The sequence below is a fragment of the Melozone crissalis genome, unplaced genomic scaffold, assembly GCF_028551555.1.
Source record: "Melozone crissalis strain CALT ecotype California unplaced genomic scaffold, PUWL_Pcris_2 ptg000247l_1, whole genome shotgun sequence".
Lineage (NCBI taxonomy): Eukaryota > Metazoa > Chordata > Aves > Passeriformes > Passerellidae > Melozone > Melozone crissalis.
In genome coordinates this window covers 1,797,416-1,852,123 of record NW_026536006.1, presented here as the reverse complement: position 1 = coordinate 1,852,123, position 54,708 = coordinate 1,797,416, and the positions used below count along the sequence as shown (strand labels likewise).

General features: G+C 52.5%; 4 protein-coding genes and 1 non-coding gene across 6 annotated transcripts; 2 read left to right on the top strand and 3 right to left on the bottom strand.

Moving 5' to 3' along the window:
• Positions 1-7,489: 7,489 nt before the first annotated feature.
• On the bottom strand, positions 7,490-23,862 carry ATP6V1B2 (ATPase H+ transporting V1 subunit B2). Its single transcript, XM_054294378.1, has 14 exons — positions 23,753-23,862; positions 19,858-19,913; positions 18,886-18,984; positions 17,747-17,840; positions 17,574-17,651; positions 15,659-15,798; positions 15,452-15,553; positions 14,271-14,368; positions 13,027-13,150; positions 12,008-12,158; positions 10,136-10,218; positions 9,949-10,053; positions 9,026-9,155; positions 7,490-8,941 (listed from the first exon to the last, which is right to left on the bottom strand). Exons 1-14 carry the CDS (start codon positions 23,859-23,861, stop codon positions 8,805-8,807), a joined length of 1,506 nt encoding a protein of 501 aa, XP_054150353.1. The 5' UTR covers position 23,862; the 3' UTR covers positions 7,490-8,804.
• Positions 23,863-25,886: 2,024 nt separating this feature from the next.
• MAK16 (MAK16 homolog) lies at positions 25,887-32,631 on the top strand. The gene is made up of 11 exons (XM_054294381.1): positions 25,887-26,023; positions 26,549-26,598; positions 26,770-26,879; positions 28,287-28,351; positions 28,641-28,792; positions 29,689-29,743; positions 29,903-29,977; positions 31,165-31,284; positions 31,390-31,446; positions 31,667-32,356; positions 32,609-32,631. The coding sequence occupies exons 1-10, from the start codon at positions 26,009-26,011 to the stop codon at positions 31,853-31,855; spliced, it is 888 nt and encodes a 295-aa protein (XP_054150356.1). The 5' UTR covers positions 25,887-26,008; the 3' UTR covers positions 31,856-32,356; positions 32,609-32,631.
• On the bottom strand, positions 32,380-40,459 carry TTI2 (TELO2 interacting protein 2). Of its 2 annotated transcripts, XR_008484215.1 has the most exons (8): positions 39,653-40,459; positions 38,630-38,816; positions 37,400-37,492; positions 36,974-37,158; positions 35,213-35,356; positions 34,044-34,206; positions 32,772-33,031; positions 32,380-32,488 (listed from the first exon to the last, which is right to left on the bottom strand). XR_008484215.1 is itself a non-coding variant. In XM_054294379.1 (7 exons), the coding sequence occupies exons 1-7, from the start codon at positions 40,225-40,227 to the stop codon at positions 32,951-32,953; spliced, it is 1,428 nt and encodes a 475-aa protein (XP_054150354.1). In that variant the 5' UTR covers positions 40,228-40,459; the 3' UTR covers positions 32,751-32,950. The 2 variants fall into 2 exon arrangements, 1 of the variants encoding a protein (XP_054150354.1); XM_054294379.1 differs by lacking the exon at positions 32,380-32,488 and having other exon boundaries at positions 32,751-33,031.
• A 546-nt stretch (positions 40,460-41,005) lies between these two features.
• Positions 41,006-41,099, top strand: LOC128949555 (small nucleolar RNA U13). The gene has a single exon (XR_008484216.1). It is a non-coding gene; the product is annotated as a small nucleolar RNA U13 (small nucleolar RNA).
• A 2,661-nt stretch (positions 41,100-43,760) lies between these two features.
• Positions 43,761-51,739, bottom strand: DUSP26 (dual specificity phosphatase 26). Its single transcript, XM_054294382.1, has 4 exons — positions 51,555-51,739; positions 46,674-46,946; positions 45,163-45,371; positions 43,761-44,274 (listed from the first exon to the last, which is right to left on the bottom strand). Exons 2-4 carry the CDS (start codon positions 46,850-46,852, stop codon positions 44,075-44,077), a joined length of 588 nt encoding a protein of 195 aa, XP_054150357.1. The 5' UTR covers positions 46,853-46,946; positions 51,555-51,739; the 3' UTR covers positions 43,761-44,074.
• Positions 51,740-54,708: the final 2,969 nt, after the last annotated feature.

The following is a 54,708-nucleotide window of genomic DNA, read 5'->3' as shown; positions in this document are numbered from 1 at the left end:
CAGCGAGTGGCTCCACAGACACCGAGGTGGCCCTGCTGGTGACCCTGGTGTCCCCCTGGCTGGGGAGGGAACCAGCAGGATCCCCCCCGCAGGGGACCCCTCTGTGCCAGTGCAATGATATTTTTGCTGCAATTATTTACCCACTGCCCCATTCCAGGGCTCTTGGGGGAGGTTCTTGCGCGATCCCAACGCCGCCAATTCGGCCACGGGCTCCGAGCTGTGCGAAATTCCGCGTCCCTCGCGCCACTGCAGCCTGGAAAGGTGACACACAGGAACCAGTCTGTGCCTTCTGCAAACGGCCCTGAGCACCCCAAACCACTGCCCCAGCTCTCCTGGCTGGTACTGCCCACCCAGTCCTGGCACTGCCCAGCCTTTCTTGGCACTGCCCAGCCAGTCCTGGTACTAACCAGCCATACCTGGCACTGCCCAGCCAGGTCTGGTAGTGCCCACCCAGTCCTGGCACTGCCCAGCCTTTCTTGGTACTGCCTGACCAGTCCTGGCTTTGCCCAGCTGGTCTGCCACTGCCCAGCCACTCCTAGCACTGACCAGCTGGTCCTGGCACTGTCCAGCTGCGTCTGGCACTGTCCAGCATGTTCTGGCACTGCCCAGCCAGTTCTGGCACTGCCCAGCCTTTCTTGGCACTGCCCATCTGGTCCTGGAAATGTCCAGCCAGGTCTGGCACTGCCCAGCCAGTCCTGGCATTGCCTAGTTGCTCCTGGCACTGTCCAGCTGAGCCTAGTGCTGCCCAGCTGGGTCTGGCACTGCCCAGCCACTCCTGGCACTGCCCAGCCAGGTCTGGTAGTGCCCACCCAGTCCTGACACCGCCCAGCCACTCCTGGCACCGCCCAGTTGAGCCTAGTACTGCCCAGCCAGTCCTGGCACTGCCCATCCAGTCTTGGCACTGCCCAGCCACTCCTAGCACTGACCAGCTGGTTCTGGCACTGCCCAGCTGCATCTGGCACTGACCAGCTGAGTCTGTCATTGCCTAGTTGGGCCTGGCACTGAGCAGCTGATGCTGGCACTGCCCAGATGAGCCTAGTACTGCCCAGCCATACCTGGCACTACCCAGACAGTCCTGGCACTGCCCAGCCGGGCTTGGCACTGCCCAGCCTTTCTTGGCACTGCCTGGCCAGTCCTAGCTCTGCCCAGCCAGGTCTGGTAGTGCCCATCCAGTTCTGGCACTGTCCAGCTGGTCCTGGCACTGTCCAGCTGAGCCTGGTACTACCCAGCCGTACCCAGCACTGCCCAGCCACTCCTGGCACTGCGCAGCCTTTCTTGGCACTGCCCAGCCATACCTGGCACTGCCCAGCTGAGTCTAGTACTGCCCAGCCAGTCCTGGCACTGCCCAGACAGTTCTGGCACTGCCCAGTCTTTCTTGGCACTGCCCAGCCACTCCCGGCACTGCCCAGCTGGTCCTGGCCCTGCCCAGCCAGGCCTGGCACTGCTCAGCCACTCCTGGCACTGACCAGCTGGATCTGGCACTGCCCAGCTTGGTCTGGCACTGCGCAGCCTTTCTTGGCACTGCCCAGCCATACCTGGCACTGCCCAGCTGAGCCTAGTACTACCCAGCCGTACCTGGCACTGCCCAGCCACTCCTGGTACTGCCCAGCCACTCCTAGCACTGACCAGCTGGTCCTGGCACTGCCCAGCCATACTTGGCACTGCCCAGCCATACTTGGCACTGCCCAGCCCATCCTGGCACCGTCTCAAGCGTTGCTCACCCCGGCCCGATGGAAAAGCCAACCTCAGGCTCCTGCGGGTGCCCCTCGGGGCCAGCCCTGCCCATCCCTGCCCATCCCCTACCCTGTCCCATCCCTGCCCATCCCCTGCCCATCCCTTGCCCTGTCCCATTCCCTGCCCGTGCCCAGCCCCTGCCCATGCCCAGCCCTGCCCAGCTGAAGGATGTTTGCAAAGCTGAAGGATCGGGGGCACAGCGAGGCTGGCAGGGATTTTGTGCCTCCCCCAGATCAGCACAGCCCCGCCGGGAGCCGCGGGGAGGGAGCAGAGCCCGTCCCGGCAATTCCCGCTGTGGTCCCCATCCCTGTCCCTGTCCCCATCCCTGTCCCCATCCCTTCCCCGTCCCTGTCCCCAGGCGTGTCCCCGGCCCCGTGTCCCCCCCAGCTCTGTGATGTGATCTCCAGAGGCCTCGCCGTGCTGCCTTTGCACAACCGCGCTGTGTGTGCCCGTCGCATTCCAGGTGTGTCGCTCCAGGCCCCGGCCTGGACAAGAGAATTATTTTTCTGCAGGTTTTTTTTTTTTTGTTGGTTTTGTTGATATTTTTTTGGATGTTCTTTCTGGTGACTGATGTAAACTACTGGTTAATTTTATGTTTTTTATTTATAAATAAATTTTTTAAAACTTCCCCAGCCTCTCTGTGCAGGTGATTGTGGTGTCCAGATGGGTCTTAGGATGAGGGAAGAGACGAGGATCTGACTCCATCTTTCAGAAGGCTTGATTTATTATTTTATGATATATATTACATTAAAACTATACTAAAAGAATAGAAGAAAGGATTTAATCAGAAAGCTTGAAAAGAATAGAAAGGAATGATAATAAAATTTTGTGTCTGACCAGAGTCCGAGACAGCCAAACTGTGATTGGCCATTAATTAGAAACAACCACATGAGACCAATCACAGATGCACCTGTTGCATCCCACAGCAGCAGATAACCATTGTTTACATTTTGTCCCTGAGGCCTCTCAGCTTCTCAGGAGAAAAAATCCTAAGGAAAGGATTTTTCATAAAACGTGTCTGTGACCGGTGCTCGTTGGTGTTCTGGGCATTCTCCATGCCTGAACCACCAGAAGAGGACACAGCTATGTCAGGGAAGGTATAGGTTGGATATTAAGAAGAAATTTTTCACCAAAAGAGTAATAAAGCACTGGAATGCTCTTCCCAGGGAGGTGGTGGAATCACCATCTCTGGATGTGTTTAAAAAAAGCCTCGACATGGCACTTGGTGCTATGGTCTGGGTGAGGTGTTGGGGCACAGGTTGGACTGGATGATCTCAGAGGTCTCTTCCAACCTCATCATTCTGGGATTCTGTGATTCTGTGGATTTATCACAGCCCACCAGAGCCCCTCTGGGGACATCCCTGCACCTGGCCCTGGAGTTATCTCTGCTCTGCAGCTGGGATAACCCGAGCATGGAGAAAAGCAGGGATTGGGCTCGGGATAATCCTCCCAGTCTGAGCCCCCAGCCCCTGCAGGGGGGCCTGGATTTCACCCCCAGCCCATCCCTGAGCAGGCAGGTCCCGACCCTGAGGAGATCCGGGGAAAACAATTCCCGAGGGAGAGGTGGAGCCTGGCTGCTGGAACAAACCCGAGGTCGGATTTTGACTGTTTCAGCTGCTTTGCTCCAAACCAAATCAAAACAGCATGGAGGGGAGGGCCAAGGGGGAGGTTGGGGAGCAGAAAATGGGGAAAACTCTCCAATTTCAGGAATTTCCAATTTCCAGTTTCCAATTTCAGGAAACTCTGCTCATACTGGCTGCGCCCACGGGGTAGGGGGTGGGTCTGGGCACCCCAAAAAGGCACCTGCTGCTGCTTTCCAAGCAAAATTTCCAAGCAAATTTCCAAGGAAATTTGGCTGTGGTCCCACTGCCCCAGGAGTGAGGGAAACAGATTTTCAGAGTTTATTTATTTTTAGTTTATTTTGGAACTTCTTGGGAGGGAAAGGACAGGAATTCCCCATGAGGGCTCTGTGCCCTGAGGGTCCCTCCTGTCACAGCCACCCCAACCTGGCTGGGGGTGCAACCCAGCCCTTCCCAGCCCTTTTTTGCCAGGAATGCAGCCAAAAATGGAGCAGCAAGGAGAGCCCTGAGCCTCATGGGGATGTCGCTGTCCCTCGGAGGTCACAGCCCAGCTCAGCAGCACCAGGAGGAGCGAGGGCAGGGCCAGGAGGGACAGCAGCATCCCCGAGGGCACAAACATCCCCCAGGGAAGCCAAAACCTCATCCCCAGAGACCCAAAATCCCAGCCCTGAGGGGCCTGGGCTGCTTCTCCTGAAAGGCAGGTGATGATCCCGCCCCTGTTCCAGCAAACCCCTCCTGGAGCTGGGGCTGAGCTTGGCACAAACCTGGCAGGGGAGAGCACCAGGATGTGAGCTCCTCCTGTCCTGGGAGAGCTCCGGGATGTGGAATGCTCCTGGGAGAACCTCAGGATGTGAGCTGGTCCTAGGAGAGCTCCAGGATGTGAACTGGTCCTGGGAGAGCCCCAGGACAGCTGGGACCTTGCTCCTGTCCCGGGAGAGCCTCAGGATGTGAAATGCTCCTGGGAGAACCTCAAGATGTGAACTTCTCCTAGGAGAGCCTCAGGATCTGAGCTCCTCCTGTCCTGGGAGAGCTCCAGGATGTGAATTTCTCCCGGGAGAGCCCCAGGACAGCTGGGACCCTGCTCCTGCAGGACACAGAGCAGGAAGGAGCAGCAAGGCCGGATAATCCCAGGGAAAATCATTCTGAGCACTCTCAGGGTCAGGTTCAGCATGAGCAGGGCCTGAGGCAGCCAGGCTGGTTTTGGGGGGCAAAAGGGAGAACGAGCCCTTCTCGGGGGTCCCTGCTCTGCTCCAGCCCCGCTGCAGCTGCCGCGGGAGCAGCGCGGTCGTTGGGCTAATGAGCGTATGCAAATGAGGGTATGCAAATGAGCGCCGGCACGGAGCAAAGCCGATTTGCATCTGCTTAAAACGCGCCCGTGGCACCGCACGCGTGTCTGGCTGTGTGCGGGGCAGAGACAGCCCCGAACCCGAACCCAAACCTAAAATCAAACGCAAACCTGAACCCGAAGCCAAACCTAAACCCGAACCCAAACCTAAAATCAAACGTGAACCTGAACCCGAACCCAAAGCCAAACCTAAACCCGAACCCAAACCCAAACTCAAACCCAAACTCGAACCCAACCCCAGCCCCAAGCCCGAACTCGAACCCAAACCCTAACCTAAACTCAAACCTAAACCCAAACCTGACCCCAAACCCGAACCCAACCCCAAACACAATCCCGAACCCAAACCCAACTCCGAACTCGAACCCAAACCTAAACCTGAACTCAAATCCAAACCTAAACCCAAATCCAAATCCAAACCCAACCCCAGGCCCGAACCCAGCCCCAAACCTAAACTTGAACCTAAACCCAAATGTAAACCCAAACCCAAATCCAGCCCCAAACCCGAACCCAAACCTAAACCCAAAACTAAACTTGAATCCAAACCTAAACCCACACCCAACCCCAAACCTAAAGCCGAACCCAAACCTGAATCCAAACTCGAACCCAAACCTAAAGCCAAACCCAAACCCAATCCCAAACTTAACCCCAAACCCGAACCAACCCCAAAACTGGACCCACCTCAACCCCAAACCTAAACACGAATCCAACCGCAAACCCGAACCCAAACCTAAACCTAAACTCAAACCCAAACTCAAACCCAAACCTAAACCCGAACCCAACCCCGAACCCGAACCAACCCCAAACCTGAACCCACCCCAACCCCTAAACCTAAACCTAAACTCAAACCCAAACCTAAACCCGAACCCGAACCAACCCCACCGCAGCCCCTCCGCGGCGCTGCCCGGCACGGGGAACCGGCCGGAGCCCCCCGCTCTCGCAGGGCCGGCTTTGGGGAGCAAACGCCGCTTTTGATGTGCAAATCAGCCCCGGCCGCTCCGCGCACCCGCCCGGTGCCGGCCCTGCCTCGCATCTGCCACCGGCCCCGAGCCCCCGGGGCACGGGGACCGCCCGGGCTGTCCCCTCCCCTCCCGGGCCAGGCACGGACAGCTGGCGTGTGCCCGCGCACGGACCGGCTGCCATCCCCCGGGCGCTGCTCGTTACTCATTATGGGATCAAAAATCTGAATTCAAAAAGCGGCCGGGGCTGGAAACGCCCGGCAGCGGCAGCTGGGAGAGCAGCACGGCCCTTTGAGCCGGTACCTGCTGTCCCCAGCCGTGCCAGGAGCTGTCACAGCGCTGCCAGGGACAGACGGACAGACGGACAGACGGACAGAACCCCAAAGCCTTTGTTCATCCCACAGCGCTGAGCAGCTCGGGGGAAACGCTGGGCTGGGGTGAGAGGAAACCTTCAGGGGTTTGCAATTCCTGAGTTTGGGTTGTTCATTCCCGGGTTTGCCATTCCTGAGTTTGGTTTGGCCTTTCCCGGGTTTGCTTTGGTCATTGCTGGGTTTGCCACTCCTGGGTTTGGGTTGTTGATTCCTGGGTTTGTTCATTCCTGAGTTTGCCATTCCCAGGTTTGGTTTGGCTATTTCCTGGGTTTAGGCTGTTCATTCCCGGTTTTGTTCATTCCCAGCTTTGGTTTGCTCATTTCTGATTTTGCCCATTCCTGGGTTTGTTCATTCCACGTTTGATTTGTTCATTCCTGGGTTTGCAATTCCCAGGTTTGGCTTAGTCATTCCTGGTTTTGTTCATTCCTGGGTTTGGGTTGTTTTTTCTTGGCTTTGTCACTCCTGGGCTTCCCATTCCCACATTTGGTTTGCGCATTTCTGCTTTTGTTATTTCTGCGCTTGCCCATTCCCAGGTTTGTCATTCTTGGGTTTACTTTGGTCATTCCTGGTTTTGCCCATTCTCGGTTTGTTCATTCCCAGCTTTACCATTCCTGGGTTTGGTTTGCTCATTCATGGTTTTGTTCATTTCCAGGTTTGACTTGGTCATTCCTGGTTTGGTCATTCTTACTTTTGTTCATTCCTGGGTTTGCCCAAGCCATTCCTGATTTGCCCATTCCTGGTGTGGTCATTCCTAGGTTTGCCCATTCCTGGGTTTGATTTACCTATTCCAGCTTTGCCCATTCCAGGGTTTTGTTTGCTCATCCCTGGGTTTAATTTGCCCATTCCAGGTTTGCCCATTCCTGGGTCAGATTTACCCATTCCAGATTTGCCCATTCCTGGGTTTGCTTTGCCCATCCCTGGGTTTGGTTTGGTTTGCCAATTCCAGGTTTGCCCATTCCTGGGTTTGGTTTGTTCATTCCTGGGTTTGGTTTGGTGATTCTTGGGTTTGATTTGCCCATTCCTGGGTCAGATTTACCCATTCCAGATTTGCCCGTTCCTGGGTTTGCTTTGCCCATCCCTGGGTTTCCAGGGCCCTGTGCAGGCTCAGTCTGTCCCCCCCTGGGCCAGGGTCTCTCCTAACCCTGTAACCTGCCCAGGGGTGATGAAGGGGCTGGGCTCGCTGACCCCCCCACCCCAGTGCTGATCACACCCAAAATCCCAGCCCAAGTGGGGCCTGAGCTGATTTTCCAGGAGTTTGAGGTTCCCCAGCCTCCCCCAGCAGAGGGAGGGAGGGAGGGAGGGAGGTGAGCACAGAGGGATCACATTCCCTGCACATTCCTGCAAAGCCTTTCCCCGTGACTGGGGCTGAAGGTCAAACCCTCCTCCTCCTCCTCCTCCGGGACAATGTGGGGGTGGCTCCAGTGACCCTGAATCCACACTGGAGCTGCTCCATTCCGTTTCCCAGGAACACCCCAAGTGAATTTTCACCACCAAAACTCCCGTTTGTTCAACACCTTCCATATTTAATTTATTTAGAGAGTTCTCTACATTAAAGTGTTTTCATGCCAAGGCTTCTGCCCTCCCATCCTGACCTCAGGAAAAAGAGACTGGACACAGCTTTGGGTGGAATGCACTGGAATCAAGTCGCTGCTGCAGCCACGGAGAACACGGGACAAACCAGAGAACTGCACATGGGGACGTCAGGGAAAGCTGGAATTTGCACATTCCAGTCATGTTAGCACCTTCCCAGACACTGCAGGGAGGTGCAACATGCTCTGCTGAGCCAGCCCAGGGCTCAGACTACAGGAAAGCCTGGAAAAAGCAAGGAATTGATGGAATTGTGCCAGCAGCAGCAGCACCGGCGGGCCCAGAGCCTCGGCTGAACCCGCTGGAAAAGGAACAACACGGAATTGCCCAGCCAGGACTGCAGAGTTTGGGAATGCTGAGGCAAATCTGTGCCTGGAGTGCAAACCACAACAGCTCCAGCCGTGGCATACCTGGAGCAGGTTGGAAATATCCCTTCTCACATTAAAAGCTGCCTTTTTCATGAACTCCTGTTGCCTGGTGTGTGCAGGCCATGGTTTAAAAGCTGAGCTCACAGCAGCAGACCTAGGCCAGGTTTTAGGTTGGTTTTCAGCTCTCAGGATCCCCCTCAGCAGCAGCAGCACAAAGCCTTGAAGCACCAACAGCTGTGGTGACACATCTGAGCCCAAACCGAGCTGCTGGTTCTGTTTGGCGTCTCCAGAATCCAACCAAAAGAAGGTGAAGGAGGAAATTTACTCTGCAAACTTCTATTTAAAACCTGCAGTTCAATAATTAAGCCTTACCCTGCTGATTTCACGTAGCACCTAAGTGGCCTTTGAACTCTGAAAGGACAAGGACTTTTCCACCTTTGCTGGAAATGTCACCTCCACATCCTTTCAGAATGTGCAGCCCTGGTTACAAACCTGCATTTTTCACCAAGGAACGTTGTCACATTTGCTGTCACCAAGGAATGCAAGTCACATTTCCTCTTTCATGTTTTCTAACTCACGGTTCCAAAGTAAAGATTTGCAATTTCTGGTCATGCTCAGCGCCTTGAGAACCCCACAAAAAGCTCATTTCAAAGCCCCAAACCTCATGGTGGCTATTGCACACTTTCACAGCATCCTCCTGGAGATGCAGCCTGTGGGAGAAGGGATGATTTTCCAAACTGCTCTCAGCTGGGAACACCGCCACAAGTGTCACCTGCTGCTGGGTGGAGCTGGGAGGGCGACAGGGAAACACCAACACATGGAAAAGGAAACCAAACCACAGAGCAGGGGCACGAGGAGCCGGGCTAGTGCTTGGCATCCCGAGGGTAGAACTCGGCCAGGGTGCTCTGGGGGATCCTCTTGAGCATCTCCTTGGGGAAGATCCTGAGCAGCTGCCAGCCGATGTCCAGCGTCTCGAACACCGTGCGGTTCTCGTAGGGCCCTGCGGGGACACGAGGGGCAGGGAGTGGCACAAGGAACACCCTGGTGTGATCCCTGCCCCGCTGGGAGCTGCTGCCAGCCTTACCCTGAGCGATGAAGTTCTTCTCAAACTTCTGCAGGAACTCCAGGTACAGGAGATCATCAGAGGTCAGCGCTTCCTCGCCCACCACGGCCTTCATGGCCTGCACGTCCTTGCCGATGGCGTAGCAGGCGTACTGGGGGAGAAAGGGGGCTCAGGGAGCCTGGCAGGGCCCTCAAACCTCATCATCATCATCACCTCCTGCCACCCCTGCCATGCCAGGGACACCCCCCTCTGCCCCAGCTTGTCCCAACCTGGCACTGCAGGGATACAGGAGCAGCCACGGGAATTCCAGCCAGGAATTCCCAATTCCCAATATCCCATCCATTCCTGTGTCCTGTCCCTCCACCCCTCATCCCCAGCTCTCCTGGTGCTCCTCTGGGAATTCCAGCCAGGAATTCCCAATTCCCAATATCCCATCCATTCCTGTGTCCTGTCCCTCCACCCCTCATCCCCAGCTCTCCTGGTGCTCCTCCGGGAATTCCAGCCAGGAATTCCCAATTCCCAATATCCCATGCATTCCTACCCTCTGGCAATGGAAGCCATTCCCTGTGTTCTGTCCCTCCATCGCTTGTCACCAATCCCTCCCCAGCTCTCCTGGTGCTCCTCTGGGAATTCCAGCCCAGCCCCTCACAACCAGGAACTCCCAGTTCCCAATATCCCATCCATCCCTGCCCTCTGGCAATGGAAGCCATTTCCTGTGTCCTGTCCTCCCCAGATCTCCTTGGAGCCCCTTCAGGCCCTGGAAGTGGCTCTGAGCTCTCTCCATGTGAACACCCCCAGCTGGGCTGTCCCCTCCTCTCAAATCATCCACAATTCCTCTCCAAACCCAAAACCTCTCACTGAACACTCAGCCAAGGCTTAGTGAAAGCAGCCTCAGGAATGTTCTGGATGCCTCAGCTGGGCAGCCCAGGGGGTTCGGTACCCACCAGCTGGTTGGACACATCAGCGTGGTCCTTCCTGGTCATCCCCTCGCCGATGGCCGACTTCATCAGCCGGGACAGGGAGGGCAGCACGTTGATGGGAGGGTAAATCTGGGGGAGAACACCCAGAATTAACAGGAATCCTTGAAATTCAGAATAACCCAAAGCACCTTGAGAGCAATGAGGCACACACCTGCCTGTTGTGCAGCTGTCTGTCCACGTAGATCTGTCCCTCAGTGATGTAGCCAGTCAAGTCAGGGATGGGATGAGTAATATCTGTGAAAAAAAAAAAAAAAAAAGAAGTTTTGAAAATTTTCAGCCTTTTTTATATCCATTTTAGCACTGAGCTGCAGCTTTTGGTTGCCAGGTGACTTCAGCAATTATTCCCTCCACAAATCCCAAGTGTTCTTGGATCAGCACCAAGCCTGAGCCCTCAAAGGGCAGAACATTTTTAGCAGAAAGCACCAAATTCTGGAATAGGAAGGAAACCTAAAGGCCCCAGGACTGCTGTGCTGCTGGGTGACCCCAAGGCAGCTCTTGGAAGGCCCCTGGATGTGACTTGAAAGGTCTCAATCTCTTGGAGATTTATTTCACACCCAAAATAGCTCAGCTACCTTGGCATAAAATCAGCAGAATGGCTTCTGTGGCGGTGTTGAAAACAAAAAGGTTTTATTAAAAGGCAAAATAATCAAACTCTGCATTTACAGAGAAAAACTGAGGTGCCAGAGGTTCTTCCTCCTGGTAAAACACCTCACAAAAACAATTAGTTTCTTTGTTCTCTTCTTTTTCTAGTGAGTTGCCCAGGTGGGACTTTTTTGCTTTGTCCAATTGGGTATCCTTAAATTTGAGGTGAAGTCCCCTAGGTCCTATAAGATGCCTTTTTCACCTAAACTTTTAAACTTCTTTCCTTTCTAAGGGGACCAAGGACAGTTTTGCCACTCTGTCAACAAGAGCCACATTCCTACAGTGAATTCCTACACCAATTTGCTCTTCTTAAGTTTGAGATGAAATCCTGAGACTTCAGAACAAACCCAGGTCCTATGAGAGGCCTTTTTCACCTAAACCTCTAATTTTTTTTTCCTTTTTGAGGGGATAAAGGACAGTTTTGTCACTCCATCAACAGGAAGCACATTCCTACAGGGACTCAAGGCACAATCCTACAGTGAGTTCCTACACCAATTTGCTATCCTTAAGTTTGAGGTGAAATCGTCAGATTTCAGAATAAACCCAGGTCCTATGAGATGCCTTATTCACCTGATCAAGGAAAGAAATTTCTGGGCTTCTTTCCTTTTTGAGGGGACAAAGGACAGTTGTGTCACTCTGTCAACAAGAGCCACATTCCTACAGTGAATTCCTACACCAATTAGGTCTCCTTAAATTTGAGGTGAAATCCCCCAGGTCCTATGAGAGGCCTTTTTCACCTAAACCTCTGAACTTCTTTCCTTTTTGAGGGGACAAAGGACAGCTTTGTCACTCTGTCAACAAGAGGCACATTCCTCCAGGGACTCGAGGCACAATCCTACAGTGAATTCCTACACCAAATTGCTCTCAAGTTTGAGGTGAAGTCTTGAGACTTCAGAACAAACCCAGGTCCTATGAGAGGCCTTTTCCACTTAAACCTCTAAATTTCCTTCCTTTTTGAGGGGACAAAGGACAGTTTTGTCACTCAGTCAACAAGAGGCACATTCCTCCAGGGACTGGAGACACACTTCGACATTTACTCAGCAATTTGCTCTCCTTAAGTTTGAGGTGGAGTCCTGAGACTTCAGAATAAACCCAGGTCCTATGAGATGCCTTTTTCATGGGGGAAAGAAATTTCTGGGCTTCTTTCCTTTTTGAGGGGACAAAGGACAGTTTTGTCACTCAGGAGGCACATTCCTACAGTGACTCACCAACTTGCTCTCCTTAAGTTTGAGGTGAAGTTCCCCAGATCCTATGAGAGGCATTTTTCACCTAAACCTCTAAACTTCTTTCCTTTTTAAGGCGACAAAGGACAGTTTTGTCACTCTGTCAACAAGACCCACGTTCCCACAGGGACTCCAGGCACATTTTCACAAGGACTCACCGTCGTTGGGCATGGTGAGGATGGGGATCTGGGTGATGGAGCCGTTCCTGCCCTCCACACGCCCGGCGCGCTCGTAGATGGTGGCCAGGTCAGTGTACATGTAGCCAGGGAAGCCTCGGCGCCCAGGCACCTCCTCCCGAGCTGCTGACACCTGGACAGCCACAAAAATGTGAAAAAAATGAGTATTTAATTATTAGCTTTTGGCAAATATTCAAATGAATATTATATGTGTGTGTTAGAAAGTAATGCTGTATTAATTCTCTTAAAATTATAGTTTTAGTTTAAGAGAGGAATGGTGGATTTGTCTTTCCAAACAAGCTGTGGGTTTGCTGGGAGATAAAACCAGCACTGGGAGATAAAAGAAACAATGGGAAGGATTCCACTGATGGATGAATGGAAAAAGAGATTTGCTTTTATAAATAAACTTTAGGTTTGCTGATAAATGAAATGAGACATTGAAAGATGAAAGAAACAATGGAGAAGAAAAACCTCTAAATTCTGAAAGAATTAAAAATTAAGAGGGAGGGTTGTACATTAGAAAGAAATCTTTGAGAAATCCGTTGTCAGGTGTATCAAGGAGTCTGAACCTCTCAAGTGCCTCAGCTAATGGGGAAAAATCCCTAAATTCATTAAGAATTAAAAATGAAAAGGGAGGGTTATACATTAGAGGGGAATCTTTGGGATCAGGTGTTCTGGGAACTCTGAACCTCTCAAGTACCTCAGAAACAGGGAAAGAGAAGGGAAATGTGGCTGGGAATTGGGATAAAAAGGGAGGCTGCATCCCAGGCTGCTCCAAGCCCTGTGTCCAACCTGGCCTTGGACATTTCCAGGGGTGGAATTGCCACCAGTGAAACAAATCCCAGCCCACCAAGGATCACCTAAAATCCTCACTGGCTGCTCCCAACCATCCCAATGAACATTAACTCCAACAGCCTGAGCAGCAGCTCAGCTCCTCACTTCAGAGCACCCCTTTCTGCCAACACCCCCATTAATTAACACCTTAATGAGCACACACACACCTCTCGGAGAGCCTCGGCATAGGAGCTCATGTCTGTCAGGATGACCAGCACGTGTTTCTCACACTGGTAGGCCAGGAACTCTGCCGTGGTCAGCGCCAGCCGCGGCGTGATGATGCGCTCGATGCTGCAACACAAACCTGCTGTCACCTGCAGGGACACCTGAGAGCCACACCTGGGGCTGCCTGGCACCCCTGCAGCTCCAGGGCTGCCCCTGCATGTAGAAGTGTTGGGGGGTAGCATGGTTGGGATGGATGGAGATGAGAGATCTCTGAAGCCAGGGTGTGGAATTTGGGGTTTATTGCAAAGGGCCTGGGTGCAGGGGCCTTGTTTGGAGCTGCCAGGCACAGCTCAGAGCAGCCCCAAAGAGGGAGAGAGAGATAAAGAGCGTGGTAAAGAGAGAATGAGAGAGTGAAAGAGAGGATCAGACGGCAAGGCTGCTGTTACAATACAATAAATCTTCTTCTGGTCGTGGAACTTGGGGTTATTGCAAAGGGCCAAGTGCAGGGCCCTGCTGGGAGCTGCAGCCACAGCTCAGAGCAGGGCTGAGAGAAGGGTTGAGAGGATGAGAAGGTAAAAGAGTAAAAGCATAACAGAGTAAAAAGGGTAAGAGCTAAGAGAGCAAAGTTCCCATTCCAATACAATAAATCATCCTCTGTGTTGAATATTCTGATTCTCACTAACCAATCTAGTACAAGATACAAATCCTACAGCATTTCCATACAGCCTATAAGAATCATTACATTCCCACACTGTGTTACATTTTAAACCCTAAAACCTCCTCTTTGGGCCCTTCTGCCAAGCTGTAGGGTCTGCTCTGACCCTTGGAGCTGTCTGCAAGCAGAGGGTGTTGTTCCATCAAAAGGGGATCACCTTCAGCCGGCCACACCATTGTTTTCCAGTTGTTCAGTAACTGAGGGATCTCAAAGCTTGCTTCCATTTCAATCTCACTTATAATTTCCATAATCTCAAAATCTTTTGCCAGGCAATCATATTGATAAGGCTTTCCTGTTCCATCTTCCCCAACATCTGCAGCAGCTCCAGCACCACTGCACCTGGAGCAGCATTTTAGCTCCACCACCACCACTGGACCCCCAGCTCCATCAGAATTTCACTTCCAGTGTTGCTGCCACAAACCCCCACCCCACAAGTGGCACTGCACAACCCCCCCAGAAGGCTCTGTCCCCCCCAGAAGGCTCTGTGCCCCCCGGGTGTTTGTCCTGCCCCCCTCAGGGGGTGCCACTCACGTGGGGTCATTGGCCAGGTTCAGGAACAGGCACACGTTGTCCATGGAGCCGTTCTCCTCAAAGTCCGACTTGAAGAACCGAGCGGTTTCCATGTTCACCTAAAGCACAGCTCTGGGTTGGACCTGGCACATTCCCCAGCCAATTAAGGGCTGATGAGCTCATTAATAACCCACTGCAAAGATCTCCAGCCATCAGGTTCCTCTACACTGCCAGAGTAAGCAATTCCAGGCTGGAGATCAAGTCTGAGGTGTTTTATCCTGATCAGCCAGGCTTTGTTGGGATCATGGAATGGTTTGGGTGGGAAGGGACCCCAAAAACCCCTGTGTGGGAATCCACAAAATCAGAGGGTTTTGGGAAAGCTGCAAAAGGCCTCAGATACAGCAGAACTGTGATCAGAGCTGAGCAGCAGCCATGAGATTGGTCAGCAGAAAAATTATTTAAACTGTAGAAAAGCAAGGACAAATAGAACAATGGTCTGTGTATTAATGCTTGGCTAGAATAACTCCCTAAGCTGCAGAAAAGTTTATCTAGTGAGATATTAGGAAGGTTAAAGCTTAATAATGGAGTTCTGTGTGTTGAGGCTCACAAGCAGGGATTGTATTTGAAATAAGCAAGCATTGTTTAACCAAAGGTACCTGTGCTTATAGTGGTTGGACAGAACTACTGTCAATATAGAGTATATGCTATACAGATACTGTCAATGTGCTTTTGCTTTGTGTGATTGGTCAAAAAACTTCTAAAGTGAGTTGTAACATTAAGTTTTTTTGCCTGCTGGCTGGGATGTGAGCTGGTGGCATCTTCCCATTGTCATAATCATGTAATAAGAGTGATGCTGGAAAATCAAACAGCTCAAGACACGTTCCCAGCAGTCCCATCTCGTTTGCATCTGTAAATAATCACCCTCTGTAAATAATCACCCTGTGTAAACAGTCACCATCCAGTGCCGTGGGCAGGGACACCTCTCACCATCCCAGGGTGCTCCAAGCCTCACCCAGCTTTGGACACTTCAAGGATGAGGCAGCCACAGCTTCTCTGAGCAGCCTGTCCAGAGGCAGATCCAGCCTTGGGGATTTTCACCCATTCTTTAATTCCACTCACACACAAAAGCTGCTCAGGCCTCAGCCACGCTCAGAATGTCTCTGATTCCTCCAGCCCCACTTCCCCCAGCTCTGTGGGCTCACCCCCATGGCAGCAAAGACGATGGCAAAGTTCTCCTCGCTGTAATCCATCACATCTTTGGATTTCTTCACCAAGCCGGCCTGGCGACAGATCTGAGCTGCGATCTAGGCAAGAAACACCCCAAGGTTTGCACCTGATGCTGTCCCACAGCCCTGAATTGAATTTATTTTTGGCTCCCATCTGGTTTAGAGCAGCTCTGAGGGCCTCACCTCGTTGTGGGGCAGCCCAGCAGCTGAGAAAATGGGGATTTTCTGGCCCCTGGCAATGCTGTTCATGCCATCGATGGCAGAAATGCCAGTCTGGATCATTTCCTCCGGGTAGATCCGGCACTGGGGGTTGATTGGCTGGCCTGTGGGATTGTGGAGAGAACACAACGTTACTCCCTGGACACTCAAAAAGCATCTTTCAAACACTGCAGAAAATTTTCTGCTCCCTCATCTCCCTGCCCTTGGGTAATTTAATTAGAATTTGGTCACACATATACCCAAAAATGAGTAGAAACCCCAATATGACACCAATAGATCTTCACCTGCACCTGGTCACACCTTTCAAGACACTGCTGTTAAATGCTCGTTTCAGTGGTAAAAAATACTGAAAACTCTGCCAGGTAATCAGAATTTCACCTTTAAGTGCTGTAGAATTAATGCAAATAACAAAGAGCATCTTTCAAACACTGCAGAAAATTTCTTGGGTAATTTAATTTGAATTTGGTGCCATACACAAACTCAAAAATACAAATCCCTCTGTGACACCAACAGATCTTCAGCTGCACCTGGTCACACCTTTCAAGACACTGCTGTTAAATGCTCATTTCAGTGGTAAAAAATACTGAAAACTCTGCCAGGTAATCAGAATTTCACCTTTAGGTGTTGTAGAATTAAGTCTACAAATAACAAAGAGCGTCTTTCAAATATAGCAGAAAATTTTCTGCTCCCTCATCTCCTTGCACTTGCATAATTTAATTAGAATTTGGTGCTAAACACAAACTCAAAAATGAGATTAAACCCCACTGTGACACCAACAGATCTTCAGCTGCACCTTTCACACCTGACCTTTCAAAACTGATGTTAAATGCTCATTTCAGTGGTAAAAATGATTTAAAACTCTGCCAGGTAATCAGAATTTCACCTTTAAGTGCTGTAGAATTAATGCAAATAACAAAGAGTATCTTTCAAACACTGCAGAAAATTTCTTGGGTAATTTAATTAGAATTTGGTGCCACACACGTACTCAAAAATGAGATTAAACCCCACTGTGACACCAACAGATCTTTAGCTGCACCTGGTCACATCTTTCAAGACACTGCTGTTGAATGTTCATTTCAGTGGTAAAAATTATTGAAAACTCTGCCAGGTAATCAGAATTTCACCTTTAGGTGTGGTAGAATTAAGTCTACAAATAACAAAGAACATCTTTCAAATATTGCAGGAAATTTTGAGCATCTTTCAAACATTGCAAAAATTTTTTTGGGTAATTTAATTAGAATTTGATGCCATACACAAACTCAAAAATACAAATCCCTCCGTGACACCAACAGATCTTCAGCTGCCCCTGGTCACACCTGATCTTTCAGAATCCAAGATTCTGCTGTTAAATGCTCATTTCAGTGGTAAAAATTATTTGAAACTCTGCCAGGTTATCAGAATTTCACCTCAAATAACAAAGAGCATCTTTCAAACACTGCAGAAAATTTTTTTGGGTAATTTAATTAGAATTTGATGCCATACACAAACTCAAAAATACAAATCCCACTGTGACACCAACAGATCTTCAGCTGCACCTGGTCACACCTGACCTTTCAAAATTCTGCTGTTAAATGTTCATGTCAGTGGTAAAAATTATTTGAAACTCTGCCAGGTTATCAGCATTTCACCTGAATAACAAAGAGCATCTTTCAAACACTGCAGAAAATTTTCTGCTCCCTCATCTCCCTGCACTTGGGTAATTTAATTAGAATTTGGTGCCACACAAATACTCAAAAATGAGATGAAGCTCCTCCCAAGTTAGATTTTGTGTTGTAATATATAACAAATAGATAATTCTTGTGTTTAAAGATATAAATTCAGCTGTAAGACACCAGGTTTGATTTTATTCCCCCTCAGAAAAAAATAATTAAGAACAAACCCATAATGTCCAGGAAATCCTCAGCCAAGACAATGGGACCTCTGTCTATGGGTTTTCCTGACCCATTGAACACTCTGCCTATAGGAAACAGCAAGAAAAATGAGAATTATTGTGAAAAGCAGCTGATTTTGGATAAATCTGTCCACTGCTCACATCCACAGGTAAATCCTCACCAAGCATGTCCTCTGAGACCGGGGTTCTCAGGATGTCCCCAGTGAACTCACAGGAGGTTTTCTTGGCATCAATCCCTGAAGTGCCTTCAAATACCTGAAAATGCAGCAGGGAAAATAAAAATCAACCACAGGACAGGAGTTTTGTGCTTCACAAAGTAACTCCTGAGTGCTGCTTCACCTGCAGCCTCAGGGCACAAAGCAGGAGCTGCTCTGAAAGGGCTGCAAGAGAAAACACCACAAAAATCCTGCTTTAAAATAAAATCCTGAATTTTATCAGTAACAGCCACCAAACCTGGTGCAATTCCTTGGATGTCAAGTGGCAAGTTCTCCAGATTCAATCATGTGAACAAGAAACAGATTTTTAGGAGAAATATTTAAAATATCAGCACAGGGCTGATCTGGAATCAAACACCGCAAATTCCAGGGGATCCCTTTAATCCAGCAGCAAAGGAATTCAGGGGGGTGGAAATAAATGGAAATAAATCCAGTGGGGTGGAAATAAATCCAGGGGAGATGGAAACAAAAATGTCATTGTGCATGGTCAGAAATTTTCTCAAATTATCGATGCCACCTGCACTGGAACAAGGAGGTGATTTTTTGTTTCCATTGAAAAAGAACAAATCTCCAGGCAGGTTTGATTTGGTTTGGGGCTCATCCTGATGAATTAATGATGGGAAAAGAGCTTCCTAAAAAATGCTAAATTCTATCAGCAACAAGCACCAAACCTGGTGCAATTCCTTGGATCTCAAATGTTTCCCCTGCCAAGCTTTCAAGATTCACTTATGTGAACAAGAAACAGATTTTTAGGAGAAATATTTAAAATATCAGCACAGGGATGATCTGGAATCAAACACTGCAAATTCCAGGGGATTCCTTTAATCCAGCAGCAAAGGAATCCAGGGGGGTGGAAATAAATGGAAATAAATCCAGTGGGGATGGAAATAAATCCAGGGGAGATGGAAACAAAAATGTCATTGTGCATGGTCAGAAATCTCCTCAAATTATCAATGCCACCTGCACTGGAACAAGGAGGTGATTTTGTTGTTTCCATTGAAAAAGAACAAATCTCCAGGCAGGTTTGATTTGGTTTGGGGCTCATGCTGATGAATTAATGATGGGAAAGAGCTTCCTGCTCCTACCTGAACCACAGCTTTGGAGCCACTGACTTCCAGCACCTGCCCGCTCCTCCTGGTGCCATCGGGCAGGGTCAGGTGCACGATCTCGGCGTACCTGGGGAACTGAGGGGGCACAGGGAGCAGGAAGGGGTTAAACTGCAGCCAGAAAACAAAAATCATCACCTCCCAACCTGGTTTCTTAAAAATGACTCCATTTTTATGAATAATTTTATAATTAGAACCAAACTCCTGGCCAGGATGTGAAATCTCTCAAGTTAAAGGCATTTTTATGGGAATGTTTGGATGGTTGGAGATGCCAGAAACAGTTCTAAAAACTCCAAATTGTGGCAGAAAGACTCAGTGCAGCCTCTGCACAAGAAGAAAAACCTGCAGATTTGCCTGAAAAGACGCCAGGAGTGTCCACAGCTTCTTTTTCCAGATGTGGAAACAGAAACGTTGGGAGCAAAGCAAACAGCTTTAATTCAGCTTGGGAATTCATCAGCAGTCCAGGGTTTGGGAAAACCCAAACTCTGCTCCCTTCCCTTCCCCAAGAAAGAAAAACTCAAATTCAGCTTCCTTCCTTTCCCCAAGGAAAGAAAAACTCAAACTCTGCCTCCTTTCCTTCCCCAAGAAAGGAAACAAAAACTCAAACTCTGCTTCCTTCCCTTCCCCAAGAAAGGAAAGAAAAACTCAAATTCTGCTTCCTTCCTTCCCCCAAGAAGGAAAAACCCAAACTCTGCTCCCTTCCTTCCCCCAAGAAAGGAAAACCCAAACTCTGCTCCCTTCCTCTGCCCAAAAAAGGAAAGGAAAACTCAAACTCTGCTTCCTTTCTCCCTTTCCTCCTGCCTCAGAGGAATTTCCCACTCCCGTTCATCCCAGCAGTCAGAAATGCACCAAAGTGGCTCTGGGGAGCTTCCCAGCAGTCTGGATTTTACCTTTCCCAGCTTTTCCTGGCAACTTTCCCTCCAAAATTTCCATCAACAGCTGAGAATTTACCTTAACCTGGTCCAGGATAACCAGGGGCCCGTTCACACCTGACACAGTTTTGTAAGCTGCAAAAACAACACAGGGCAGGGGTCAGGAATGGGAACTTCCTCAGGAACACCCCAGACCCCATTTCCCACATCCCAGACCCCATTTCCCACATCCTAATTCCCATTTCATTCCATTTTCCAGATTCCATTTCCCACTTCATCCCTTCCAACATCCCACATCCCATTTCCCACTTCCCATTTCCTACTTCCAATTTCATCCCTTCCCACATCCCACATCCCATTTCTCACATCCTAATTCCCATTTCATCCCTTCCCACATCCCATTTCCCATATCCCAATTCCCATTTCCTACATCCCAGATCCCATTTCATTCCATTTTCCAGATTCCATTTCCCACATCCTAATTCCCATTTCATCCCTTCTCACATTCCATTTCCCATTTCATTCCATTTTCCAGATTCCATTTCCCACTTCATCCCTTCCAACATCCCACATCCCATTTCCCATTTCCTACTTCCAATTTCATCCCTTCCCACATCCCGTTTCCCACTTCCAATTTTATCCCTTCCCACATCCCAGATCCCATTTGCCACATCCTAATTCCCATTTCCCACATCCATTTCCCATTTCATTCCATTTTCCAGATTCCATTTCCCACTTCATCCCTTCCCACATCCCATTTCCCACTTCCAATTTTATCCCTTCCCACATCCCAGTTCCCATTTAATCCCATTTCCCACTCCATCCCTTGCACCAGGCTCAGATTTGGGGCCTGATTTCTGTTTATTAGGAACCCCACAGGAAGGATTAGGGACAGGATTGAGTGTCCAGCATTCTTCCTGCTCCCTGGAGGTGACACTGACACAATCCCAGCGTTTATTCTCCATGACAGGAATTCCTGGAGCATTTTTCCAGCTCCTAGAGGTGATCCCAGAGTTCATTCTCCAGGACAAGAATCCCTGGAACATTTTTCTTGCTCCTGAAGATGATCCCAATGTTTATTCCCCACTACAGGAATTCCTGGAACATTTCTCCTGCTCCTGGAGGTGATTTCAATGTTTATTCTCCAGGACAAGAATTCTTGGAGCATTTTTCCTGCTCCTGGAGCTGACACTGGTGTGATATCAATGTTTCCCTCTCCATGACAGGAATTCTTGGAGCATTTTTCCAGCTCCTAGAGGTGATCCCAGAGTTCATTCTCCACAACAGGAATTCATGGAGCATTTTTCCTGCTCCTAGACAGGACCCCAGTGTTTCCTTTTCCATGACAGGAATTCCTGGATAATTTTTCCTGCTTCTGAAGGTGATCCCACTGTTTATTGTCCATGATAGAAATTCATGGAGCATTTTTCCTGCTCCCTGGAGGTGACACTGACACAATCTCAGTGGTTTATTCCCCATTACAGGAATTCATGGAGCATTTCTCCTGCTTCTGAAGGTGATCCCAGTGTTAATTCTCTAGGACAAGAATTCTTAGAGCATTTTTCCTGCTCCTGGAGCTGACACTGATGTGAAATTAATGTTTCTCTCCCCATGACAGGAATTCCTGGAGCATTTTTCCTGCTCCTGGAGGTGACCCCAGTGTTTCCCTTCTCCACAACAGGAATTCTTGGAGGATTTTTTCTGCTCCTGGAGCTGATCCCAACGTCCATTCCCCACTACAGGAATTCCCCGCTCGGGCTGGAGGGCGCTTGGGGCGCCCTGGCACAGCACAAGGTGTCCCCATGGCAGGGCTGGCACTGGGTGGGTTTCAGGTCCCTTCCCACCCAAACCATTCCATGATTGTGCCATTCCAAGGGAGGATTTTGCTGCCAGCTCAGGGGAGAAGAACCAGCTGACCCCAGGCAGGGGAATCCTGACTCAGAGCGGCCTCAGGGGCACGAGGAGCAGCTGGGGCTGTGCCTCACCCAGCCCAGGGGGAAATGGGACAGTGGGGCCACCCAGAGCCCAGGCAGGACCCCAAATCCCAGGAACCCAAATCCCAGTGGGGCCACCCAGAGCCCAGGCAGGACCCCAAATCCCAGGATCCCAAATCCCAGTGGGGCCATCCAGAGCCCAGCCAGGACCCCAAACCCCAGGATCCCAAATCCCAGTGGGGCCACCAAGAGCCCAGTCAGGACCCCAAATCTCAGCTGGGAATCCCCAGGGCCTCCCCAGGTGCTGACACTGCAATAAAACAGCTGCAACCGCTGCAAGGTCAGCCCTGACCAGCAATGACCAAACTGCTCTGGCTCAGGAGAGCCGGGATTAAATCCTCAAGCTCAGCTTTAGCTTAACCCCCTAAGCTCAGCTTTAGCCCTGCAATGCTCCTGAGCCCTGACCCCAATCCCTGCTGGGCCTGAGCAGGGAGAGGCTCCAGGGATCAGCCACGAGGAGGAAACAGCCCAGGGCCAGAGGGGCTGGGATTGGGAACAGGGAATGGGATTGGGAATGGGGACAGGAACAAGGAATGGGATTGGGAACGGGAAATGGAAACTGGGAATGGGAAACAAGAACTAGGTTGGGAACTGGGAATGGGACTGGGAACCAGGATATAAGGAATGGGATTAGGAACTGGGAACAGAGAGCGAGACTGAGAACAGGGAATGGGAACAGCACTGGGAACAGGAACAGGGAAAGGGATTGGGAACGGGGAACGGGATTGGAAACAGCACTGGGAATGGCAACAGGACTGGGAACCAGGAATGGGATTGGGATACAGGGAACAGGAACTGAGAATGGGACTGGGATACAGGGAATGAGAACTGGGAATGGGATTGGGATATAGAGAATGGGATTACTAACAGGCAATGGGGCTAGGATAATCAGGAATGGGGCTGGGAACTGGGATATAGGGAATGGGATTGGAATAATCAGAAATGGGATTGGGAACTGGGAATGGGAACTGGGATATAGGGAATGGGGCTGGGATAATCAAGAATGGGACTGGGAATAGGAACTGGGATAATCAGGAATGGAATTAGTAACAGGAATGGGATCTACGGAATGGAGCTGGGATAACCAAGAATGCAATTGGGAACCAGGATTTGGGAATAGGATTAGGAACGGGAGTGGGATATAGGGAACAGGAATGAGGCCAGGATGTAGGGAATGGGAACAGGGAATGAGATTGGCAACAGGGAATGGGATATAGGGGATGGAATTGGGATAATCAGGAAGGAACCAGGACACAGGGAATGGAAAATCTGACCCTGGGTGAGGCATTTGATGTGGAAAGGCTGACCCTGAGTGAGACATTCCACCCCGTGACTGTCCCATGAGCTCTCCTTCCTCAATCGGCCTCTCAGGCAGTTCCACGGCAAACCAAAGGCAGCCCAGAACATTTCCCATTTTCCAGTTCAGGGAAAATCCAAATCTCCACGGAAAACCCTGCAGTGCCCCTGGCTCCAGCCCTGCCAGCAGCCTCTGCTCCAGGCAAAGCCCTGAACTGCAGCGATGGGTTTGGCTCCCAAACCTGGCGGAGATTCCCAAGGATCCGTGACCCAGGAGCTGCTGGGCCGCCCCTGCAGCTCCCGGGGCTATTCGGGGCGCAGGCAAAGCCGTTTTATGTAATTACAGCCGCAACAACACCTTCACATGTTCTGATTTCTCCCCACTGCGCTACCATAAAGAGATTTCACCAAAGTCCCGCATTTCCCCTTTTTCACCCGATTTCTCAATTCAGCGTTAAATACAGACACCATCCCACCGCCAGCACTTCCAGCTCCCGGAACAAACCCCGGCTTTCAGGAGGGACACAGGCCGGGTTAATTACAGTGTTAATTACGATGTTAATTGACCCGGGCTGCTCTGAGGGGGTGGGCGAGCCGGCGCTGCGGCCTGCCCGGGCCCGGCGCTGCGACCCCGAGGTGGGCGGATCCCCCCTCCCGCAGCCCCCCGGGTCCCCCCGCACTCACTGAGGCGCGGCTGGGACAGGAAATCGCGGGTCAGAGCCGCCGCCTGCTCGCGGGGCCCGCCGGGCCCGGCGCCGTTCACGGCCCCGCGCAGCGCCCGCACTGCCGCCATGTTGGACCGGCTGCTGAGGGGGCGGCCGCGCATGCGCTGTTATAGCGAACACAGGGACACGCCCACTGACGCACGGGACACGCCCACTGACGCACAGGACACGCCCACCGGCGGGGAGGGGCGGGGCCGGAGCTGTCCCGGGTTCTGAAAGGGGAAAAGGAAAAGGAAAAGGAAAAGGAAGGACAAAAAGGGAAGAGGAAAGGAAAAGGGAAAAAGGGAAAAGGAAGAGAAAGAGGAAGAGGAAGAGGAGGAGAGGAAGAGGGAAAAGGGAAAAGTAAAAGGAAAAGTACAAGGAAATAGGAAAGGGAAGGTGAAGAGAAAAAGGAAGAGGAATAGGAAAAGGGAAAAGAGAAAAGGGAAAAGTAAAAGGAAAATGAAAAGGACAAGGAAATTGGAAAGGGAAGAGAAAGAGGAAAAGGAAAAGGGAAAAGTAAAAGGAAGAGGAAAAGGGAAGAGGAAGAAGGAAAAGGAAAAGGAAAGAGGAAGAGGAAGGCAAAAGGTTAATGGATAAGAATAAAAGAATTGCGAAGTCAAAAGGGGAAAGGTAGGAGGAATAAAGGCAAGAGAAAAGAGGAAGAAGAAAATAAGGAAAAGGAAAGAAGAAAAACTATAAAAAAACATTAAAATAATAAGAGACAGGAAAATAGCAAAAAAAAAAATAAAAAGCAAAAGGAAGGAAAAGGGAAATAAAGCAAGAAAGATGGAGCAGTGAGACAGAAAGGATTGGGGTTTTATATCAATTCTCCTCCTGCTGGCTCAGAACTGGAAATATTTGGGGAAAACCTCTGCAAAGAGACTTGGGTGACTGCCTGGAGCAGCAAGGAGGCAGAGAGACAGGAAACCTCCTGAGCGGGCTGCAAACAGAACAGATAACTGCACAGAAAGGGTTAAATGCAGAAAAACAGGAGGGGAAAAGGAAAAATGTGGGAAGGTGAAGGAGAATCGGGAGCCTTCTGTTGAGTTTGCAGGATCCCAAAGGAGGAACTGAGAATCTGACTCCATGTTCTTAGAAGGCCAATTTATTATTTTATGGTATTATATTATATTACATTACATTATGCTATACTAAAGAATAGAGAAAGGATACAGACAGAAGGCTAAAAGATAATAATGAAAACTCGTGACTCTCTGCAGAGTCCTGACACAGCCTGACTGTGATTGGTCATTAAGTTAAAACAATTCACCTGTTGGATAAACAATCTCCAGCCACATTCCAAAGCAGCAAAACACAGGAGAAGCAAATCAGATAATTATTGTTTTCCGTTTTCTCTGAGGCTTCTCAGTTTCCCAGTGGAGAAATCCTGGGCAAAGAGGATTTTTCCACAAAAAAATGACAGTGACAGCTCCACGCTCCCTCAGCAGATGGTGCTGCTGCCCTGCTGTGAAAAGTGCAGATAAAACGGCTCTGTGCAGATATTTTCCATCTGTATTGTATTGTGTTGATTATTAGTGCTGTATTAACGTTTTAACAGGATGGGAAATGTAGTTTTGTGGTTAAAAGGTAACTTTTGTAGTTAAAATAGGAACTATGCATGTGGGATATTTTTTAAAGAATGAGGTACACCAGATAGCAGCCCCAGGACACCTGAATCTTTCAGAGAAAATGAATTTATTGCTCCATTATCAGAAGAAATGAACTCCTTCCATTAACTCAGCTTTGCTTGCAGGCCAGCTGCCAAGCCCCTCCATAGCGGAGGAAAGGTGAATATATTTAGGATTTATTCCCCCTCCCTGCAGTAAATCTCCGTGTCCTGCATGAAGGATGGCGTCTTCCTCTGAGGGAAGAGCTTGGCAGAGAATCTGCATTTTCTCCCACGGCTCCAGAGAATAGATTTAAGCTGCCCCGAACACATCTTTCAGGGCGCCTCTGCGTCTCTTTGAGCGAGGCTTTATTTCCTCTCCGCCCTGAGGGGGCGCGGCCGCCATGACAGCGCTCCCGCCCTCCTTCCCGCCCTTTTCCCCTCCCTCAGGGCCGCCGCTCTCGCGAGACTTGGAGCGCCCCGCCCTTTCCTGTAATGGCGGCGCCCTAGACCGCGCGGCCGGTACCGTCAGCACCGTCAGTGCCCTCAGTGCCGTCAGTGTCCGCTGTCACCGCCACCGCCGTCACCTCTGTCACCGCCGTCTGTGCCATCTCTGTCACTGCCGCCATGCATTCCGACGATGTGAGTCTCACCGTTCTTTCGGCCCCGTGTCCAACGCCTGCTCCACCGCCGGGCCCGCCTCACGTGGCCGTGGGTCCCGTGTGTGTCCCCAGCGCGGCTCTGAGGGAACCGGGGCACCGGGGTTCCCATGTGTGTCCCCAGCGTGTCCCCAACGCGGCTGTGGCTCTGGGGGTCCCCTGTGTGTCCGCAACGCGGCTGTGGCTCCGGGGGGACCGGGGGTCCCTTGTGTATGCCCAGCGCGGCTCTGAGGGGACTGGGGATCCCCTGTGTGACCCCAGCGCGGCTGTGGCTCTGAGGGCACCGGGAGTCCCCTGTGTGTCCCCATGCGACTGTGACTCTGGGGGGACCGGGGCACCGGGGGTGTGAATGGAGACTTGGCAGCAGCAGATGTGCTGTGTCTGCGCGCTCTCCGTGTCAGGGGACACCGAGCAAACCCCAGTGTTTGAGGGGTGTCCCCCAAGAGCTGCCGGAGCCGGTGGGGACACGCAGGTGAGATGTGTCACCTGCTGTTTGTGTCCCCTGCAGGTTGTCTGGAGCATGCTGGGGAACAGGCAGTTCTGCTCCTACAAGATGACGTGAGTCTGGGGGACACGGTGGGCTGGGGCTTTGGGGGTTCCAGCGGGGACATCCTCTAAAATGTCCACTCTGTGCCACCACATGTGACAGTCACAGAGCATGGGGGGAGCTGTGGGATCTTCCTGCTCTCCCCTCATGAATTTCCTGTCCTATTTTTTGTTTTTTTGCAGCACCAAAACGCAGAATTTCTGCAGGAACGAGTACAACCTGACGGGGCTGTGCAACCGCTCCTCCTGCCCGCTGGCCAACAGCCAGTACGCCACGGTCCGGGAGGAGAAAGGTGGGAGCAGGGAAAGGGAGCAGGGATTCCTGCAGGGAAAGGAATCAGAGCTTCCTGCAGGGAAAGGGGATCAGGGAAAGGGAGCAGGGATTCTTGAGGGAAAAGGGAGCAGGGATTCCTGCTTGGAAAGGGATCAGGGAAGGGAGCAGAGATTCCTTCTTGGAAAGGGGATCAGGCCTTGGAAAGGGCCCCCAGGGGGGTTTGGAGTCCCCAGTCCTTGAGGTGCTGTGACCGTGTTCACAGGGGTCTTGTGTTGAGGGAAGAGATGAGGATCTGACTCCATGTTTCAGAAGGCTTGATTTATTGTTTTATGATATATATTACATTAAAACTATACTAAAAGAATAAAAGAAAAGGTTTCATCTCAGAAGGCCAGCTAAGCTAAGAATAGAAAGAGAAAGAATGATAACAAAGGTTTGTGGCTCAGACTCTCTGTCCGAGCCAGCTGACTCTGATTGCCCATTAATTAGAAACAACCACATGAGACCAATCACAGCTGCACCTGTTGCATTCCACAGCAGCAGATAACCATTGTTTACATTTTGTTCCTGAGGCCTCCCAGCTTCTCAGGAGGAAAACATCCTAAGGAAAGAATTTTCATAAAAAGATGTCTGTGACAAGGTGCTGTGGGAATGCCGGGATGTGGCACTGGGGATCACAGGTTGGGTTTGATCTTGGAAGGTTTTTCCAGCCTGGATGGGTCTGGGGTGCAGTGGGCAGGGAGGGGTGGGTGGTGCTGCCTGAGGGCAGCTCTGGGGAGGGGCTCAGGGGGTTTGTTCCCTGTGAAAAATGCCAATCACGTGTTTTTAAAATTTTAAAATTTTAATAGTAATAAAATGGTTGTAAAAATAGTAATATAATTAGAGTAATAGCAATTTGGACAATTTGAATTAGGACAATATGAGACAATAGAAACAAAGAGTTGTGGATGTCCGGGTACCTCTTTCTGGGCAAAATAAGCCCGAAAAAGGACCCACGTTAAGAGAGGATTAACCCTTAAAAACAACAGCCTGTTGCATATTCATACACCTCATCCATGATGCATAAATTCCATTCAAACACAGGATTCTGTCTGGGCAGTGTCAGCTTCTTCCTCTGAATCCTAACTGAGCAAGGTGGGAAGAAGTTCATTTCTTCTGATAATGGAGCAATAAATTCTCTTTCTCTGAAAGATTCAGGTGTCCTGTGGCTGTTATCTCAGTGCAAGTCCTTTCTTTTAAAAAAGTATCCTACATAGCACAGTTTCTATCTTAATCTTATGTTATAACCCAAAACTAAATTTAACACACTACTTAAGAAAGTTAATACAGCATCACTTTCTAACACAACGCATATAATATTCGTTTGAATATTTGTGAAAAGCCAATTATAAAATACACTTTTTTCCACCTTCCCTGTTGTTCCCAGGTCGCTGTTATCTCTACATGAAGACCATCGAGCGGGCGGCGTTTCCGCGGCGCCTCTGGGAGCGGGTGAGCTCGGGGACACAGCAGGGACAGCAGCCCTGCTTCCAGGGGAGGGACAGGGTGGACAGCAGCAGGAATTTCTCCATGGAAAGCCTGTGCTGACATGGAACTGCCCAGGGAGGTTTGGAATCCCCATCCTGGAGGTGGCACTCAGTACTCGGGGATGGGGACAAGGTGGGGACCACCTTGGAGGGCTTTTCCTTAATGATTCCGTGACTCTGGGGGCCATGCAGCCCCTCCCAAATGTCCCTTTTGTGTCCTGCTCTGTCACCCAGCCCTTCCCCTGTCCCTGCAGGTGCTGCTGAGCAAGAACTACGAGAAGGCCCTGGAGGAGATCGATGAGAACCTCATCTACTGGCCCCGCTTCATCCGGCACAAGTGCAAGCAGAGGTTCACCAAGATCACGCAGTACCTGATCCGCATCCGCAAACTGACCCTCAAGAGACAGTAAGGGACACAGGGGTGACCATGGCAGTGACCTCTGGTGGCTTCTGGAGCCTCTCCTGAGCTGCTGGGACACGGAGCTGGTCCTGTTTTCCTGAGGGGTTTAGATGGATCTGACAGGGATGAGCTGCAGGGATGCAGTGTAGAAATGCACTTCTGAGGGAATGTCCTGAGCTTGAGGGATCCACAAGGCCCCAAACAGCCCCACCTGTGCATCCCTGGCTGCAGGAGTGCATTGTGGAAATGCACTGAGGGAATGTCCTGAGCTGGAGGGACCCACAAGGACCATTGATCCCAACTCCTGGCTTTGCACAGACCCCACCTGTGCATCCCTGGCTGCAGGAATGCAGTGCATAAATGCACTTGGAGTGTGTAAATGCACTGAGGGAATGTCCTGAGCTGGGGGGAACCACAGGGATCATTGATCTCAACTCCTGGCCCTGCACAGACCCCCATCAACCCCACCTGTGCATCCCTGGCTGCAGGAATGCAGTGTAGAAATGCACTGAGGGATTGTCCTGAACTGCAGGGACCCACAGGGACCACTGAACCCAACTCTTGACCCTGCACTGACCCCCCAACAACCCCACCTGTGCATCCCTGGGAGCAGTGTCCAGCTCTGGCAGCCTCAGGGCAGTGCCCAGCACCCTCTGGGGGAAGAATCTTCCCCTAAAATCCACCCTGACCCTGCCCTGCCACAGCTCCAGCCATTCCCTGTCACACAGAGCCGAGATCAGAGCTGTCCCTCGGGAGGAGCTGCTCCTCCTGTGGCCCCTCCAGACCCTTCCTCATCCTTTGGATGCTTTTGATCTTCCTTCCCCTGAGGCACCCACCCCTCAGGAGGTTTGGAATGTGCAGCTCCTGCCTGCAGGGGCTGTGACATTCCCTGTTCCCTGCAGGAGGAAGCTCGTCCCGCTGCGCAGGAAGATCGAGCGGCGCGAGAACAGGCGGGAGGTAACGAGTGCCCCGTGTCACCGCCCCTGTGCCACCTCCTGTGCCCCTGTCACCTTGTGCCACTGCCCCCGTGTCACCTCGAGTGCCCTGTGTCACCTCGTGTCCCTGCTGCTGCCCCCTCTGCCCCTGGGGCTCACCCAGCTGCTCTGTGCTCCCTAGGAGAAAGCCCTGATCGCTGCCCAGCTGGACAACGCCATCGAGAAGGAGCTGCTGGAAAGGCTGAAGCAGGACACGGTGAGGGGCACAGTGGGAGCTGTCCTGGGGAATGGGGCTGCCTGGAGCCCCAAAACACAGGGAACCCCAAACACAGGGAACCCCAAACACAGGGAGCCCCAAAACACGAGGGCTCCCCTGCTGTCCTATGCACAGGGAGCCCCAAAACACAGGGAATCCCAAACACAGGGAACCCCAAAACATGAGGGCTGCCCTCCTGTCCTATGAACAGGGAGCCCCAAAACACAGGGAACCCCAAAACAGGAGGGCTGCCCTCCTGTTCTGTGCACAGGGCTCCCCAAAACACAGGGAACCCCAAAATACAGGGAACTCCAAAACACCTGGGCTGCCCTCCTGCTTGAGCCCCAAAACATGAGAGCTCCCCTTCTGTGCACAGGGAGCCCCAAAACATCTGTGCACAGGGAGCCCCAAAACACAGGGAACCTCAAAACATGAGGACTGCCCTCCTGGCTTGAGCCCCAAAACACAAGGGCTCCCCACAACATGAAGACTCCCCTCTTGTGCACATAGAGCCCCAAAACACGAGAACTCCCCAAAACATAGGGAGCCCCAAAACACGAGGGCTCCCCAAAAAACAGGGAGCCCATTTCAAAACACAAGGGCTGCCCTCCTGTGCACAGGGAGCCCCAAAACATGAGGGCTCCCCAAAACATGAGCGCTGCTCTCCTCTTCTGTACACAGGGAGCCCCAAAACACAGGGACTCCCCTCCTGCTCTGTGCATAGGAAGCCCCAAAACATGAAAACTCCCCTCTTGTGCACGTGGAGCCCCAAAACATGAGGGCTCCCCTCCTGTCTTCTGCACAGGGAGCCCCAAAACACGAGGGATCCCCAAAATACAGGGAGCCCCAAAATATGAGGGCTCCCCTCCTGTCCTGTGCACAAGGAGCTCTAACACGCAAGGGCTCCCCTCCTCTCCTGTCCTGTGCACAGGGAGCCCCAAAACACGAGGGTGCCCCAAAACATGAGGGCTGCCCTCCTGTTACAGGCACAGGGAGCCCCAAAACACGAGGGCTCCCCCAAACACAAGGGTTCCCCTCCTGCTCTGTGCAGAACTGAGGGCTCAGAGCTGGAAGGGGCTGATCCACAGCTCAGTCTGATGCTGCCCCATGATTGTCAGTGCCCCCCCCAGCCCAAAATCCATCTTCCTCCTGCTGTGGCTCATGGAAAATCCCAATTTTCCTTGCAGTATGGAGACATCTACAACTTCCCCATCCACGCCTTTGACAAGGCCCTGCAGCAGCAAGATGCGGAGAGCGAGAGCGAGTCGGATGCAGAGAGGGAAGAAGATGAGGATGATGATGATGAGGTAAAGCTTCCTGGTGCTGAGCTGGGCTGAGAACAACTCAGAAGAACCATTTGGTGGCTATTCCATGGCACTGCTGTGCTCAATCCCTGCCTCTGTTCCTTGCAGGACGTGGATAAGAGGGAGTTTGTGGAGGCAGAGGACAGCGAGCTCAGCGACTTTGAGGTGGGTGAAGCACCAGGTGCCAACTGAGGCTGAGCTGCAGGGGCACCTCCACCCCTGGGTGCCTCTGGGGAGGGGTCAGAGGCAGCAAAATCAGCTCTGCAAGAGAATTGTGCAGTGGGAGCCCAGCCCAGATCCAAGTGGGAACCTAACAAGGTGATTTTGGGGAAAAGAGGAGGTTTAGTTACACAACCTGCCCTGACATCACTCAATTCTTCCTCAGGACATGGATAAGCTGGAGACAAGCAGTGAAGAGGAGCAGGAAGAGGAGGAAGAAGTAGAGGAGAAAGCCTCCCACTCCAAATCCAAAGGGAAAACGCCCCTGAAGGGCCCGGCCAGGAGAAAACGTCCCCACATCGAGATCGAGTACGAGGAGGAGACAGAGCCCAGCACCAAGACAAAAGCAGCCTGAGCCCTCCTGATGCCATTTTGTACTGACTGAACTCCAGAGGTGCCACCAGAGCGTGACTCCAGCATCTGTCACCCACCTCCACCCCTCACAGGACCCTGGTTTGATACTCCATGCATTTTCTGGGGTTTGTGTCCCGAGCCCAGGCAGTTGCAGTGAGTTTGTACAACGCTCAAAGGAACATCTCCCACCTCCTCTGCAACCCCAAAAAGCTGAGCCCAGGAAGGGCCCTGGCCTGGGGGGCTCTGCTGCTCCCTGAAAGCTCAGCTGTGTGTTGGGGAGGTGTGGGGCTCACAGGTGGGACAAGAACGACAGAACTTTAAATAAACACAATATTTGTATTGTACAAAAGGGGCTGAGCAGTGTCAGGTGCTCTCCTGCACCTGCAGGGAGCAGAGCAGCACTGGCAGTGCCCTGGCACAGTGCCCAAGCCAACCCTTGGATACCAAACCCAGGGCCCATCCCTGTGCTCTCACTCCCTCAGGAAGGTGGGCACAGCCCCAGGTGCCCCTGTCCCCTCTGGTGTAGGGTGCACAGGTGGGACAAGAACGACAGAACTTTAAATAAACACAACATTTTTATTGTACAAAAGGGGCTGAGCAGTGTCAGGTGCTCTCAGGCACCTCAGGTGCTCTCCTGAAAGCAGCAGAGCAGCATTGCAGTGCCCTGGCACAGTGCCCAAACCAACCCTTGGATACCAAACCCGGGGCCTTTCCCTGTGCTCCCATCCCCTGGGGAAGGTGGCCACAGCCCCAGGTGCCCCTGTCCCCCCTTGGGAAGGTGGGCAGTGCCCCAGGTGCAGCTCCCACACCCTCAGGAAGGTGGGGAGAGCCCGAGGGGACAGGGGCTTATTGGGGAGAGCCCGAGGGGACTTTTATTGTACAAAAGGGGTTGAGCAGTGTCAGGTGCTCTCCTGCACCTGCAGGGAGCAGAGCAGCACTGGCAGTGCCCTGGCACAGTGCCCAAGCCAACCCTTGGATACCAAACCCAGGGCCCTTCCCTGTGCTCTCACCCCCTCAGGAAGGTGGGCATGGGACAAGAACGACAGAACTTTAAATAAACACAACAATTTTATTGTACAAAAGGGGCTGAGCAGTGTCAGGAGCTCTCCTGCACCTTCCTGAAGCACTCCTGCAGCCTGTTCTCCTCACAGCTGCTCTGCAGCCCAGCCAGCAGCACCTGCAGGGAGCAGAGCAGCATGGCAGTGCCCTGTGACACTGATGGTGCCACCCACCCTTCCCAGGTGACACTGAGCCCACCAACAGCCACCGAGTCACTCAGCACTGCTGCTGGGGAGGGGGCATCCAAAATCCTGCTGGGCTCAGGGGGGAGAGGGGCCCTGGCAGCCACCAAGGAGTCCTGGAAGCCAGCAGGGAGCCCTGACCCACCTTGACCTGGCCCTGGCACCCCCAGGGAGCCCTGAATCACCTTGACCTGGCCCTGACAGCCACCAAGGAGCTCTGGCAGCCACCAAGGGGCTCTGAGAACCACCAGGGAACCCTCACTCACCTTGACCTGGCTCTGGCAGCCACCAAGGGGCTCTGAGAGCTTCCAGGGAGCCCTGACTCATTTTGACCTGGCCCTGGTAGCCCCCAAGGAGCCTTGGCAGCCACCAAAGAGCTCCGAGAGCCACCAAGGAGCCCTGACCCACCTTGACCTGGCTCTGACAGCCCCCAGGGAGCCCTGCAAGCCACCAAGGACCTCTAACTCACCTTCACCTGGCCCTGACAGCCACCAAAGAACCCTGACATCCTCCAGGGAGCCCTGGCTCACCTTGACCTGGCCCTGACAGTCCCATGGAGCCCTGGCTCACCTTCACTGGCCCTGGAAGCCCTCAGGGAGCCCTGACCCACCTTGACCTGCCCCTGGCACCCCCAAGGAGCCCTGACCCACCTTGACCTGTCCCCAGCAGCCCCCAGGGATCCCTGGCTCACCTTGACCTGGCCCTGGCAGCCCCAGGGACCCCGGGAACCCCCAGAGAACCCTCACCCACCTTGACCTGGCCCTGGCACCCCCAGGGAGCCCTGACCCACCTTGACCTGGCCCTGGCACCCCCAGGGAGCCCTGGCAGCCCCAGAGAACCCTCACCCACCTTGACCTGGCCCTGGCACCCCCAGGGAGCCCTGACCCACCTTGACCTGGCCCTGGCACCCCCAGGGAGCCCTGGCAGCCCCAGAGAACCCTCACCCACCTTGACCTGGCCCTGGCAGCAGCGATCCAGCAGGATCAGGCACTGCGTGGCCTCCTGCAGCAGGGCAGCCCTGACGGGCTCGGGGGTCGGGCCCCGCTCGCTGTGAACGTCCCAGAGCAGCCTCAGCAGGGCCTTGAGCAGCACAGGGAGCCTGCAGGGCATCCTGCAAGGGAAACAGCTCATCCCAAACCTCCCCAGGCAGGGACAGCACAGCTGGGGCTGCCCTGGTGCAGGATTGATGCCAGGACAGCCCCAGACAGGCAGGAACCTGGGGATGCTGGCACTGCCCAGCCCAGCCCACAGCACAGGGTTTATTTACTCCATGCCGGTTTAATTTATGCACAAGTTGGGTCAAAATGAGGAGCCAGATTAATTTTTTAGAGCCATGTTTTTCAATAATGCCAGTGGGACAAATTTCCCTCAGGATTTCAGGGCTTTTCCTCAAGAAAAAGTAACCTCACGTTTTAAAATGGGAACATAGGAATGAAGCATTCATGTCAGGACAGGAATGAAATGATTTCAGGGCTTTTCCTCATTAAAGGGGGAAGATTCAGGATAAGAATGAAACATTAATGTCAGGACAGGGATGAAATGATTTCAGGGCTCTTCCTCAAGAAAAAGTAACTTTGGGTTTTAAAGTTGGAAGATTCAGGATAGGAATGAACCATTCATGTCAGGACAGGAATGAAATGATTTCAGGGCTTTTCCTCAAGAAAAAATAATTTTGGGTCTTAAAGTGGGAACATAGGAATGAACCATTCACGTCAGGACAGGAATGAAATTATTTCAGGGCTTTTCCTCAAGAAAAAGTAACTTTGGGTTTCAAAGTGGGAATATTCAGGACAGCAATGAACCATTCATGTCAGGACAGGAATTAAATGATTTCAGGGCTTTTCCTCAAGAAAAACTAAGTTTGGGTTTTAAAGTGGGAAGATTCAGGATAGGAATGAGCCATTCATGTCAGGACAGGAATGAAATGATTTCAGGGCTTTCCTCAAGAAAAAGTAACCTCAGGTTTTAAAGTGGGAATATAGGAATGAAACATTAATGTCAGGACAGGAATGAAATGATTTCAGGGCTTTTTCTCAAGAAAAAGTAACCTCAGGTTTTAAAGTGGGAATGTTCAGGATAGCAATGAGCCATTCATGGCAGGAGAGCTGTTCTGGTACCTGGGCCAGGCGTGCTCTATGGTGCACTGCAGGGTTTGCAGGATTGCCAGCCTGGCCTCCTCCCCAGGGCCATCAGACACCTCCAGGTAGCCCAGGATGACTCGTTCCAGCCTCTTCAGGTGCCTCACGATGAGGATGCCGAGTCTGGGGGCACAAGCACACCCTGAGGAGGGGGGACAGATCCCCTGGATCCCAAAAACAGCCTGAGGAGGGAGAATAGATCCCTTGGATTCCAAAAACACCCTGAGGGAGGACAGATCCCTTGGATCCAAAAAACACCGAGGAGGGAGAATAGATCCCTTGGATTCCAAAAACACCCTGAGGAGGGATCTCAAAAATATACCCTGAGGAGGTGGGGATTGATCCCCTGGATCCCAAAAATACTCTGAGGAGGGAGGACAGATTCCTTGGTTCCCAAAAACACACCCTGAGGAGAAAGCATAGCCTTGGATCCCAAAAACAGACCCTGAGGGGGGAGGATAGATCCCTTGGATCCCATAAACAGGGACGGAGGATACATCCCTTGGATCCCAAAAATATGGAGGGAGGAGAGATCCCTTGGATCCCAAAACACACCCTGAGGGACGACAGATCCCCTGGATCACAAAACCACATTTTGAGGGGGGAGATAATCCCCTGGAGCCCAAAAACACATCCTGAGGAGGGAGGACAGATCCCCTGGATCCCAAAAATACTCTTGAGGAGGGAGGATAGATCCCATGGAGCCCAAAAACACACCCTGAGGAGAAGGCATAGCCTTGGATCCCAAAAATACACCCTGAGGAGGGAGGATAGATCCCTTGGATCCCAAAAACATGGAGAGGATAGATCCCCTGGATCCCCAAAAACACACCCTGAGGAGGGAGGACAGATCCCTTGGATCCCAAAATCACACCCTGAGGAGGGAGGATAGATCCCCTGGATGCCAAAACCATGGAGAGGACAGATCCCCTGGATCACAAAACCCCATTTTGAGGGGGGAGATAGATCCCCTGGAGCCCAAAAACACACCCTGAGGAGAAAGCATAGCCTTGGATCCCAAAAATACACCCTGAGGAGGGAGGATAGATCCCCTGGATCCCAAAAACATGGAGAGAGATTAGATGCCTTGGATCCCAAAAACACAACCTGAGGTGTGTTTAGGATCCACCAGGGGTGTTTAGGATCCCCTGGATCCTAAAAATACTCTGAGGAGGGATGATATAGACCCCTTGGATCCCAAAAACACACCCTGAGGAGAAAGCATAGCCTTGGATTCCAAAAGAGACACTGAGGAAGGATGATAGATCCCTTGGATGGATGCCAAAAACACACCCTGAGGAGAGAGGACAGATTCCCTGGATTCCAAAAACATGGAGGGAGGATGGATCCCTTGGATCCCAAAAACACCCTGAGGAGGGAGGATACATCCCCTGGATCCCAAAGACACATTTTGAGGGGGGAGGATAGATCCCCTGGATCCCAAAAATACAGCCTGAGGAGAAAGCATACCCTTGGATCCCAAAAACACACCCTGAGGAGGGAGAACAGATCCCCTGGATCTCCAAAAACAGACCCTGAGGAGCCCTTGGATCCCAAAAACAGCCTGAGGAGGGAGGACAGATCCCTTGGATCCCAAAAACACACCCTGAGGAGGGATCCAACCCTTGGATACCAAGCCCAGGTCCCATCCCTGTGCTCTCAGTCCCTCAGGAAGGTGGGTACGCCCAAAGTGCAGCTCCCACCCCTCAGACAGGCGTGCAGGTGTCCCCTGTGTCTCACCTGGTGACAAAGGCAGGCAGTGTCCCCGCGTACACCCTGCGCAGCGCCAGCCGGTGCTCGGCCTCCATGTGTGCCAGCAGCAGCTGCAGCACCTGGTCCCAGGGGGAGCTGGCCCTGGCCTGGCCCTGGCGCCGCTGGCACCGCTCCAGCACGGGCAGCAGGTCCAGCAGGCACAGCAGCACCGCCTGGTTTGGGGACAATGGGGATTCTGAGCAGTGTTCTCCCCAAAACACAGCAAATCCCAACCCCGTGGGCACCCACTGAGCTTCAAAGCTGCTCCCTGCCCGCCTGGAATGGGGCAGGAGGGAACAGCTCCTCCCTCCGTGGTGTTTTCCTGGTGACAAGAACAGGCTCAGCCTCCTGCCTGCACCTGAGGGGCTCCCTGCACCGCAGGGCACCCCAAAACCCAGGGCGGCCCCGTCCTACCTGGATGAGAGGAGCCTCCCGTGAGTAGAGGTGGTTGTAGAGGGCGTGGAAAACCACCTGGGCCCTGTTGAACTGGCACAGATCCGCTCCTGGCTGCAACAACAGAGAGCAGCACGTCACTCCTGGGCAGCACAGGGAGCTAAACCCAGTGGGGAACTGCAGGAAATGCAGGTTAAACTTCACAAAGCCTGGAGGAGTGTGGGGAAATGCAGGTTAAATTTGCCATGGCCTTGCCAAAGCCTGGGGAGTGTGAGAACTGCAGGAAATGCAGCTGAAATCCTGCCATGGCCTTCCCAGAGTCTGGGGATCTGCTGGAAATGCAGGTTTAACTTCCCAAAGCCTGGAGGAGTGTGAGGAACTGCAGGAACTGCAGGTTAAACCCTGCCATGACCTTCCCAGAGTCTGGGGATCTGCTGGAACTGCAGGTTAAACCCTGCCAAGGCCTTCCTAAAGCCTGGGGAGTGTAAGGAACTGCTGGAAATGCAGGATAAACCCTGCCATGGCCTTCCCAGAGTCTGAGGAACTGCTGAAAATGGAGGTTAAATCCTGCCATGGCCTTGCCAAAGCCTGGGAGCTGTGAGGAACTGCAGAAACTGCAGGTTAAACCCTGCCATGGCTTTCCCAAAACCTGGGGAGTGTAAAAAACTGCAGGAAATGCAGGTTAAACCTGTCCATGGCCTTCCCAGAGTCTGGGGAACTGCAAGAAAAGCAGGTTAAACCCTGCCATGGCTTTCCCAAAGCCCGGGAAATGTAAAAAACTGCAAGAAATGCAGGTTAAACCCTGCCATGGCCTTGCCAAAGCCTGGAAGGTGTGAGGAACTGCAGGAAATGCAGGTTAAACTTTCCAAAGCCTGGGGAATGTAAAAAACTGCAGGAACTGCAGGTTAAACCCTGCCATTCACCAGGAAGAGAAGTTGGGAACCTGACCCACAGCTGGAGCTGTGTCAGGGCAGGGTCAGGCTGGATTTTAGGGACAGGTTCTTTCCCCACAGGGTGCTGGGCACTGCCCAGGCTCTGGGCACAGTCTCGAGGTGCTGGGCACTGCCCAGGGAACGGGCACAGCCCCGGGGCTGCCAGAGCTCCAGGAAACGCTCATGGATGAGATTGCTGGGGGTCTGTGCAGGGCCAGGGCTGCGACTCGGATCACTGCGGATCCCTCTCAGCTCAGGACATCCCGTGATTGCCCCTCCCTGCACACGCAGCCCCAGGGGGCTCCACGCCCTCGCTCACCACGTTGAGGACGATGTGGTGCAGGCAGCGCACGCCCAGCACTTTGTTCTCCTCCTGGAAGTCGTCGGAGAGGAGCAGCGCGGGCGGCAGGACCCGCTCCAGGTGCGGGCACAGCCAGGGCCGGCTGACACGGAGCAGGGACCAGGAGAACACGTCCTTGGAGGCCGGGTTACGCTTCCAGGTGTCTCTGGAGAGACAGGACAGCTCAGGGAACACACAGGGCTCATTTTCCTTCCACTTGAGGCTCTCAGCTGGCAGCAAACCCTGACAATCATCCCCCAACACCTTCCTGGTCAGGAGCCAGGACATCCCTCTGCCAGGGATGCCAGGGGGCTCAGAGACCCCGGCACAGAGCCCAAAATGCCTGTGTGGGTTTCATTATGACCCATGGAACAAGTTACCAACCTTATATAAAGATCAGCAAGCAACAACAGTTTAAGTAGAATATTAGTGAAGTTATCATGGGGTGGAAAAGTAGATTTTAGGGGTTTTGGTATGGGGGCTCAGGAGGCAAGAGGGAAGAATCTGGGCATGTCCAGCCTTTCTCCTTCTTCTTCTTGGCCTCCATCTCCTGCTGTGATGGTGGCACTTTTGGATTGGTTTAGAGTAGAAGCTCACTGTCTAACATAGGTGATAGGTATTGGAAAGTTATTGTAAATATTGTACATGTAGTTTTTAGTATAAAGACATAACACCGCCCTGGGGGCAGGCAGAGTGCCTGGAACTGTCCTGCTGGACGGACCTCGGCAGGGCAGGAGAAAATTTTTTATAGATAAGAAAAAATAAACAACCTTGAGACCGAGAAATGAAGAGCCCTGACTCCTTCTTCAAGTGCTGGGCTGGGAAAAGAGACTTTGGAACATTTCTCGAGGTCACTCTGACCAGCAGAGATCCCGACACCTTCCATTTGGAAAGCTCCTGGTTTCATAGTTATCATCTCTTGAGTATCAAACTTCCCAGTACTTCCCAAATTTCCCAGTACTTCCCACAGAAACCTTCTACCACGCCACACTCCCCACTCACTTGGTTAACTCCTGCTTCAGGATGCCCATCACCTCTCCGAATCTTCCTTCCTCATCCCCCTCCTTTCCCTGCAGGAATTCCTCCACGGACCCGGAGCCCGCAGTCCGGAGCAGCCGCTCCAGCACCTCCTGAGCCACCGCCCGACTCCTCGCCGTGGTCCAGGGCCTCTCCTCTTTGTGCGTGACAGCAAAGATGAACGCGTGTCCCAGCACCCGTTTCGGGATGGGCTTCATCGGCGACTCCTGGCTCCGGGCATCTTCCAGCTTCTGCAGGAGCAGCAGGAACGCGGCGCCAACGCGCTCTGCCCGCTCCGCCACGGCCGCTAACGCCGTGTCCCGGCCGGGCGGCTCGGCCCCGTCCTGCTCCCGGCGTGGCGGAGCCGCCAGCCCGCCCAGCGCCGCCGCCAGCCGGGCCAGAGCCGCGGGATCCGCCGCCTCCAGCAGCGCGCCCAGCTCCCGCAGCGCCCCGGGCCGCTCGCACAGCGCCTGCCCGGCCCGCAGCAGCGCCTGCTCGGCCGAGGGAGTGCCGGGGCCCCGCTCCGGGCTCGGGCTGCGGGTGGTGCTGGTGCCGGCCATGGCCTCGCACGGGAACCGCGGGACCGGCCCGCCCTGGAACCCCGCTAGGGATACATCGATGGGGGTAGCGGCGAACTGCGGGGAGACGGAACCCCGGGACACCCCCGGAAAACCTCAGAGACCCCCGAGACACATCCAGAACACCTCAGAGACCCCCCGAGCATCCCCGGGATCCCTCAGAGACCTCCGAGCACCCGGGGGACTCCCTCAGAGACTCTCGGGATCCCTCAGAGACCCCTGGGATCTCCTCAGAGACCCCCGAGCACCCCCTGGATAACTCACAGACCCCCGAGCATCCCCAGGATCTCTCAGAGACCCCCGAGATCCCTCAAAGACCCCTGAGCACTTCGGGATCCCCTCACAGACACCTCGAGCACCCCACGATCCCCTCGCAGACCCCCAGGATCCCTCACAAACCCCCCGAGCACCCCGGGATCCCTCACAGACACCCGAGCACCCCCGGTCCCGTCACGGCGGCGCCGCCGCCACCCGCACCACGCACGCGAACTGTCGCAAAACCCTTCGCTTGCCGTAAAGCCGATGGCGGAGCGGGCGTGGTTTGTGCGCATAAATTAGCATAGCTAATTTCAGACAGCGGAGCGCGGCAGGGCGGCCGTGCGGCGGTGTGGAGCGGAAAAATCGGGAACAAGAGGTATTAGAAGAACGGCTCAGAGGGGATAAACGAAAAATCTGGGAAAGCTGAGTGGGGGTTTGATGTCGCCGTGACCGGCTGAGCAGTATCGCGGCACTAGGTTCGGGCGCGGCGGCCATTTCAGCGATCCTTCCGGTTCATGGAAATGATGAATGGGAGTGGCACGCGGCTGCGTGACGTGTGCGCCCTGCGTTACGACATTGCACAGTCCCATCTGACCGCCGGGGGGTCCTGACGTCACCATGGCGTCATTTTTACCGCTTGTGTGTTAAGAACAGAATAATTTTTGACCTACAACCGTGTGGTGGGTGATGTCATCTGCGTGCTGTGTGAGGTGGCTGGAAATTGGGTTTGTGATGTCACTGCTGTCACTCACAGCATTCCCTTAACTAGGAGGATGTTACGGGGTGTATGATGTCACTGCTGACATCATTCCCACGGCGTGTGAGGTGCCTGGTAATTGGCTCTGTGATGTCACTGCTATGTCATTCCCTTACATCAAAACCACGAAATTCAATAGTTAGGAGGATATTATGGGGTGTATGATGTCACTGCTGACAACATTCCCACATATTAAAACAAGTGAAATTCAATAGTTAGGAGGATGTTAGGGGGTGTATGATATCACTGCTGACGTCATCCCCTTCGTGTGTAAGTGCCTGGTGATTGGCTCTGTGACATCACTGCTACATCATTCCCTTATGTCAAAACCACAAAATTCAATAGCTAGGCGGGTGTTATGGGGTGTATGACGTCACTGCTGATGTCATCCCCTCGGCGTGTAAGTGCCTGGTGATTGGCTCTGTGATGTCACTGCCGCGTCATCTCCTCCCCGTGTCAATAATCAGTGGAAATTAGCAAATTAAGGGGGGGTGTGCTCAGCCCCTGGGCTCTCTGTGATGTCACTGCTGATGTCACATTCTCTGGGACAAAAATCACTGGGAATGGGCAAATTGGTGGGTCCACCCTGATGTGGGCTCAGCCTGGTGGGTGGCCGGTCCTGGAGGGTTCAGTGATGTCACTACTGATGTCATCATCTCTCAGATGTGTGAAAGCAGGGAAATTGGGAAGATTCGGTGGGGGGGGGGGGGCGGTCCTGCCCTGATTTGGGCACAGGTTGGGGGCAGTTTGGTGTATTTTGGGCAGCTTGTCACCACGTTACAGTGTGACAGTCAGCAATGTTCCCTCCCTGGGGGCTCAGCACCCCCCTGGGGTCCCCTGATAGCACCCACAGCTCAGATGGGTTAAAAATCCTCCATGTAATCATTTTTTGGACACAAAACTGTACAATCCTGTCGGAATTCAGGACATCCCTCTGTCTGTCCTGGATTGCCAGAACCCCTGCCAGGGGGCTCAGAGACGCTGGCACAGAGCCCAAGACCCCTGCGGGCAGGAACGCGGGAATGCCACCGGGAATTGGGGAATGCCGATTCCCGCCCGGCATCCCCGCAATTCCTGTGGGCAGAAATTCAGGAATGCCGATTCCTGCTGCGAATTCCCGCAATTCCTGCGGGCAGAAATTCCGGAATTCTGATACCCACCGGGAATTCCTGCAATTCCTGCGGGCAGGAATTCAGGAATGCCGATTCCCACCGGGAATTGCAGCCACCTGCGGGCAGGAACGTGGGAATGCTGATTCCCGCCGAGAATTCCCAGCAAATACGGGCAGGAATTCGGGAATTCTGATTCCCACCGGGAATTCTTGCAATTCCTGCGGGCAGGAATTCGGGAATGCGGATTCCCGCCGGGAGTTGGCCGCTCCCCGCACTCGCTGTCTGTGGAAAACCGTGAGCGCTCCCAGCTCCTCCTGCAGCCGAGAATCCTCCGGGCAGACGGCGCCGCTCCGCTGTGGGAGGTGAGACCGCGGCCGAGGGCGGGTGTGAAACGGCACGGGTCGGGAAATCCCGGGAAATTCCAGCCGGGAGCTCAGCCCCGTCCCCAGAGCACCCGCGGGGACGGGGATTCCCTCCCGAAACGGGGCCATGCATCCCGGGACAGCATCCCCGGCCTGTCCCGTGTCCCGAGGGTTATCCCAGGTCATCCCAGCTCCTTCCCCAGCTTGTCCTGCGTCCTGAGAGTTATCCCGGTTCATCTCAGCCTGTCCCTGAGCACAGGGAACGTATTCCCAGGATTATCCCGGTTCACCTCAGCTCCATCCCTGGCCTGTCCCATGTCCCGAGGGTTATCCCAGTTCACCCCAGCTCCATCCCCAGCCTGTCCCGTGTCCCGAGGGTTATCCCGGTTCACCCCTGTTTGCTCACCCCGTGCACGTGGGATCTCATATTTGAGTGGAATCAGCTTTGGGCACTGAGCTGCATCTCAGGTTTGGGCAGGACCTCAGGTTTGGGCGCTGAGTGGGATCTTTGGGTTTAGGTGGGATCTCAGGTCTGGGCAGGATCTCAGATATGGGTGGGATCTCAGGTTTGGGCACTGATCAGGATCTCAGACTTGGGCAGGATCTTAGATTTGAGCAGGATCTCAGGTTTGGGAACTGAGTGGGATCTCAGATTTGGATGGGATCTCAGGTTTGGCCAGGATTTCAGGTCTGGGCACTGAGTGGGATCTCAGCTTTGCGCACTGAGCTGGATCTCAGGTTTAGGTGGGATCTCAGCTTTGGGCACTGAACGGGATCTCGTGTTTAGGTGGGATCTCAGGTTTTGGGCAGGGGCTCAGGTTTGGGCACTGAGCAGAATCTCAGGTTTGGGCAGGATCCCAGGTTTGGGCACTGAGCAGGATCCCAGGTTTGATCCCTGGACTGAGTTTGGGGGCACTCGGGTCCATCTCAACCCCAAGCATTCAGGTGACGCTCTGTCCCCCAGTCTCATGCCCGATGCCACCCCGAGCTGTCCCCAGTCCCACCAGGCGTGTCCAGGCCGTTCCTTAGCTCTGCCTTTATTGTCACAGGGTGGCACGAGGCACGGAGAACACCCAAACACCCGCACACCACGCCTGACATCACCACAAACACAGACACGGAGCTGTCCTGGCAGCCGGGGACACAAACGCCAGCGGGGACAACAAAGCCTTGGAGGCTCCCTGGAGGCCACGGGGATGGAGCAGCTGGTGAGGTGGGGCTGGGAAGGAAACCATGGCCAGGAGTGCAGGCGGAGGGTCTGGGCTGGACCATGGGGGACCCCCCGAGCTTGGGGGGGTTTGTGGGGGAGCCACGGGCAGAGCTCACACAGTGGCAGCCCCTCAGGAGCTCCTCTGGAGGCGCAGGGCGTTGTCCAGGGCCACCAGCTGGCGCAGGAAGCCGCGGTTGGGGATGATGCCGCGGTGGTCCTTGACCGTCTTTATGGCTTCCACCAGGGGCATGTGGTGGCGGATCATGAGGTAGGCGAGGACCAGGGTGGCCGACCTGCTGACCCCGACGGCACAGTGCACGAGGATCCTCCCTGCGGGGACATGGTGGCCACGTCACGGCACAGCCAGGAACATCCCACATTTTCAGCCCCAAAATCTCACATTTTCAGCCCCAAAATCTCACATTTTCAGCCCATGAGGGGACATCATTGAGGTGATCCCATGTGGGGACACCATCAAAGTCATCCCATCCAAGGGACACCATCAAGGTCATCCCATGGGGAGACATCATTGAGATGATCCCATCCAGGGGACATCGTTGGGGTGATCCCATGAGGGATCACCATTGGGATTATCCCATGAGGAGACAGCATTGAGGTGATCCTGTGCAGGGGACACCATTGAGGTCATCCCATGAGGAAACACTATGAGCGTTATCCCATCCAGGGGACACCATCAAGGTCATCCCATGAGGGGACACCATTGAGGTGACCCCATCTAGGGGACACCATCTAGGTGATCCCATGAGGAGACACCACTGGGATTATTCCATGAGGAGACACCATCAAGGTGATCCCGTCCCGGGGACACCGTTGGGATTATCTAATGAAGAGACACCATTGGGGTGATCCCACAAGGAAACACCATTGGGATTATCCCATGAGGAGACGCCATTGGGATTATCCCATGAGGAGACACCATTTGGGTTATCCCATGAGGAGACATCATTGGGATTATCCCATGAGGAAACATCATTAAAGTGATCCCATGAGGAGACACCATTGAGGTGATCCCATCCAGGGGACACCATTGGGATCATCCCATGAGGACACACCATTAGGATGACCCACGAGGAGACACCATCCCAGCCTCAAAACCCCTTTGTTTCCCATGACCCTTAACAACAACCACCACCAGACCACCACCCCCTCTCCATTCCCCCCATCCCTTCTCCCTCTCCTCCCTTTCCCTTCAGGAACCTTCGTTGAGGGCCTGGTGGATGAAGTCGGCGGCGGGGTAGAAGTAGGGGCTCATGTCGAAGGAGGGCGAGTCGTGGGCCTCGATGCCCAGGTAGCGGATGCCCGTGCCCTCGTAGTAGTCGGCGCCGCCGCGCCAGCGGCAGTGGGAGGCGTTCAGCACGTGGGTGATGCGCAGCTGCAGCAGCTCCCGACGGTTGGACGCAATGTCTCTGCAGGGACAGCAGGGAGGGGACACCTCAGAGCACTAAAATTGTCCATGCTGGTGGAAAGGCTGTTCTGGATAATTGTTTTTGGGTGAGGGAGCTGGATGTAAAAATCTGGCGGATTTTTGAGATTCTTGGGTTTACGGTGATCTCATGGCCCTGGTTCTGTGGACACCCTCCCTGCCACCTCCTTCCTCATTTGTCCCAGGTAAATCTCTGCAGGGACAACAGCCACAGCAGGCAGGGGACACCTCAGAGCACTACAAGTGTCCCAGAATGGTGGAAAGGCTGTTCTGGATAAATGTTTCTTGGTGAGGGAGCTGGATGTAAAAACCTGGTGGATTTTTGAGATTCTTGGGTTTACGGTGATCTCATGGCCCTGGTTCTGTGGACACCCTCCCTGCCACCTCCTTCCTCATTTGTCCCAGGTAAATTTCTGCAGGCACAGCAGGGAGGGACAGTTCAGACCAGTAAAAGTGTCCCAGAATGGTGGAAAGGCTGTTCTGGATAAATGTTTCTAGCTAAGAGAGGTGGATGTAAAAACATGGCAGATTTTTGAGATTATTGGGTTTTGTAGCGGTCTCACAACCATGGCTCTGTTGATACCCTCCCTGCACAGACCCGTCAGCTCCTTCCTCCTTTGTCCCAGCTAAATCTCTGCAAGAACAGCAGGGAGGGACAGTTCAGAGCAGTAAAAGTGTCCCAGAACACTGGAAAGGCTGTTCTGGATAAATGTTTTTGAGTGAGGGAGTTGGATGTAAAAACCTGGCGGATTTTTGAGATTATTGGGTTTTAAGGCGCTCTCACAGCCACGGCTCCATTGACAACCCGTCTGTGACTTCCCTGCACAGCTCTGCCACCTCTTCCTCCTCAGTCCCAGCTAAATCTCTGCAAGGACAGCAGCCACAGCAGGCAGGGACAGCTCAGGGCACTACAAGTGTCCCAGAATGGTAGAAAGGCTGTTCTGGGTAAATGCTTCTGGCTGAGAGAGGTGGATGTAAAACCTGGCACATTTTTGAGGTCTTTGGGTTTATGGTGATCTCACAGCCCTGGCTCCATGGACACCATCCCTGCACAGCCCTCTCAGCTCCTTCCTCATTTGTCCTGGCTAAATCTCTACAGGGACAGCAGCTACAGCAGGCAGGGGACACTTCAGACCAGTAAAAGCATCCCAGAACACTGGAAAGGCTGTTCTGGATAAATGTTCCTGGCTTGAGAGAGCTGGATGTAAAAACCTGGTGGTCTGAGTCCTCCTCACCATTCCTCCCCTCCAATATTCCCCCAGCCCGTGCCGCTGGCCACACTCACTGGTCGCCCAGGTAGAGGCCAGGCCACACCTCGTCGGCGTGGTTGCAGGCGGTTTTGCCGGTGTAGAGCAGCCGCTCCAGCTCGAAGACGCTGAGGATGGGGTGGGCGCCGCGCTCGTCCCGCGGGGCGCGGCTCGGGGAGCGGCTGCTGCTCCTGTAGAGCCTGGACAGGAAAGCCATGGGCGCTGCCCAGCCCCACCAGGCATGCCGGAGGGCACGGCGAGGCCGGACGGGGGCCTGGGGGTCACTGCTGCTGCTGCTGCCACCCACGGTCCTGTCGGGGAGCAGAGGGGGAATTAATGATAATGATAGTTATTAATAATTGTTAATATTAATTTTTTAAGGTTTTCTAAGCCTTCTGATGTTGACATTCTTGTAGCGAACTTTCTCACGCGCTTTCTGTAAATAACTCGTTGTTTTGCATTCTTTTCTGGAGGAGGAGAAATTTGATGCATTGTCTGGTGTCATTGGAGAGGTGGCACTTTCATCCTACAATCCATTGTCACTTTTGGAAAGCTATAAATGTTGGAGTCAGAAAATAAACTTCAATTTTCTTCACCTTGAGAGCAGCAGTGTGCGCTCGTGTCCTGTAGTGACACCTCCCAGCTCTCCTGGTGCTTCTCTGGGAATTCCAGCCAGGAATTCCCAATATCCCATCCATCCATTGGCAGTGGGTTCCATTCCCGGTGCCTTGTCCCTCCATCCCTCATCCCCAGTCCCTCCCTGTCACCTTGATTTTTTAAGATTTTTCAAGATTTTCTAAGCCTTCTGCTGTTTACATTCTTGTAGCAAACTTTCTCACACGCTTTCTGTAAATAATTATTGTTTTGCCTTCTTCCATGGACGAGGAGACATTTGATGGGCTGTTGGTTTGTCCGGTGTCATTGGAGAGGTGGCACTGCCACCCTCCAATCCGCTGCCACTTTTGGAAAACTATAAATGTTGGAATCAGAAAATAAACTTCCCTTTTCTCCACCTTGAGAGCAGCGGTGTGTGTTTGTGTTGTTTCGTGTCCTACAGTGACACCGCGGTTTGGGCTGAGGCCGCCTTGGCAGGCGCTGCCCTGCCCAGGAGCCCCTCCCGTGGCTCTGCTGCCAGGGGACGCTGCCAGCTCGGGGCTGGCGCTGCCAACCCGCGCTGGGAGGCGAGGAAAGGCGGCCAGGGCTGGGCACGGCACCAGGAAAAGCCCCGAGCAGGTGGAGGATTCCTCACAGCACCAACCAGCCTGGCCGGGACACAAAACCCTGCGGGGCAGCATTAACCTGTGACCGTGTTACTGCCTAAAGATGAGGGAAGAGACGAGGATCTGACTCCATGTGTCAGAAGGCTTGACTAATTATTTTATGATATATATTACATTAAAACTATACTAAAAGAATAGAAGAAAGGATTTCATCAGGAGGCTAGCTAAGAATAGAAAATAAAAAGAATGATTGTCGCCGATATCTTTTTATGAAAAATCCTTTCCTTAGGAAAGGAAAAAAATCCTTTCCTTAGGATTTTTTCCTCCCGAGAAGCTGAAAGGCCTCAGGAACAAAATGTAAACAATGGTTATCTGCTGCTGTGGAATGCAACAGGTGCAGCTGTGATTGGTCTCATGTGGTTGTTTGTAATTAATGGCCAATCACAGTCAGCTGGCTCAGGCTCTCTGTCCCAGCCACAAACCTTTATTATCATTCCTTCCTATTCTTATCCAGCCTTCTAATGACAACCTTTCTTCTATTCTTTTAGTATAGTTTTAATGTAATATATATGATAAAATAATAAATCAAGCCTTCTGAAACATGGAGTCAGATCCTTGTCTCTTCCCTCATCCTCAGACCCCTGTGAACACCCTCACAAACGATAACAAAGGTTTGTGGCTCAGACTCTCTGTCCGAGCCAGCTGACTGTGATTGGCCATTAATTAGAAACAACCACATGAGACCAATCACAGATGCACCTGTTGCATTCCACAGCAGCAGATAACCATTGTTTGCATTTTGTTCCTGAGGCTTCTCAGCTTCTCAGGAGGAAAAACCTAAGGAAAGGATTTTTCATAAAAGATGTCTGTGACAATTAACCCTCCACGGGCACGGCCCCGCAGCAGCTCAGGAGCACCAGGGGCTGCTCCGGGCTGGGAAGGGTTAACTGCAGGCATGACCAAGCTGCTTTCAGCCAGACGCTCCTGCAGGGCACGGATCTGCATCATTCCATGCTGTCACACATCTGCAAGGGCCCTGCCCGCTGCCAGGTGTGGTCAGAGCGGCGTTTTTGTGCTCCCCGCGCTGCTGCCCCTCCTTCGGGAGGAGAAATGAGGAATTCTCCTTCTCACACCGATGCTGATGCCCTGCAGCTGCCCTGGGGCCGACCTGAGCCTCGCAGCCCTGCCCGGCTGGGCAGACCTCGGTCCCTCCTCTGTGACATTCCCGGTCCCTCCTCCGTCCCTTCTCTATGACATTGCCGGTCCCTCGTCTGTGACATTCCCGGTCCCTCCTCTGTGACATTCCCAGTCCCTCGTCTGTGACATTCCCGGTCCTTCCTCTGTGACATTCCCGGTCCCTCCTCTGTGACATTCCCGGTCCTTCCTCTGTGACATTCCCAGTCCCTCGTCTGTGACATTCCCGGTCCCTCCTCGTTCTCTTCTCTGTGACATTCCCAGTCCCTCGTCTGTGACATTCCCGGTCGTTCCTCTGTGACATTTCCAGTCTCTCCTCTGTGACATTCCCGGGCTCCAGCCAGCCGAGGAGGAGGAGGAGGAGGAGGAGGAGGAAGGAGCCCCCAGAGCCCCCAGCCATGTCTTGCCAACACAGAGAGAAACGCGCCAAGGGCGGGGGGGGGGCTCGGAGGGAGCCCAGGGATGTCCCCACGTCCCTTCCCCGTGCCCGGGGTGTGCCAGCCCTGCCCAGGTGTCACCCCAGGGCCGGCTCCTCCTGCTCTGACCCAGGCTGGGAATCCGGGCTGGGACAGCTCCGGGAACCTTGGGTGACCTTGGTCGGCAGCGCGGCCCCAGCCCCGGAATCAGCGGCTGGATCACGGGGAGGGCCGGGGAGGCGGAATTCCAGCCGCAACAACGGCCACAGCTGGCTGGGAAAACAGCTGACTGGAAAAACAGCCATGGAAATACAGCCATGGAAATGCAGCCGTGGAAAACCAGCCATGGAAAACCAGCCGGGCCCACCCAGGCCGGGCTGCCAACCGCCCCCCGAGCCCCCGCAGCCCCCCAGGGTCGGGAGAGGCTCCGGGCACCACCCGGGCAGGGCTGGCCCCGGGCTGGGAACGGAACCGGGGATCGCCCGCTCTGCCAGGGCCCTGTGCCCGGCGGGCAGGGGGCACGGAGCCCTGGGATGGAGCCCTGGGATGGGGGGGATGGACCTGGGGGATGGGGGGAATGGGGAGGATGGACCCTTGGGATGGGGTGGATGGTCCCATGGGGTGCAGGAATGATCCTGTGGGGTGCAGGAGGGTTCAGGATTCAGGAATGGTCCCGTTGGGTGCAGGGATGATCCCATGGGATGTAGGAATCATTCTGTGGGGTGCAGGGAGGGTTGAGGATTCAGGAATCATCCCATGGGATGCAGGGGGGGTTCAGGATTCAGGAATGATCCCGTGGGGTGCAGGAATGACCTCATGGGATGTAGAAATAATTCTGTGGGGTGCAGGGAGAGGTGCAGGACACAGGAATGATCCCGAGGGGTGCAGGAATCATCCCATGGGGTGCAGGAAGGATCCCGTGGGGTGCAGGGGGGTTCAGGATTCAGGAATAATCCCGAGGGGTGCAGGGATGATCCGGTGGGGTGCAGGAATGGTCCCATGGGATTTAAGAACCATTCTGTGGGGTTCAGGGAGGGTTCAGGATTCAGGAATCACCCCAGGGGGTGCAGGGATGATCCCGAGGAGTGCAGAGGGTCAGGATTCAGGAATGATCCCGAGGGATTCAGGAATGATCCCATGGGGTGCAGGAAGGGTTCAGGATTTTGGAATGATCCCATGGGGTACAGGAATGATCCCAAGGGGTTCAGGGAGGGTTGAGGATTCAGGAACAATCCCGATGGGTGCAGGGGGTTCAGGATTCAGGAATGATCCCATGGGGTGCAGGAATGATGCCATGGGGTACAGGATGGAGGGATGATCCCGAGCGGTTCAGGGATAATCCCATGGGGTGCAGGGAGGGTTCAGGATTTTGGAATGATCCCATGGGGTACCGGAATGATCCCAAGGGCTTCAGGGAGGGTTGAGGATTCAGGAACAATCCCGATGGGTGCAGGGGGGTTCAGGATTCAGGAATGATCCCATGGGGTGCAGGAATGATGCCATGGGGTACAGGATGGAGGGATGATCCCGAGCGGTTCAGGGATAATCCCATGGGGTGCAGGGAGGGTTCAGGATTTAGGAATGATCCCATGGGGTACCGGAATGATCCCAAGGGGTTCAGGGAGGGTTGAGGATTCAGGAACAATCCCGAGGGGTGCAGGAACAATCCCGAGGGGCTCAGGGATGGTTCAGGATTCAGGAATGCTCCCGAGGGGTGCAGGGATGATCCCGTGGGGCGCAGGAATCGTTCTGTGGGGTGCAGGGGGGCGGTTCAGGATTCAGGAACAATCCCGAGGGGTTCAGGGAGGGTTCAGGATTCAGGAATGGTCCCGAAGGGTGCAAGGATGATCCCATGGGGTGCAGGAATGCTCCCGAGGGGTGCAGGGAGGGTTCAGGATTCAGGAACAATCCCACGGGGTTCAGGGAGGGTTCAGGATTCAGGAATGCTCCCGAGGGGTGCAGGGGGGTTCAGGATTCACGAACGCTCCCTCAGGACGCAGGACCCCTCCCTTGGGCTGCCGCAGGGAGCCGTGCGGAGGCTCCGCGCCTCGCTTTGCCCCCGGGGAGCGTTCGGGCCCCCCGCGCGTACCTGGGCGAGCGCCGGGAGCCGCGGCAGGAGCGGGAGCAGCGGGATCAGCTCCGGTCGGCCATGTCTGGCTGCCGCGGGAGGGAGGGAGGGAGGCGGATGGAGGAGCTGCTATTTTAAGGCATGACATGGCCGGAGGCAGCGCGGCTCGGGCCGGGCTGGGCGCGGAGGGGACGCGCGGACACCGCGCAGCAGCGACAGCGACAGCGGCGATGTCCCCAAAGCCTCCGCGGAGCCTCCCCCGCACCCCGCCGGAGCCACGGCTGGAGGAAATGGTGATGGGTTTCGTGGTTTTTGGGTTTTTTTTGGTTTCTTTGGTTTTTTTTTTTTTTTTTGTATTTTTTGGGGTTTTTTTTTGTAATTTTTTGAGGTATTTTTCCTTCCAAGGTGATTTTTTGGGGTATTTTTTAGTTATTTTTTTGTATTATTCCTTCCCAGGCAATGTTTATTTGTATTTTTTAATTATTTTTTTATATTTTTCTTTCCCAGGCAATGGATTTTTTTGGTGTTTTTTTTTTGTATTTTTCCTTCGAAGACGTTTATTATTATTATTATTATTATTATTATTATTACTATTATTATTATTATTATCATCATCATCATAATTATCATTATCATTATTATTAATTTATTTTTATTTTTATTTTTATTTGGTATTTTTATTTTTATTTTTATATTTATTTGGTATTTTTTGTATTTTTCCTTCAAAGGTGATTTTTGTTGGGGTATTTTAAAATTATTTTTATGTATTATTCCTTCCCAGGTAATTCTTTTTGTATTTGTTTTTGTATTTTTTTTCCTTCCCAGGCAATGCTTATTTGTATTTTTTAATTATTTTTTGTATTTTTCCCTCCAAGGCGATTTTTTTTTTAAAATTTTTTATTATTTTTTGTATTTTTCCTTCCCAGATGATTTTTTGGGTATTTTTTAAATTATGTTCTTCTATTTTTCCATGCCAGGCAATGGGGTTTTTTAATATTTTTTAATTTTTTTTTTAAATTTTTCCTTCCCAAGCAATTGGGTAGTTTTGGTTTTTTGTGGTTTTTTTGTGGTTTTTTTTGTATTTTTTGTATTTTTCCTTCCAAGACAATGTATTTTTTTATTTTTTTGTATTTTTTTTATTTTTCTTTCCCAGGCAATATTTTTTATATTTTTGGGGTATTTTTTTCTGCTATTTTTTGTATTTTCCTTCCCAGGCAATATTTTTTTGTACTTTTTCCCCATCTGACCTCATCCCTCCCCTCCCTTTTTGCACATCCAGGCCTCAGTGATTTTTTTCTCCTTGTGTAAAGAAAATAAACCTTGGATTTATGTGGGCATAGCAAAGCAGGGAATGGCTTGGCTTGGGCAGGACCTTAAACATCACCTCCTTCCATGGTCCTGTGCTTCCATTCCAAATTAAAACAATTTACAAGTTCCTGTCAAGGGCAGGGAATATTTTTTTTTTTTCCCAGGAGGGGGGAAAAATTTTTAAAAAAAAAATTTAAAATTTAAAAAAAAGAGAAAAATTAAAATTAAAAAAATAAAGAAAAATTACAATAGAAAGAAAATTTTAAAAAATAAGGAAAAAATAAAAAATAAAGAACAATTAAAAAATGAAGAAACGTTTCAAAAAAGAAAGAAAAATAAAATAAAAAAGAGGGAATGATTGAAGCAGAGTTTTTTTTGTTGTTTTGACAGCTTCTAAACACCACCATTGATTTCACAAGCACTGCAATGTTTCAGTTAAACATTTTCCAGGCTGGATTTGCTCCCTTTCCCATGGAATTGCTGCTTTCCCCACAAAAAGTTTGACTCAGATCGGGAAGGGAGAGGGTGGTGGGGAAAAACAAACCCAGGAGAAATGGAAATGAGCTGGTGCAGGCTGGATTCCCTCACTCGGGATGGGATCCATGGGATCAATGGGGTGGGATGGGATGGGATCCATGGGATGGGATCCATGGGGTGGGATAGGATCAATGGGATCAATTGAATCAATAGGATCCATGGGATCAATGGGATCCATGGGATGGGATGGATCAGTGGGATGGGATCCATGGGATGGGATCCATGGGATGGGATACGACAGGATCCATGGAATGGGATCAGTGGGATAGGATGGGGTGGGATCAATGGGATGGGATAGGATCAATAGGATCAATAGGATCAATAGGATCAATGGGATCAATGGGATCCATGGGATGGGATGGGATCAATGGGATCAATGGGATCAGTGGGATGAGCTGGGATGGGATGCAGGGGATGGAATGGGTTCAGATCAATGGGATCCATGGGGTGAGATGGGCTGGGCTAGGCTGGGATCCATGGGGTGGGATGGGATCCATGGGGTGGGATGGGATAGGATGGGATCAATGGGAGAGGATGGGATCCATGGGCTGGGATGTGATGGGTTGGGATCAATGGGATCCATGGGATGGGATGGGATCAGTGGGATGAGATGGGATGGAAGCACAGCTGGAAAAGTTCACGGCTGCAGCCACTGGAGGCTGCTCTGGTCATACGTAAATCGCCTTCACCATCCTCCACCAAAACCACCCAAACAACCTCTGTCAGCCCCTTCCTTCCCCAAACTGTGGGTGAAACTAGAAATCCCCTCCTGGAGGGGGATCCCTCAGCTTCCAGCCCCATTTCCCTGGGATTCATGGCCCTGACCTTCACCCTGTCCCGTCTGGGTGCCTCCCTCTCCCCTCCAGGGACATTCCCATTGTTATTCCAGCCAGGTTCCTGCAGGATTCACTCTCAAATCTCCTCTTCAGGCAGATAATTAAAATGTAATGGTGTTTATATTGCAGAGAAAAATAATAATAATAATAGTAATAATAATCACAATAAACATGACTTTGTTGCTCAGAAGAGTTTGTCAAACGGCTCCTGGAGAGGCTGGGCACACTTTAATGAGTTTAAAGATGAGGATTTACAGGATTTACAAACTTATTCAATTGTTCACAGGTGACTGCTGAGGTGAAGCTGCTTTCAGGGGCAGCCGGGGCCATGACTGCAGCAGGACAAAATAAAAATAAAATAAAATAATAATAAAAAAAGGGCATTAAAATCCCATCACTTTTACAGCAGAACGGAATTGCAGCTCTGCAGAGTCCAGGAGCGATTCTGGATTAATGGCTTGGCTTCTCCAGGCCGCTCTCACTGCTCATTTCAT

Bases quoted from the DNA above. Each gene is read 5' to 3' on its own strand.
- TTI2 (XM_054294379.1), bottom strand. From the start codon at position 40,227: ATGGCCGGCACCAGCACCACCCGCAGCCCGAGCCCGGAGCGGGGCCCC. The intron at 37,159-37,399 runs GTAGGACGGGGC...TCCCCAAACCAG, and splicing joins GGGAGGCTCCTCTCATCCAG to GCGGTGCTGCTGTGCCTGCT. The intron at 35,357-36,973 runs GTGAGACACAGG...TTGTGCCCCCAG, and splicing joins CTGCCTGCCTTTGTCACCAG to ACTCGGCATCCTCATCGTGA.
- ATP6V1B2 (XM_054294378.1), bottom strand. From the start codon at position 23,861: ATGGCGGCAGTGCGGGCGCTGCGCGGGGCCGTGAACGGCGCCGGGCCC. The intron at 15,799-17,573 runs GTTTGTTCTTAA...ACAATCCCACAG, and splicing joins GGATTTCCTGGACATTATGG to GCCAGCCAATCAACCCCCAG. The intron at 8,942-9,025 runs GTAAGGCTGGCA...GTGTCCCCGCAG, and splicing joins GAAGAACTTCATCGCTCAGG to GGCCCTACGAGAACCGCACG.
- MAK16 (XM_054294381.1), top strand. The intron at 26,880-28,286 runs GTGGGAGCAGGG...TGTTGTTCCCAG, and splicing joins CACGGTCCGGGAGGAGAAAG to GTCGCTGTTATCTCTACATG. The intron at 28,352-28,640 runs GTGAGCTCGGGG...CTGTCCCTGCAG, and splicing joins CGCGGCGCCTCTGGGAGCGG to GTGCTGCTGAGCAAGAACTA.
- DUSP26 (XM_054294382.1), bottom strand. From the start codon at position 46,852: ATGGCTTTCCTGTCCAGGCTCTACAGGAGCAGCAGCCGCTCCCCGAGC. The intron at 45,372-46,673 runs GTGAGTGTGGCC...CTGTCCCTGCAG, and splicing joins GGCCTCTACCTGGGCGACCA to AGACATTGCGTCCAACCGTC. The intron at 44,275-45,162 runs GTTCCTGAAGGG...ATGTCCCCGCAG, and splicing joins CCACCAGGCCCTCAACGAAG to GGAGGATCCTCGTGCACTGT.